This window comes from Triticum urartu, chromosome 3A, assembly GCF_056163025.1.
Source record: "Triticum urartu cultivar PI428250 chromosome 3A, HENAU_Tu73, whole genome shotgun sequence".
Taxonomy (NCBI): Eukaryota; Viridiplantae; Streptophyta; class Magnoliopsida; order Poales; family Poaceae; genus Triticum; species Triticum urartu.
Window position 1 is genome coordinate 490,122,575 of NC_141875.1, and position 72,089 is coordinate 490,194,663.

General features: G+C 47.6%; 1 protein-coding gene across 2 annotated transcripts; it reads left to right on the forward strand.

Moving 5' to 3' along the window:
* Positions 1 to 19,512: 19,512 nt before the first annotated feature.
* TPC1 (two-pore channel 1) lies at positions 19,513 to 39,136 on the forward strand. Of its 2 annotated transcripts, XM_048708298.2 has the most exons (25): positions 19,514 to 19,967; positions 20,414 to 20,573; positions 20,653 to 20,796; positions 21,025 to 21,132; positions 21,548 to 21,643; positions 22,220 to 22,329; positions 22,943 to 23,003; positions 23,435 to 23,601; positions 23,687 to 23,792; positions 23,913 to 23,990; positions 24,791 to 24,852; positions 32,199 to 32,271; positions 32,618 to 32,683; positions 33,032 to 33,172; positions 33,830 to 33,887; positions 35,019 to 35,126; positions 35,674 to 35,737; positions 36,415 to 36,583; positions 36,844 to 36,908; positions 37,372 to 37,462; positions 37,609 to 37,695; positions 37,993 to 38,064; positions 38,147 to 38,187; positions 38,271 to 38,362; positions 38,639 to 39,136. In XM_048708298.2, the coding sequence occupies exons 3-24, from the start codon at positions 20,713 to 20,715 to the stop codon at positions 38,350 to 38,352; spliced, it is 1,989 nt and encodes a 662-aa protein (XP_048564255.2). In that variant the 5' UTR covers positions 19,514 to 19,967; positions 20,414 to 20,573; positions 20,653 to 20,712; the 3' UTR covers positions 38,353 to 38,362; positions 38,639 to 39,136. The 2 variants fall into 2 exon arrangements, with proteins under 2 accessions (XP_048564253.2, XP_048564255.2); XM_048708296.2 differs by lacking the exon at positions 20,414 to 20,573 and having other exon boundaries at positions 19,513 to 19,967.
* The last annotated feature ends 32,953 nt before the right edge of the window (positions 39,137 to 72,089 follow it).

Genomic DNA, 72,089 nt, shown 5'->3' on the forward strand with positions numbered 1-72,089 from the left:
TAAGTGGAGCTCAATATGCATCGGGGTGCATATTGCCAAAACACCACATAACATATTTAGTTCGATCTTGTTTATGTACCCAACAATATTAAATGTTGATTAATATGGCAAGAGGGTGAAGCAAAGTAAAACTACCTATCTAGGCAAGTTTAAATTAGGCCAGAAACAACGAACAACAATTTCGGTAAATCCCCATGTGCATATATTAGGTTTGGTCCTGTTCTGCCCTAAACCATATTTTATAGTTATTAAACATGCAAGATGATGCCGCCATGTTAAACTAGGCAAAATTCTACCCCATTTACATATAAAGTTCATTAAATTCGGAGTTACGGTTATTTAGTTATGAATTAAAGCATTCTAACATGGCATAGGAGCAAATTTAATCAAACAACATTTTAAGCATTTCAAACATGGATGAAAGTGACATATTATGAAACTAGACGGAAATCTAAGCATTTTTCATATTAAGTTTGTTTTAATCCGATGCACGGTTGTGAAGTTATTAAATGCATGAAATCTAGGGACTTTTCTGCAAATCTGTAGTCTCAGGAAAAATAACTAAATTCGCAGAGAGGGAAAAAAATAAACATGGGCTGAAACGGAACTGAGCTGGGCTGGGGAAGTTCCTCACATTGGGCCTCGGCCCGGAACTGTGGAGAGGGGAGGCCTGCAGGGGCGCGCAACTGGGCCTGGATCTGGAGGCAGCGACGCGGTCAACCGGCCTCGCTGGTGCGCTCGCTCGTTCAGAGCTCGAAGCAGAGGATGGAGCGGTGGCTTCGCGCGGCTTGGACTCCGGCGATGGCGCGTTGAAGGCCGGGGCGGCATGGATCCAGGCAGGGGACTCGAGGAGGAAGGAGGTAGCAGGCTGGCGACAAGGCAAACGGCGACGGCGGCTCCCTGCTGGTTCGCTGGCGATCGGCGGCACGGCCGCGGTCAAGGGCGAAAGGTGCTGCGGGAGGCCGGACTTGTCCAGGCGGCAGGGGAGGTCGGCGACGAGCCCTGTGGCATCAAACAGCGGCGGCAGACGGGTCAGCAGCAGCGCAAGGAAAACGAGGAAGAAGAGGAGCGCGAGGCAAGGGCGAGGACTTGGCGTGGGCTACAACGACGAAGATCTGCCGGATCCGACGAGGACCCGAACAAGGAGGACGGGGATGGGGGCGTCGGGGCCGGATCCTGCTCTGCAGCTGCGGGCACGGGGACGAGGAGGAGGGAGCTCGTGCTCCTGCAGTGGAACACGGGAAAAAAAGAGAGAGGTTAGAGCAGAGGAAGAAGAAGAACGGGAGGAATGAGAGGGGGACGACGAGCAGTTCCTGCTGGGCTCCGGCGAGGCTGGCTCATGGTCGTCGGCGCTGCACAAAGATGGGGGAGCTCAGTCTCGCTCGAGAGCTCGGGGCTGCTGGTGGCCTCGATCCCCTCCAGGATCGAGCAGGGAAGTGGCTGGAATCGAGGAGAGGTGGGGATGCACTGGTTGGTTGTAGATGGCGAGCGATGGTTGGGGAGGGATGGATCCCGATGGGGATTTGGTTGGCGACGGGACAAGCTCCCGAGGAACATGGGCGGCGGCGGCGGAAGGATTAGATGGATCGATGGGACAGGACTAGGGTTCCATCTATTTATATAGCAACGAGAATTTTTGGTTAGGGGTATTTGGTTCCTCCAATTTTAATCGGACGGTCGAGAAATAAAAGATAGGAAGACCAAATAGGAAAAAGGAGATGTTTTGTAGATGTTTGGGGATGATCCGGACACAACGGTGATGACTGCTCGGGTCGGGTCCGGGACAACTTTCGGGCGCGCGCGAGGAGGGTCGCGGGCTGACGAGAGAGGTTAGGTTGGACTTGACGGTAGGTAGTGGGCTGTGTAGACGGTCTCGAGCTGATAGAAGAGAAGAGAGGGAGGCCCGGCGACTATTTTCGGAGACCGAAAACGTCCGACGAAAAGACCGGCTATAATGCCGCTAAAGTTTAACGGTTGGGCTATCAAACGAACTCCGAATGCGATGAAACTTGACAGGCGGTCTATCTACACTATAATAAGACCACACGCCAACTTTCATCCCATTCCGAGAACATTTTCCGGCCACTTATAAAATACTATTTCAGACATGCCGCGGGCGCGTGCGAGTGTGCCTGGACTCAGAACGAACAACGGAAGGAACGAGGAGGCCGGGACGGATGCAAGTTTTAAAACATGATGATGCAATGCACATGATGACATGACAAGATGCAACATGCAAGCGAATGACAAGGCAACAACAGCGAATAACTGGCGGACACCTGGCACAACGGTCTCGGGGCGTCACAACCCTTGAGTCCGCGGAACCCAAGGGAAAAAGGCTTAGGTGGAAAATGATGAAACCAAGGTTGGGCCTTGCTGGAGGAGTTTTATTCAAGGCGAACTGTCAAGGGGTTCCCATTATAACCCAACCGCATAAGGAATGCAAAATCAAGGAACATAACACCGGTATGACAGAAACTAGGGCGGCAAGAGTGGAACAAAACACCAGGCATAAGGCCGAGCCTTCCACCCTTTACCAAGTATATAGGTGCATTAAAGTAAACAAGGTATAGTAATGACATCCCAACAATAAACATGTTCCAACAAGGAACAAACTCCATCTTCACCTGCAACTAGCAACGCTATAAGAGGGGTTGGGCAAAGCGGTAACATAGCCAAACAACGGTTTGCTAGGAAAGGTGGGTTAGAGGCTTGACATGGCAACATGGGAGGCATTATAAAACATGTCGTAGGTATCGCGGCATAACAATAGAGCGAGCAACTAGCAAGCAAAGATAGAAGTGATTTCGAGGGTATGGTCATCTTGCCTGCAAAGTTCTCCGAGTTGACGTAAGCTTTATCCTCGTAAGCGTACTCAACGGGTTCCTCGATCACGTAATCGTCTCTCGGCTCTACCTAAACAAGAACACAAGCAAAGGAAATGACAATCAACCACGGTGCAATGCGCAAGCAACATGATGCAAAACATGGCATGATATGCGGGATGTGATATGCAATGCATATGCGTGCTCCAAAAGGAAAAGATTGAATCAGGCCTCAACTTGGCAAACCAAGTGTGCCTCTGGAAAGATGAGTTGATTTCGGTCGACATCGATATAAAGATCACCGAAATCGGATGCACGGTTTGCAAAGGGCAAGCAAAACAAGAATGGCATAATTCTGCGATTAACAACACGATGCCATCTAGAATGCAACAAGAAACTAAGCTACTGCACTCCCACATAGCAACAAAGCACATGACAGTTATCTACTCAAGATGCTTGACAAAATATGAACACTGAGATACGGCTAAATCACACAAAAGCAGGTTCAAACAAGCATGGCAAAAGTGCAAAAGATATCAGCTTCACAGACTTAGTGAAAATACTAACATGTCAGGAATTAACATCAGGAAGCAATGTTTAGAGCAATATAACAACATGCTACAGGAACAGATCATAGCAAACAAAGGCATGGCATCAATCTACTCAAAGCATATAACAAAAGTCCCTTACTGACCATAAGCCAAAAGGGCACAAAAAATATGATGGCACCCATGTAAACATAGCAAGTTTCGTTAACAGATTCAGACTTAGCAGAAAACTGGACATGGCAAAAACAGAATTATGAAGGCCTCTTTGCGAGCTCGATTCACTCACCACAAGGCATTGCATGACAAGACAAGCATATAACCAGCCATAAGACATGATTACGAAGCTAACCAAAGCAAGAACAAGTGCATAGCATGCATGGATCGACTCCAACAACCTTGCCAAAATTGATTAACACGTAAACAACTTGCCAGGAACTTTTTATAGCAAAAGTAGAGCAATATTGAGTCATGCTAGGGCACTCCATAAATGCAACCAGGGACATGGATGGATAGAGCATAACCATATGTCCAAAATATCCTTACTGAACATACTCAAAAGAAGCATGGATCTCACTGTAGTAACATGAATCCATGGCATAAAAATAACAGCAGGGAAATGACTTAGCCAAATTCTAAGTCCCTGAAATCAGCAATATCACGAGAGCTACTTTGCATGCATGTGCTAGTCACCACATTGATCACAAAAATACATGGCATACACCCCTGTAAAGATGGCATGGCATAGCCCAAAACACATGTAGAGCTCATGCCCATATGCAGCACACAATAAATGTAGCAAAAATGACAAATGCTCATAATCTGCTAAGTAACAGGAGCTAATATTTTATAGCACTCTTGCACCCACGATTTGGGCATCAAGATGGACTCAAACAAGCATGTCACAATGGAACAAAATGAAGAGCACATCATGATGAACATTTTGATATATCATAAGCACAAAACGGACCACTGAGCACAAAGTTATGGCATGATGAAGGGAGCATCATAAAGTTACAGATCCGGGGACTTAGAGGAATTTCACCTCCGTGAAAAGTCAACGCAGGACGGGCTCGACCCGGGACGGAGGGGTCCAGGATGGGGGCACGCGTTTGGATGAGATCCCGGTGGATCTTGTCCCGATCCACCGGATCTCGTCAGAGAAGACGACGACGTCCGGAGGGAGGGGCGCGGCGCCGGTCGCCGGAGGCGGGCGCGCCGGCGAAGGGCCGCGCGGGGCCGGCGCGGGTCGGGGCGCGCAAGGCGGCGCGGTCGCCGGCGTGGAGGTGGAGGCGCGGGCGGAGTGGCGGCGGGTCGGCGAGCGGCGCGGCGGCGGGCGGCGGCGCGGGGCTCCGCGGGGCGCGGGAGCGGGCGCGGGCCGGCGGCGCGGCCGGATGGGCCCGTAGGGCCCCGCACGGGCCGTGCGGGCCGGTGGCGGTGGAGGCTCCCGAGGTGCCACGTGGCGGCCTCCCACTGGTGCGGGCGCGGCGGCGGACATGTCCGGTGGCGTCGGGGGCGATATTTAGGGTTTGGACTACGAATTTCGGAGGGGGTGTTTATATAGGTAGAGGGAGCTAGGAGTGTCCAAATGGAGTGCGGTTTTCGGCCACGTGATCGTGATCGAACGGCCGAGAGGATGGAGGGGTTTTGGATGGGTTATTGGGCCACTTTGGAGGGGGTGTTGGGCTGCACCACACATGAGGCCTTTACGGATCCCCGGTTAATCGTTGGAGTATCAAACGGACTCCAAATGGCACGAAACTTGACATGCGGTATACTGGTGGTGTACTAAGGCCGCTTGGCAAATCCTGGTCCAATCCGAGAATGTTTAACACCCACACATGAAAAGAGACAAAAGGGGGCGCCGGAGGACGTAGGAGTGCCGGATTGCAAAACGGACGACGGGGAAAATGCTCGGATGCATGAGACGAACACGTATGCAAATGAGATGCACATGATGACATGATATGAAAAGCATGACATGAACAAAAAGCAAAATGAAGACAAAACCCAACCACGAGGGAATCTCATAACTTAGAGCCGAAAATGGCAAGAGTTGGAGTACAAATATGGTAAGTTACATCTGGGCCGATACACCTACCCGCGAGGTGAAGCATCCTGCCCTCCGAACATAGAATCAGACGACGGGCCTAGGAAATTAGTGGACATTCCGGAGCCCGATCTAAGTTCGGAATACCTCCAGACTCCGGATCCAAAACTGGGGCAGGGTTCAGATTTAAATCCACCAACCCACCCGAATACAAGCGCTCTCATGAGCATAAAACAGCAGTCTCAGGAAACAGTCCACCACTTCTGGGCCAGATTCCTTCTTGTTAAAAACAAGATTAAAGATTGTCGCGACGAGGAAGCGATCTCAGTGTTCCGCAACAATTGCAGGGATGAAGGAATCCTCGCATCCTACACTTCGCTGACTTGGCAACTATTGTACAGAAATACAGTGCAATGGAAAGCGCCTGGAAAACTCAAGCAGCTCGTTGGGAATCATCGGCCCCCACTCAACCCCTTATTCAGGCGAAAAGGGCGCACCCTTGCAACACGCCCAATTCAATAGTAAAGAAATACAAGTCCAGTATGGGGCGCGGAACCGTTCTGGAAGGATGGCTTGATGGGCCATGCAAAATACACGCAACACCGGATAACATACCAACACATAGCCTTAGAGCATGTTGGATACTCTGGCAAGTGGCCAAAAGCGGCGAGGATATCCTCACCAAGAATAACCCAGAACAACACCCCCTAGAGGAAAACGACCCCAAAGTACTGACGGTCTTCGAGACATTCGCCTCAAACAATAGGCGCAAAAGAGCACTACGCGGACTCGCCGAAGTCTGTCAAATAGCAATGATAAACCCTTGGAACGACACGGCTATAACTTTTAATGCCGGTGATGAACTAAAATACAGGACAGTCCGAGCACCAGCCCCCTTGGTCCTCAGTCCAATCGTGGACGGCTTTCGGGTCACCAAGTTCCTCATGGACGGCGGCAACGGACTAAACCTCATCTACGAAGATACACTCCACAAAATGGAAATAGACAGGAGCCGCATTGAGCAAAGCAGCACGACCTTCCAAGGAATTATTCCCAGTCAGGAGGCACGGTGTGCGGGAAAAATAACACTCGACGTGGTATTCGGCACGCCAGAGAATTATCGGTCCAAAGAAATAACCTTCCAAGTGGCCCCTTTCAATAGCGGATATCACGCCCTCTTAGGGTGAGATGCATTTACGCGCTTCCAAGCAGTACCCCATTATGGATACATGAAGCTTAAGATGCCTGGGCCCAACGGTATAATCACTCTAGCTAGTGATCCGGATATAGCACTCCGCGCCGAGAATAAAACCGCATCCTTGGCCCTCGAGGCATTATCTGAAGCCCTCGCGGCCGAAGAATTAACCGCGCTGCGCTCCACAGTGGACAGGGATGATGTGGTCCTAGACAAACGACCCAAATCCACCTCCTTCAAACCAGCAGAAGAAATAGTCAAATTCCAAGTCCATCCAATGGACCCCAAGAAGACAGCATCCATCGGAGCACAATTAGACCCAACGGTTGATGCTGCACGAATTGGGATATATTTGCCTGGCACCCTTCTGATATGCCAGGAATCCCACGCGAGTTGGCCGAACACAACCTCAATATATTAAAGGGATATAAATCCGTCAAGCAAACACTGCGGCGCTTTCCGAACTCAAACGTCAAGCTATGGGGTAGGAGCTAGCCAAGCTAATTGAGGTCGGATTCATCAGAGAAATAAAATATCCGGACTGGCTGGCAAACCTGGTGATGGTACCAAAGAAGGACAAATCCTGGTGGTTGTGCGTCGATTTTAAAGACCTCAATAAGGCTTGCCCTAAGGATCCCTTCCCCCTCCCCCGCATTGACCAAATCATTGATGCTACCGTTGGACACGACTCACTGTGTTTCCTTGACGCATATTCCAGATACCATCAAATTAAAATGAAGGAGTCCGATCAAGCTGCAACAGCATTCATTACCCCATATGGGCCATTCTGCTTCAACACCATGCCCTTCGGGCTCAAGAACGCCGGCGCCACATACCAACGCATGATTCAAACATGCCTGGAGAAACAGATCGGCAATACAGTTGAAGCTTATGTGGACGACGTTGTCATCAAAATTAGGTGCGTCGAAACATTAATAGACGATTTACGTCTCACATTCGATAACCTCCGCGCGTATGACATTAAGCTCAACCCTGAAAAGTGCGTTTTCGGCGTCCCCGCCGGAAAACTGCTGGGCTTCATCATTTCCAACAAAGGAATTGAAGCAAATCCAGCCAAAATTCGAGCTCTCTCACAATTGGCTACGCCAACAGACCTTAAACAAGTCCAAAAGCTCGCGGGTCGCGTGGCAGCTCTAAGCCGCTTTATCTCCAGATTGGGAGAAAAGGCACTGCCACTCTATCGCCTTCTACGGTGAACCGATCACTTCGAGTGGACGGACGCGACAACAGCCGGACTGGAGGAAATAAAAACCCTTCTTGCAAGCAACCCAATCTTGGTCGCGCCAAATGCCAGTGAACCGATGTTATTATACATATCAACAACACATCAGGTGGTGAGCGTCGTGCTCGTCGTCGAACGAGAACAAGACGGACACAAATTCCCGCTTCGAAAGCCAGTATACTACGTATCCACTGTCCTTACACCATGCAAATCCCGGTACCCCTATTATCAAAAGATAGCATATGCGATCTTCATGGCATCCCCAAAACTCCGTCACTACTTCTAGGAGTGTTCGATCACGGTGGCCTCCGAAGTACCACTCAATGACATTATAAACAACCGCGATGCCACGGGCCGAATTGCCAAATGGGCCATTGAGCTCCTTCCATTTGACATTACATACAAACCACGTCGAGCTATTAAATCCTAAGTACTGGCTGACTTCGTCGCCGAATGGACAGAGACCGAACTCCCTAAAGAGTACGACGCATATTCTAATTGGGTTATGTATTTCGATGGCTCCAAAATGCTAGCAGGGCGAGGGGCGGGCGTCATCTTAACGTCACCAACTGGAGATGTCGTTCAGTACGTACTCCAAATACAATACATAGACTCCAACAATGCAGCCGAATACAAGGCCTTATTGCATGGTCTCCAGATGGCTGTCTCCATGGGCATACAACGCCTAGAAGTGCGCAGGGACTCAAACCTTGCAATATCTCAAATAAATGGATACTTCGACGCCAAAGATCCAAATATGGCAGCTTACCGTAATGTCGTCATAAAAATGTCAGCCCGGTTCGAGGGGCTCGAGTTCCACCATGTGGATCGAGAAAGTAATCAGGCGGTGGACGTCCTTGCTCGTATCGGTGCTAAACGCAACCCCGTTCCACCTAATATGTTTATGGAAAGGCTTTTTAAGCCATCCTTGGTGTGGCAGGGGAAAACGGCAACACTAGTCTGGATCCGAACATAAACCCAGATTCCGAAAACACTGACATCATCGGAGGCTCAGCCACCAAAATAACACCGTCGGTGCATCTCATCATGGTAGTCATTGCCCCATGGACCGAACCCTTCCTAGCCTACCTTAACAGGAAGGAGCTTCCTGAGGACCATACTGAGGCCCGTTGTATTGTCCGGCGTTCGAAGGCCTACAAGGCTCATGACGGAGAGCTCTATAAGAAAAGCGCTACCAGAGTTCTTCAAAGATGTATCTCCGAGGAAGAGGGGCGGCAACTCTTGGCCGAGATTCACGCTGGACTCGACGGTCACCACGCCGCAGCTCGGGCCCTTGTTAACAAGGCCTTCCGTATAGGGTTTTATTGGCCTACAGCCCGAGCAGATGCATAGGACCTTGTTCAACGTTGCGTCGGATGCCAACTCTTCGCCAACCAAAGCCATATGCCCCCCACTGCCTTACAAACAATCCCCGTCACTTGGCCTTTTGCAGTCTGGGAACTCGACATGGTCGGACCCCTTAAAGGAGGAAGCCATAAGAGAAAGTATCTGCTGGTCATGGTGGATAAATTCACTAAGTGGATAGAGGCCAAACCAGTCAAAACAGCCGAAGTGGGGCTAGTAATAGATTTCATATCTGGCGTGGTACACCGTTATGGTGTCCCACACAGCATAATCACCAATAATGGCTCTAATTTCACAGCCGATGAAGTGAAAACCTGGTGCGCTAATCTGGGCATTAAGCTCGATTATGCCTCTGTCTATCACCCGCAGACAAACGGTCAAGTCGAACGGGCTAATGGTCTTATTATGAGCGGCATCAAACCTAGACTAGTGCGGTCTTTGAAAGAATCAGACAAGCACTGGGTGGAGGAACTTGACTTCGTACTCTGGGGGTTGCGGACCACACCCACCGCACTACTGGATATACACCTTTCTTCATGGTGTACGGTGCAGAAGCAGTGTTACCCTGTGATATTATTCATGACTCACCTCGAGTGCGCATGTACGAAGAGAGAGAAGCCGAGCTTGATCGGCAGGACAACTTAGATGCCTTGGAGGAGGAGCGCGACGTCGCAAAAGCCCGTTCCGCATTTTATCAATAGCAGGCTCGCAGGTATCATAGCAGAGAAGTACATGCCAAGACTTATAACGTTGGTGAACTCGTTCTACACCTGCCGGAGAAGAAAAAGGACAAACTCAAGCCCAAGTGGGAGGGTCCCTTCATCATTGACGAAATCCTCATCGGAGGAGCGTACCGCCTGCGTGATGTGTCAGACAATCACCTGGAGCCGAACCCCTAGAACGCGGCCAGACTCCGACGATTTTATGCCTAGCGCCGAACTCTGTGTTCGTCTCCTTCCTCCTGTTATTAACGTTATTTTTTCTCTCTCTTTTCGTTTTTATCCTTCCTTTTTAGTTTTGCTTTTTAGCCCTACGGCTTTAGTATGGCTAGACCGTCCTCCCCTGATGCGTACATCTCCACATATGTACGTTCATTATACCTGGGGCTTCTCATACAGAAGCTTGCTATTATCCTTTGAGCATCAAGCTCACCACATATGCGTTTTCCCATACATACCTTTTCTTTGCCATTATATGCATTGATATGACTTAAGTTTTGGCCAAGCTGGGTTGCCTGGCTCCTGTGCTTATGCCCTACGTTCCCGTTAGTTTGGCTAGGGCATAAAGGGAGCACCTCTGTGATTGTTACTGCCGGGTCATCCGGATGTGTACCTCAGACTGGGTGAAGCCGAAAGCTAGCATTCTTAAGAGAATATTCGGTCGACGAATTAAAGATGTTTCCGCATTCACTCCATTGTGAAATCCCAGAAGTTACTTACTCTGCGATTTTTTCAATCACAGTTCGGACATGCACATTAAACGCATGCACACCCAAGGAATGGAACCCTTAACGAAACTATTCTCTCTGGAAGATGTTTCTTACATAGTGTAATATAACATAACTAGTCGGATACACATTGTCTGTTCAAGCAATTATGACCCCTACGTCTGGTTCCCATGCATACCCCGATATATTCTACCGTTAGGGTATTCGGAAACACTCCGCACCTTCGGGTCCAGAGGTCAAAGCGAAAAGGTCGGCCATGACAATTGTTTTTATTATCCAGCTAGAAGGAAAGTCACTTAGGACTCAAAAACTTCCTCCTCCATAACGTCCAACAGGCGGTCTAATTTACAATCCTGTTGGGAGTATCTAGCAGCCACCTCTACTTGGCCATATACTAAACTAACGGGAATTTCTTCCCCATTTGACCCTAGCGGTCCAACTCGGGCCATGTGATTCGGATCCAAGCTTGGTATATCGTGTTTTTACCATGGCCCAGGCTTCTCGCGCACCCTTTCTGCAAGCCGATATCTTCCACAGTCGGATACGCCGCCGCACTCCCTTGAACAGCTCTACAAGCTTCTCCATACTCCCTGGAGGGGAGTCGGATGGCCATAAGGCCTTGGCTACACTCTGCATTGCCTGCCAAGCTTGCTCATGTAACTGCGACAGCCCTTGCAGAAGATCACTTGATGATTCGGACACCCCCTCTTCGGGACGGCCCGTTAATATACCTGCAATCACAGCTATATTAGCTACTTTTACTTTCAAACTGTTCTACGGTAAATATGGCCACATACTGAATATGTCGCCTCGCAGTTTTTTGTTCTCCTTCACGGAGTCTGCCAGCTGGGCCCGTACATCTTTCAGTTCTTCGCGCATTTGGGTGTTCGCATCCTGGAGCTTGTTTTTCTCCTGAACGACTTTTGTTGGCACACGCTCGCCCGCTGCTAGCAGTTTTTTGGCTCCATGTTCTCCGCTTCGAGCGGCGTCCAGCTGTTCTTGCAGTTGGTCTAATGATCTGACAAAAAGGTAAGCAACTAAGTTCGCATTATTACTGTACCATTGTGTTTTCTCGATGGAGGGAGACATTACCAGGGGATGCCTTCTTGAATTTCTCCAGTTCGGCATTGGCAGCAGCTAGCTGGTTTTGACACTTTTCTAGTTCCCGAGCTAACAGGGTGTTCTTCTCTATAAGCACCTGGTTATACATTGATCCTTAAATCAGTTGTATCAACTACTTTAAGTCTCGGGGGCTACTGGTATATACTTATTAAATCTACGCTTACCTGCACATCTTTTAAATGCTGCTTTGTGGCTCTGTAAAGCCCATCTCGAGTAGCTTGGATATATGCATCAATCGAGCTGAAGGCATTAAATGCCTCTTCTGAAAAGCCAGGGTCTTGTAAAACGGCCCTGCGGCGCCGATGATTCATGGCGCTCTCCACTTTCGAGTTGGTGACGGATACGTCATCCGAATCCTCAGCTGGAGGACAGTCCAGCGTCACCCCTGCATCAGCCCCTGTCTTCACGGTAGGATCTGGATCCTGGCTGCTGGAAGTATGGCTGGCCGGACTAGGCCGGACCCCTGGATATAGTTCGGCACACCTTTTTCCTGATACAGGATAAACAGAAAGGTCACAGTTGGATGTGACTGCCAAGGTGCATATTTGCAAATTCATACCTCTTTGATGAAGGCTCGACCGTATCTTCGTTTGCCTTCCTCTTCGAAGGCTTGCCTAGTGTGGGGTATGCTCTCTTCGGAGATGCCCCCGGGACAGCATGGCGCACCGAGCGCCTCCCCTTTTGAGCACAAGACAGTGCGGTGGGTAAGGAGGAATGAGAAAACTCTCTTGGACAAGGTATCTCCGGATTAATTACATGTGAAGCAGGAAGGAGGCTGGGGTAATCGGCGATGATGGGTACATATGTACCATCATAGCTCATCTGATAGAATATTCCATCCTCGAGCTCTACAAATATGTCCGGATCTTCCTCATATCCGGGGTCAAGATCTCGGTTGCGATTCTCCGGCTGAGGGGTCATGGATCCCCTCAACAGCCTTTCGCCATTCCTGTTATGAGCAGATAAGATACTGTCTGTCAAGAATGATTTAGGGACAGGAGCAAAATAGTGGAGCTGAAGCTTACCCAGCTGGGAGGATTATACATGGAAAATCCGTCTCGATGTTGGAGACGGGTGAACTCCTCTTTCTCCCCTTTATACAGCTCGGCCAGTATTTTGGCCAGGGCGGCGGGGGTCTTCGGGCCTTTCCGGCCATAGCGTGAGGCATCGTCCTCCCCGTTATAATGCCACATGGGCAGCCCTTTGTATTGGAGTGGATGGGCCCCCCGTGCTATAGAGGTCGCCATTACCACAACTATTGACAATCCGGACTAGGCAAGCATCTTAATCTTGCCCAGCAGTAGGCTGATCTCTACACTATCCTCTTCCTCGAGGCTTCGAGGACGCCAGCTATGGGGTTTATTCAGCGGAGCACTTGAAAACTCGGGGAGGCCCATATGGACGGGGTCGGGAAGAGTGATGTCGTCGATGTAGAACCATTCGGAAGGCCACTCTTCGGAAGTTTTCTTCGGCTTGCCGAAGAGCTATCCGGTCCCGGCGATGCGCCATACTTCGGCGCCTCCCACTTCAAAAATTGACCCACCTTGATTGCGAGGGACGAGGAATAACAGTCTTCTCCATAAATCAAAGTGGGCCTCACAGCCCAGGAACAGCTCGCATAAAGCGACGTAACCCGCAATATGAAGGATAGAGGTGGGGGTGAGACTGCGCAGTTGGAGGCCGTAATACTCCAGCAGACCTCGGAGAAGGGATGGATCAGAAATCCGACACCTCTTAACAAGAAGGGGACGAAGCATACTCGCTCTCCCCTGGACGGATTGGGGAAGTTCTCCGTTTGAGCCCCGCCCTTGAAGGACGTCATCCCTGCTCATACAGGAACCAGGTCCACGGGGGGAAGAAAGCCCTGTGTCTGCAGCTTCGCCAACTGATTGTGGGATACGGAACATCTCTCCCAATCACCCTTCTTGGAGCCGTGGGGACGAGAGGAAGAGCCGGGAGCGTTAGCCATGTTGGGGTGGTTTTTCTTAGCAAGCTCTGAGGATTTTTCGTGGGGTGTGGAATGGATCTGAGATCTATTCTCTTTAAATAGGCACCTTTGTGGTATGGTCGGGGTGGTATATGCAAAAATACCCTGACCTCTCGCATTCGCTCGACACATGGAAACTGAAGTTGTTGATACACAGAAGCCGAGGAGTACAGCATTAAATAGAAAGCCGAACACACTACTCGGAAGTCATCAGTGGAGGAACCCGCCTTGCAATGCCGAAGATAATCTATGTGCCGAACACCTCGTCATTGAAGACTGGTCCGGGGGCTACTGAGGGAGTCCTGGACTAAGGGGTGCTCGGGCGTCCGGCTTGTTAACCATGGGCCGGACTGATGGGCCGTGAAGATACGAAGACCGAAGACTACACCCATGTCCAGATGGGACTCTCCTTGGCGTGGAAGGCAAGCTTGGCGACCAGATATGTAGATTCCTTTCTTTGTAACCGACCTTGTGTAACCCTAGATCCTCCCGGTGCTTATATAAACCGGAGGACTTAATCTGGAGGGCAGATTCATTACCATAGCCATACAAGCTAGACCTCTAGGGTTTAGCTATTACGATCTCGAGGTAGATCAACTCTTGTAATACTCATACTCATCAATATCAATCAAGCAGGACGTAGGGTATTACCTCCATAGAGAGGGCCCGAACCAGGGTAAACATCGTGTCCCTTGTCTCCTGTTACCATCGACCTTAGACGCACAGTTCAGGACCCCCTACCCGAGATCCGCCGGTTTTGACACTGACAGGGGGCTTCCGGTAACCCCGGTACTCCGGAAAATGTCCGAACCTTCCCGAAACCATTCTGGTATCCAAACATAACCTTCCAATATATCAATATTTATGTCTCGACCATTTCGATACTCCTCGTCATGTCCGTGATCTCATCCGGGACTCCGGACAAACTTCGGTACATCAAATCACATAACTCATAATACAAATCGTCATCGAACATTAAGTGTGCAGACCCTACGGGTTCGAGAACTATGTAGACATGACCAAGACACATCTCCGGTCAATAACCAATAGCGGAACCTGGATGCTCATATTGGTTCCTACATATTCTACGAAGATCTTTATCGGTCAAACCACATAACAACATACGTTGTTCCCTTTGTCATCGGTATGTTACTTGCCCGAGATTTGATCGTCGGTATCATCATACCTAGTTCAATCTCGTTACCGGAAAGTCTCTTTACTCATTCCGTAATGCATCATCTCGTAATTAACTCATTAGTCACATTGCTTGCAAGGCTCATAGTGATGTGCATTACCGAGAGGGCCCAGAGATACCTCTCCGATACACGGAGTGACAAATCCTAATCTCGATCTATGCCAACTCAACAAACACCATCGGAGACACATGTAGACCATCTTTATAATCACCCAGTTACGTTGTGACGTTTGATAGCACATAAGGTGTTCCTCTGGTATTCGGGAGTTGCATAATCTCATAGTCAGAGGAACATGTATAAGTCATGAAGAAAGCAATAGCAATAAAGCTAAATGATCATTATGCTAAGCTAACGGATGGGTCTTGTCCATCACATCATTCTCTAATGATGTGTCCATCACATCATTCTCTAATGATGTGATCCCATTCATCAAATGACAACACATATCTATGGTTAGGAAACTTAACCATCTTTGATTAACGAGCTAGTCAAGTAGAGGCATACTAGAGACAATCTGTTTGTCTATGTATTCACACATGTACTAAGTTTCCGGTTAATACAATTCTAGCATGAATAATAAACATTTATCATGATATATGGAAATATAAATAACAACTTTATTATTTCCTCTAGGGCATATTTCCTTCACCAACATCATGGTCAAGTATTTGGCGCAGACAGCGTCGCTGATGTTCAACATGTCCATAGCGAGCTTGTAGCTTTCAATCCACGCCGCCGGCTCTAAATTGGTTATGATATTGGGGACTTTGCGATGACCTTTGAAGTCAGTTGGCATGCACTCGTTGCGTAAGGCAGGTACTAAGCATGGTATCCCCTGGTGACACCAGCTCCTTGTGATGCAGACTGGGTTGTGGCGGGTGGGGGCTATGCCACTCCTGTATTCCTTGCCTCTGCATCCCGCATTGCTCAGGCCGCATCAACAATTGCTTGTGCATCTGAGACTGTGGGCCGAGGCGGGTCATGCTGCTGATGCTTGCGGTCCCGACGCACGCTGCTAGACACCGCTGGTGACTCAGCATGCTGGCTCCTGCCGTGACCTGGGCGAGGGGTGGAGTGTCTCTGCTGGCTGTAGGAGTAGTTCACCGGTTGGGTGACCGCAGTCTTCAACATTTCGATAGCGTTCCTGGCTTCAACCTCCACTGGGCTATTTTCGGTGATTGGGATCACCGCAAGGTTTTGATTTGCCGCCAGCATGTTATCCACCAGGTTGGAGTAATGTCCCGCCGGGGTTTGGAAACGAGCAGGCTCGCCGGGTGTGGTTGAGCCAGCGCGTGTTGATGAGTCGGCCATGGTTGCAATGGGGCTGTGTTGGGGGGCACAACCTGCGTCAATCGGTGTATGAAAGGTGCCCCGTCTGGTGTATGTGTCCCTGCCCCTGGGATGGATGCCCCTGACGGCGTATCAAACATATGTGTGCCCGCGTAACCAGATGGCAAGTGGCTCTGATGCCTCCTCTGGTGTACCGCGTCCGCTCCGTGCTGACAAAAATTGAGGTGCAGTGTCTCCGCCTGCAGGTGCTCAGTTTCCCTGAGGATATGAGCTTGTACCTCAGCCATGTGGACGTTCTCGACATTGATATCTTCCTGAACCTTGCCCATCTGTTCGCAAAGTTTCGCCACTTCAGTGTTGCGTTCAGCCTGATTCTTTGCAGTCACTAGAGAAGCCAGCAGGATTTCCAACGTGGTCATTAATTCTACCAGGGCTTGAACCGGCGTCCGGCCTGAGCCGGCAGCATCAGGGGCCGACGCTGAGGTGCCAGTCCCTATCACGGTCCCAACAGTAGTAGAGTTTTGAGCTGACGCGGTACCAACCAAGTTCTAATTCTGGTTTCCAGCCATGTAAACCGCCGCGTGTCGTGGCGGCTCGGAGGCCTCCGGACCGATATCGTCATCGGAATAGACCCTGAGTTTATCATCAAAAAGTGGAAGAATTGACTCAACATCGTCGACCGAGGACTCGCCATCGGAGTAGATGAGCATGTCGCCGCCAGATGCAGAATTACCCGCTAGATCCACTCCATGAGTGAAACAAACGAAAGCGTGAGTCCGGCCGGGTCTGGCGTGGCGAGCCGGCTCGATGATGTTGGAGGAGATGTCTGGCTCGGGACCAGATTCGCCGAGTACGCCGATGAAGACGTGGATCTTGCCGAAGGGGACCCGGTGCCCGTACCCAATCAAGTCGGCCTGAGGGCGCCAGTCTGAATCATCGATGTAGAGCTTGCCTCGACGACTCTTCGTTATCTGGCTGATCGCGTATCCCTCGATCTCTGGGAGAGCTCCCTCTAAGAACTCAACACCCCCGTGCGTGAGCCCCATGGTGGGCGCCAACTGTCATGGTTTTGTCACGGCAGATATCCTTGTGAATGGACTACGTCTGGAGGCCATCGCAACTAGGTGGTCGCTTGAGAGGGGTTGATCGGGAACGAAGGACACAAGTTTACCCAGATTCGGCCCCTCACGGTGGAGGTAAAGACCTACTTCTTGCTTGATTGACGTTGCTGGAAATCTCGATTACAAGGATGCGGAATCGCTAACCTAGCTCTCGATTGATTGTAACTCAAGTCTTTTCTCCCTAGGGGCTCCCCTTTATATTATAGGTCGAGTCCCTAGGTTTACAATAGATTCTGAGTCGTACCACAACATGTGTCTTACTCTGTTTTCTACTCATCTCCCAATTAAGGAGAATCTTCACCCTTGGGCCTTCGTCAAGCCAGCCCATCAAACGCCTCCTTCGAGCCGGCCTCCATCAAGCCACACCCTAGTCTTCTGGGTCTATCATTTGCATTGATCCGGCGAGTCGAAGTGACCTATGAGCCGGTGTGCTCTAGGCCGGGTCATTTCTTCCTAGCTAGGTCGTCCCGTGGGGAATATCCAACAACGGGTCTAGTTGTTGTTATCTGGGCTATTTGGTTAGCTCGAAATCGAGCTACTTTTGAGAAAAAGATGATCAAATCTTCTTTTGAGATTGTGTTTACCGCTTGCTCCTTTTTGTTGTATTGGGCAGGTCTCCAGAAAGAAGGCGACGCAAAGACGATGCAAAGTGCAACCGAGATGATCCGTGCAGGGACGATGCATTTGTTGAGGGTATGTGACGCAACCCATAAGCCAACTGGAGAAGGCTGAATCTGAACTTTGACGCTTGCTGCTGGAGTTCGTTGGTGGTCGTGCAATCTGCCCGAAGCTTTGCTTTTGTCTAGCGTTATTGGTAGCTCATCTTAGCTTGTTGCTTTTGCCATGTCGTGGGCTTTATTTGCGCCCTGAACCACTGCTTCCCTCTGTTTTAATAGGGCTAGTTTGATCATGGTGCTGCTAGGTTTCGCTCCATAGCAGCCGTTTCAATGTCGGACAGTTGTAGTGGGTTTTCCAACAATGCATTGAACTCGCTTTCCCTTCCTTTTCCTGTCTCCTGTGAGACTTCCATTCTCAGTAATGGAAAGGGGGTTAGAGCATGTCTAACAGAGCCCTCAAATTCGTCAAACCCTCAAAATAACTGTTTTTTAAGGGTTGAGGCCGAAACTTAGCGCGGAACAGAACCCTCAGACCCTCAAATTTTTTTGAAGGCTGCACCCTCATTTCCCCACTAGACCTGCACTAGTGCAGATTGAGAGGCAAAACTGAAGGCGCCTGCATTTCGGTCAACGCGCGCACGCGGGAGGGAATTTTCCCCCAACTGCCTCCCCTCCTCCTCCACCCGACCGGGAGCCGCCGGCGCCGGCGCGCTCGATTCGACCGCCACCGCCGTCCCCCGCCTCCCCGCCGCGTCGCCGCCGTCCCCCGCTGCCCCACCGCGCCTCGATTTGGCCGCTGCCCCGCCGCCCCGCCCAAGCCCGTCCCCGATGTCCGCCTCCCCGCCCCGCCCGAGCCCGTCCCCGCTGTCGCGCCGTCCGCCCCACCGCCCCCCGCCTCCCGCCGCCCCGCCGCCCGAGCTCGACTCCGCCTCCGCCTGAGTTCGCAGACCAGTGCCTATTTTGAAGGTTTGAAGGCCGGGGCGCAGATCAGTGCCCTCAAACCAACCCTCAAAACAGAATAGAGATTTTCGGTCTTCAAAACGACATTTTCTCAGCCCTCAAACTTGTTTTGAAGGTTGAGTTTGTGAGGGCTCTGTTAGACATGCTCTTAGCCTGGTTAAAAAAGAAAACTTTACTAACAAAATTGCATCATGGCATTACACATGGCGCTCATAAGTACACACATAATCATGACAGATCATAAGTACGAACATAATCATGACAACACAAATTCAACCTCACGCTTCTTGGTCGGAATCTTGAGATTCGTATCAATGCTGTCTGCATCCACTGCTCAAGAATTTTTTGCACACCTGTAGCAGCCACGTCACCACGAGAACGGGCATGCAAAATTCTTCACGATAATGCCCCGCAGACATCACCATCCGAACCCCAGCTGTGCCGAAAGCTACCCCCGCGCAAACGACCTGTACGGCCGTCCACCGTCAAAGCCAAACACCAAACACCGGCGTCCACCAATGAGCTACCGGGCGCTGGTGCCCCGTCTCCCTGCCCGCTGTCGGTCCACGCGCTAATCCCAACGGGATTACGGGCGACCTGTGCTTCGTATGCGGCCAGTCGAGATGGCCGCAACGTGGTCGACTACTACCTGAACACGATCCGTTCCGGTTACTTCTAATCCCATATTCCCATTTCCACACAAGACACAACACCTGTTTAAACTAATCCACTTCCGCCTCCACCTCCGCTTCGGGTTCCACTTCCGCTCGTAGCTTCAGCCTTCAGATCTCCGCTTGCATCTCAGTCTAGCCAGGGGGAGAGAGATGAGCGAAGCGGAGGCGCCTCTCATCACCGAGGAGGCGGCGGAGCGCGGCCTGGCGTCCTCCGGCAGTCGCCGCCTCAGCGACGGGGCCGGCGGGCAGGGCTCCAGGAAGTACCGCAGGCGGTCGGACGCGCTAGCCCATGGCGACCGTTACCAGAAGGCGGCCGCTCTCGTCGACCTCGTCGGTTCCCACTCCCAGTCCACCTCTCTTGGCTCTCTCTCGCTCTGCTGGTCCTCTGCTCCACTTTGCCCTGTTTCGCCGAGCGTAGCTGTTTACTGTAGAGTATAACTGGGACTTGAGACGCTCTAGCCTCGAGGGGCTTGTGTTGTTGGTTGTTGTGGCCGGCAACTGTGAGTGTGGTGGCGTAGGACTGGTGTTTGATGGATTGTCGGCCCTAGCTTAGCATGCTGATCTGGTGCCGAGGTCCACGTGGCCGCCGCTGTCGTGCGGAGATGGTTAGGAAGTTTTTTTTGGGTCTAGGTCTCGGCTGGTTCGTGTGTGTTAGATGCTTATTGTCTATCTGATGAAGTGCCAAAACATGTTACGAGTTGATCCAATATTTTACATTATGGAATTTGACATTCTATTCGAACTTATACAATGAAATAATATTAGTCATATTGCAGAGACATCCTTACACCAAGGGCCTTGAAACAGCAAGTCCCATTTTCTCTTGCAAGGAAATCAGGGTAACTGAATCTTAGCTAGGCTGCACTTATCAGACTATGTTGGATAACCTTTCTTTCGGGAAGAATATTTGTTGGAGCTTCTATGGTGATATAAAACGTACTGTTCATCTGTTAATTTTTTTTGCATCTTTTGACTTACTCGAAAGTCTAATTAGTAATTACAATTACTTTGGCAGGCAGAAGATGGTGTTGGTATCCCTGAGGATGTCTTGAATGATACGAGGTTCGGGAGGGCAATGAGTTTCTATTTTGTGTATCTCCGGTTGGACTGGCTGTGGTCACTTAACCTGTTTGCTTTGATTCTTTTGAATTTTCTCGAGGTTAGTTCTTTTCTTTCTTTCTTACAGTCACGAGGTTAGTTCTTAGAAAGTGGGATCTGTATATTATTTTGTATAGGTTCTTTAGGTCAAGATTGGTGTTGTATTATTCTAACAGTGACCAGGCATCTTAAGTGCGGAAACTTTCCATGGTCAAAATAAAGAACAAATTAGGCACAGTCTCATGATTCCCATATGGTATTGATGTGAGTTCTGTCGCTTGCATTTCAGAAGCCTCTATGGTGCCGGAAAGATGCTCTACAGGCTTGTGATCAAAGGGATCTTTACTTTCTCGGGCAGTTGCCATACTTCAGCAAAACTGAATCACTCATCTACGAGGTACGGCTTTATTCATAAGGGTAGTACTTCTATGCTCCGTCCAAACCTTAATTACAGAAATCTTAAAGCAGGTCAATATTAGATTAGTAAGTCAAGCCCTCAAGTTGCTTTGAGAATTGCACTTCCACTTTTATGGAGAATATCAATGCAACCTGAAAATAAGTGAAATGAACTTGGCCGCTAAAAAATCTGTTGAATTTTGAGATGTGTTGCAGAATTAGTTGCATCAGGTCATATGTATTTTAGTGGATTCAGCTACCTGAATTCTGTTATCCTCGAATTTGTATGATTGGAGCTATCCTATCATAATATGAAATGTGCATATCTTGATCCAAAAGCATGTAGTGACCTATATGGAGAACTGAAAACCTGAATCTGATGTATTGATCTGTAAATGGTTCTTTTTAAATTTCAGGGGCTTACACTTGTTATTCTTGTAATGGATATCTTTTGTCCACTTTCTTATGAAGGCCTAAATATTTTCTGGAGGAGCACCACGAATAAGTTGAAGGTAACAATTCTGTCTTCTCAGAAGCACATAATTTTCCAGTACATCTCTGCAAATATCAGATAACATAGAAAACCTAATAATTCACAGGAGTTGGCTTAGTGAATGTTGTTTCGATGCACTGTGAAAGATGCATGGCAAATAGAGGTCAATAAATTGCTTTTATATAGGCCCAAGTTTAGATTACTGCAGAAATAATGGGAGATGGGAAAACTTTCTGACAAAATGACACTGAACATTTCTTGCTGTTCTTCCTTATAATACAGTGAGGAACAAGGAAAAATAGTTACTACTTATTAGACACAATAAGTTGGAGTATATGTTGTTGACTGAGTGAAGATTTCATTAGGAAACTATATGTTGGTAAACATGAGCTGAAGTTCAAATTTTAATTGGGCTTTCCCTTTTTTGTACATTAATTATATTATTTTGCATGCACACTTCTCACAGTTTAGGTCCTTTCATATTTTGACAGTCTATTTTCAAACTTGAATTTTATTAGACTACCTTGCTGTGTTAGATGTGTGATTTTGCTTTCTAGTTCACTATGGCTTACCCATTTTTCTGCTCTACCTGTAGATTCTTCTTCTCTTCATCTTAGCATGTGACATACTGGTGTTTGCCTTTAGTTCCCAACCTTTCAGATTAGCTCCATACATCCGCGTAGTGTTTCTAATCATGACTATCAGGTATGCAGTGTTTTGTTTGTTCCAGACTGCTGGTACCTTACTGAACACAGTGAGAAGGTCCTATCTTAATATATTGATAATTAATATGTGTGTTTGTGGGGGTTGGGGGGCGATTCTCCTCGTATACCACATAGATAAACCGGCTATACCTCTTTGTCATTTCCATACACTTCATTAATAAATACTAGATACCCCAAAGTGAGTTCTACAAAAAAAATCCATTTGAGTTCATATATGTTATAATAGTTATATTATTTGCATACTGTTTTCTTTACATAAGAAAGGTATATTGCATAAACTAAGGAATCCAATGATATATTTTCATAACACTTGTATTGATGTATCTAAGAATAATTAATGAGCTATACTTTTAATGATAATTGATACATTGTTATAATAGATACGTATACATGCACGCGCGCGCGCACCACACACACACACACACAGAGGATGCACCTAAAGCTGGTGCGTATGCTAAAGTGCTTCTGTATACAATAAAGGACAAAAAATGTAAATTTGATTGTGAGCTTAGATATATACTGATTTTTATCCAACAAATGTCATATGCTATGGGTTTAACAGATAGATTAACGTGTTCTTCTGTCTGCAATAGGGAACTGCGAATGTGTGCTATCACACTGGCCGGTCTTATTGGGACATACCTCAATGTTTTGGTAAGGTTATATCTATACACAAAATTCTACATGCCTATGCATTGTAAGACGTGCAAGGATTAACAAATTCACTCCAGGACAAGTCATTACAAATTTTATCCATTGAAGTCATGAGGATCTTTCATTAATTATGATCAATGTATGGAGTAAAGGGTATGTGGCACATGCAGTTGAGTTGTGTGGTGGACACAGGGTGGGTGGTTAATTCCACATCTTTGCTTGTAGTGCTTTACTGTGGCAAATATAATTTTCAATTATACCTCTTCTGGTCTAATATAGAGATACCAACAGCTAATATGTTCATCTCTTAGACTCTTATGTCTATTTACTTTAACATAACGATTCCTGTGCTTCTGCATGTTCACCTTAATGTTTGCAACCCATTATCTGTTCACTTTGATGTATAACCTTAGACCGTCTATGTCATGTAGGCTCTCTCTCTGTTGTTCCTCTTATTTGCAAGCTGGCTAGCTTATGTAACATTTGAGGATACTCCACAAGGGAAGACCATTTTTTCATCATATGGTGTAACGCTGTATCAGATGTTTGTCCTCTTCACCACCTCCAATAATCCTGATGTATGGGTGCCTGCTTACAAGTAAGATGGTTATCAATATTTCTGATGTGTTTATGATAATGGCAGTCGACACACATGCAAGTTCACCATACATATTTTGGAGCAGGATATCCCGCTGGTATTCCCTATTTTTCATCGTCTACGTGCTTTTGGGAGTTTACTTCCTGACAAATTTGATTCTTGCTGTCATCTATGATAGCTTTAAGGAGCAGGTACATTTTTACTTGTGTCCTATCTCTTCGCTTTTACTATACTCTTTACTTCTGAATCTTGTGTGTTCTTCTGCCTAATAGTAAATACAACAATAACATGGCATTCATTTGGTGATACAGTTCGCAAAGCAACTTGTTCAGGTGGACTCTATCAGGAAAAATATATTACAGAAGGCATTTGATCTTATTGATACCAACGTGAGTGTTCTGTTGTTATGTTTTCTTGGACACTGATGTACTATATTTTAGCAAATGTATTTTGGTAAACTTCCTATATAATTTAGAATGGCTGGTGGTGTTCAAGTAACCCTTTGCCAGAATATAGTTAAATCACTTGAATCGTCAGTTTTGAGAATCCAACTAGGACAAGTTCCTGGGGTTCCACCCAATTACGTTATCTCATTTTGAAGAATCCCCGAATCCCCCCCCCCCCCCACACGCACACACATACACCAAAATGTTTCTGGACCATGTTTAAGTTAACCCAAATATTCTTCAGGGAAAAAGTGCAAATAACAAAACTTTTTTTTGTGTGTGAAGATTCCAATAGTTCATATTTGGTGTTCATATTGTTTTAAATATTTTTTTTACCAATTGTTATCACAATATCATGACAATCTATAAACAATGTCCATCATTCACAGCAAATGTTCCATTAGTTCGAATGAAGTGTTCTATCAATTAAGCAGCTGTTTCCTTACTAATTTGGGGGAAATGTTCTAGCATAAAAAAAGTGTTAGCTACTTTATATTATAAAGTCACTGGTGAATCAGAAATTGACACATGCAATATAAATAAGCTACTACTACAACTAAATATTAAAGCTGCCATAATAAAAAATAAACTGAAATATGCCTAATGTGAACTGACGAGGAAAGGTGGGTAATATATTCACACTTTAGTAGTTACATATTGCTGTAGTGCCAACTCATGTTTGTGTTCATTCATTTGTTGTATTTCAAGTTTGTTGTTGATCTTGCCTGTTGTTTGTACATCAGAATCGGGGTTATCTCGACAGGGAACAGTGCATATCATTGCTTAATGAGCTGAACAAGTACAGGTAGCCGAAGTCCCCTCATACATTACACTGTATGTTTGTATCAAAGCACTTTCTACATTATTTTTTCATCAGTAAGTCTTTTTGATGATCTTTAATTTTTTTCTCTTGAGAAAACTCAAGCCTTGCGGGTGCATTGATAGAAAGAAGAGTTTGTACAAGACCTTTAGTTGGGAGGCGATCCATGATCCTGTTGACCAAGGGCTAGAGCGCCACACTCGAGGGCTTCTTGAGCCCTAGGGGAGGTAGCAGACTACATAACCTATGCTGCCTCAAGGGCCTCCTCCTCCGAACAACCGATGGGGGACACTGAGCACTTGGCATAGTTGGTGTGCAACCCCTATGCATGCCCGAAGAGCGCAAGCAAGTTGCGAACGATAGAACGCTCCCCCATACCCAGGAGGCAGAAGATGAAGACTTTGTCTGCATAAAACGATACAGTAATTATCAGGTCGCGGGGCGCAAAGCCAAGGAGCAACCCGAACTCTCTGGCCCTAGCAAACAACCTGTTGAGAGCATCAATCACCAACACAAACAACATTGGGGAGAGTGTCTTGCCCTGATGCAGGCCCTTGCGGTGCCAAACCGAAGGCCCCGGTTCGCCGTTGAGCATCACTCGTGCTACTTGAGTGTACAGGAGGATGTCAATCCACTCACGGAAGCGTGGGCCAAAACCTATCCCGCGAAGCACTTTGAAGCGAAGAGCCCACAACCCAAAACACCGAATCGAACGCATGGACGGTATCCAGCTTTAGCATGGCTCATGGCTCACCCAGCCGCTGCAAATATCTCGCCATTTGCTGAACAAACATGAAATTATCATGAATGCAACATTTCCTGATGAACACGCACTGTTTCTCCTCAACCAGCGCCCCTAGCCTCGGCGACAGCTGGGTGGCTAGCTTCTTTGCCACCAGCTTGGCAAAGATGTGGATGAGACTAATGGGGCGGTAGTCTCCAAGGGATAACATAAACATAGGTAGGCGGTAGTCTCGGCGAGAACACTTATGTTTCTAGACACCGCGGGTGGTGCTGCAGGCCGCGGCGGGCGAGTCGCTCCGCGGTCCAGGCATGCCAGCCAGTGGAAGAACTTCACTTTGGGTGGCGCCCAGCTCCTCCAAATGAGCTTCCAAGAGTGGCAGCCCGTTGCTCCCTGAAACGTTGCCCTGTAGCAGGACTGGGCAGAGTATGCGCCATTGGCAGTCCAGCTCCAAAGCAACTTGTCCGGCGCGTTGGACAACTCGACCTGCTGCACCAAGTGCCATGGCTGCAGGTACTCACCAATCTCTGGAAGGCCGAGCAGACCTTGAATATCCCGCGCCCAACGATTGCCGTCCAAGGCCTCCGCCACAGTTCGCGATTTCCGGCGATGCTTGGGGATGCACTGAAGGAGCAAGGTTGCGGACGGATTGGCCGCCGAGCCAGCGATCCTCCCAGAACAGGGCGGTCCTGCCGTCCCCAATGGCCATGGTCGTGGAAGCGTAAAAGAGTGCGCGCTCCTCCGAAGTGAATTGCAGGTCCAGCCCATGCCATGCTCGCTCAGCGTCCGTGCGCGCGAGCCATAGCCAGCGCAGCCGTAACGAGAGCCCCGTGCGCTCCAGGTCTCGGACGCCAAGGCCGCCATAATCGAGCGGGCGGCAGACCCGGCGCCAGTTCACGTGGCAGTGGCCACCGTGGGCATCAGCTCGGCCGGCCCAAAGGAACCCACGTTGGATCTTCTCGAGCTGCTTAAGGATTTTCTTCGGTGGCAAGAGTGCGAGCAGCTGATGAATCGGGATCGTGCTGAGGACCGACTTGACGAGCGCCAGCCGTCCGGCGTTGTTCATCAGCCATGCCTTCCATGAAGGGAGTTGGCCGGCCACCGCGTCGACGAGGGGCTGCAGCTGGGCCGTAGAGGGGCGGCGGATGGTGAGCGGAATGCCTAGATAGGTGACCGGCAAGGTCACGACCGGGCACCCAAGCAGCTCCAATAGCCCCGTCGTCGACTCATCGCCGTGTATCACCGTGGCAGAGCTCTTGGTATAGTTCACCCGGAGCCCGGACGCCATGCCGAACACGTCAAGGATGCCTTTGACGGCGGAAATCTCCTCGGCATTAGCATGGCAAAAGAGCATCACGTCGTCGGCGTAGAGAGAGATTGCCGGGATGGCGCGCCGGGGGTGCAGCTGCTGGAGGATGCCCGTCTGGAGGGCGCGACGCATCAGCCTCCCAAGTGTGTCCACCGCGAGCACGAAGAGTTGCGGGGAGGTGGAGTCGCCTTGTCTCAGACCGCGGCGATGCCAGATTGGCGGGCCGGGAACACCGTTGAGCATGACACGGGTGCTCGCCGAGGACAGCAAAATGGCCAGCCACTCTCTGAATCTGTCCCCAAATCCATACTGGCGCAGCACCTCGAAGAGGAAGGGCCAGGAGATGGAGTCAAAGGCACGCGTGAGGTCGAGCTTAAGCATGATCCTGGGCGCCCCCAGTTGATGCAGCATCTTGAGGGATTGCCGGACGAGAATGAAGTTGTCGTGAAGACTCCGCCCGGCGATGAACGCGTTTTGGTTGCGGCTGACAAGGGTGTCGAGCTTGGGAGCTAGGCGCAAGGACAGGACCTTCGCGAAGATCTTGGCCACGATGTGGATGAGGCATATCGGCCGATAGTCGCCGAGCTTGTGGGCATCTGCGCGTTTGGGCAGCAGGGTCAACAACGCTTGGTTGAGCTTACTGAACCTGCGCCCTCGCAGAGCGTAGAGCAGCTCGAAAACGTCCCAGACATCCTGCCGGATGATGCTCCAGCAAGCGCGCAGGAACTCCGCGGTGAAGCCGCCTGGCCCGGGCGCTTTGCGCGCCGGCATCCGCTTGACTCCCTCCCAAATCTCCTCCTGGCAGAAGGGCGCATCGAGGCATTCGAGGTCACTTGGGGCGATGAGCTGGGAAAGGTCCAGCGTGCGTTCCCGGTCAACGGCGGTGCCCAGCAAGCCATCGAAATGCATGAAAGCAGCGTTTGCCATCTCCTCGTGGCCAGAGAGCACCTGCCCGTCCACCACAAGGTTGTGCACACGGTTTTTCTGCCAGCGGAAGGAGCATTGCCGGTGGAAAAAACTCGTGTTGGCGTCGCCGTCTTTGAGAGACGCGATGCGGGCGCGCTGCCTAGCAATCGTGCGCTCCATGGAGGCCATGCCGAGATAGGTGAGCTTGAGCTGTTTGCGCAGCCACTCCTCCGGAGGCGAGAGCGCTCGGTCCTCCCGCGACTTGTCGAAGCGCAAGATCAGCTCACGGGATATGGCCAGCTTGTCCCGAATGTTGCCCGTGGACTTGGCGCTCCAACTCGAGAGGCGGCGCGCAGTGGCCTGGAGGCGTTTGACCAGCCGCCGAAAGGGGTCGTCGTCGTGCACCGAGCCCCAGGCCGCGGCCACGGTGTCGTGGAAGCCGTCCAGCCGGAGCCAGTAGTCCTCGAAGTGGAAGCGTTTGTGAGCCGACGGCATGGGAGAGCAATCCAACAGCAATGGGCAGTGATCCGACACCACCGAAGCAAGGCATCGGAGGTGACATTCGCCGTGCGCATCTTCCCAATCCGAGGTGCACAGAACGCGGTCCAGGTGCACCATCGTGGGTGGCGATTGCTCGTTCGACCAAGTGAAGCGACGCCCATTGAGGTAGATCTCCTTTAGGGCGAGGTCGTTGATGGCGCGGCGAAATCTGCCCATCATGCGCTGATGCAGGCCACCCATGTTTTTGTCCTCGTCGCGGTATATGAGATTAAAATCACCGCAGAGCATCCACGGACCGGGGCATGCCGCACGGATGTCGCGCAGCTCCTGAGGAACAGGATTTTATCAGCGTCGTCCTGTGGTCCATAGACCGTCGTCAGCCACCACGGCGTCCCGGAAGCCACGGACACTTTCGCCGTGAGCGCGTTCTGGGTGAGCAGGGGGTCGGAGACCGAGACAGCCCTGCTCTTCCAGGCGAGGAGGATGCCGCCTCGTGTGCCATCAGCCGGGAGGTACGTGTAGTCGTCGAACTCGGAGCCGAGGATGTCAAGCACGATGGACGAGTAGATCAAAGCCATTTTAGTTTCCTGTAGGCATACAGTAGAGGCGCCGGTAGTACCCAACAAAGAGCGAATGGCAGTGCGCCGGGCGCGCGAGTTGAGTCCGTGAACGTTCCAAACAGCGATCTTAAGTCCGTGATCCATGAGCAAGGGGTCGACGGTGAGCGTGCCGGCAGGTCTAGCACAAGCTGGCAACGGCCTCGCGCGCGGGGGACGTGAAGCATGCTGGGATCACCCGGTCGACCAGGGCGGCGATGGCCTTGAGCACAGACATGGGGATTGGCGCCGCAAACATGTCGTCGTAGGCTTTCATCTCAACTGCTGTGATCTTCTGGTTGATGCCCACAATCCCCAGGGTGCGCAGGATCTGCACATGGGCCCTCCGTTCTGCCGTCGGCGGCGCCATCGCAGTCGTGGCGGCAACTGCGGAACGGCCTCGCCGAGGGGCAAAGTTGAGGGGGCGACGTGGCCTCTTTCCAGGAGTAGGCAGCGACGCGCTGATGTGCTTCGTGGCGGCAGCAAGAAACTCGCCAAGCGTCCAGGCCTGCGGCGTGGTCACACGACTGCGAGATCGTTGCATCGTGATTGGCGGCGATGCGAACCGCCCAGGTGCCGGAGAGCGTGGGCTGCGACCCGACGGGCGGCGATCAGCGTTGGGCGCGGGCGTGAAGAAACCCGGGGGCCGCTGCATAAGGGTTGGGCTCGGGGCCACCGCGTCTAGCGATCCAGCGGCTGGCGGACCAGCGGCCGCCCCAAGCGGCAGCAGTGTGGGAGACGTGGGCTCGGCATCGGGCGGCCCAGCTCTATTTGGCCCAGCATCAGCAACGGGGGAGGCCTCTGGCGCGTGCGCGAGAACGGGTGGGGCGGGAACCGGTGTGCCCTCTCCCGCCGAAATCGCCGGTGTGGGGCCAAGGGCCAACGTAGACCGGTCAGCGGCGGCTCCTGGACCCGCCGGGGCGACAAGAGTGGGCGAGATGCCACTTTGCCCCGACAAGGCGGCAGGCGATCCTGGCCTCTCTGATCCCTCTGGCGCCATGGGCTGGGAGTCTGGGACCTGGCTCAAAAGGGCAAGATCCCGACAAGGCATTGGATTAGCCGCGGCAGGAGCGGGCCCCGCGGAATCGTCCTCGGGATCATGGGGAGAGCCCGGGTTTGAAATTCCTTGGCCTTCCGATGCGCCAGCCACCAGTGGGAGCTCGCCAGCTGGCGCCTGCGCAGCCGTCCTGGCGCTGTCAGCGGTAGCGGCAGCTGCCTGCGTCTGGCCTGTCGCCAAAGTCTGCTGGCGCGGGCCCCTTCTTCCCCCTTTCTTTCCTCTTTTAGCACGACGACGAGAGTGCGTGGGGCCATGCTGACCTGGCCACGACATCATGGCATCCCTCAACGGCCGGGCGGGCGGCGCCACCGCCGCCGACGCCACCGCCGCCGACGCCGGCTGAGGCCAGGAGGTTGCCGTGTTCAGCCCGTCGGTCCGCCCCGAGCGGTCGCAGGCGCGCCATGCATGCGCGTCCATGGCCATGCCGTTGGCTCGGCCGCCCGGTGCAGCATCAGTTCTTCTGCGCTTTCTGCCACGGCGCCGCGCCCGTCCGTGCCGGGGCCTTGGCCTTGGCCGTGCCCGTAGCCAGCGCCGCCCCGGCCGGGGTCGTCGTTGCCCTGAACACCGGGCGGGAGCGCCTGGAGTGGGGTGGTGCGCACGAGCGCAATGGAGATGGGGTACATGAGTGTCCTGATCTCCGGCGCCTCTGAGGGGACGCGAGCTGGCAGCAATTCGACAATCTCCAGAATGGCGGCCAGGCGGATGTCGGCTGGATCATGCACGCGGCTAGACAAGTGGAAGACCGCCAGGTTCTCACGAGAACGCGTGCGAGGATGCAGCCTCTCAATCCAGCAGCTCTCCCCGAGGATGTGCTCGGCGGTGGAGAGATGCCAGGCTTGGGCGGGGATGCCGCGGAGCTCGAGCTCGACGGCGGTGTTCGAACCCGCCAGCGCCAGCGTGCGCCAGCTTGCACCATGGCCTCAGCGACAGAGCGAACCGAGGCGAGCTGATGAAGTGCTCACCATTAAGACGACGCATGGTGTCCAGGGAGGAGAAGAAGATGAGGAAGTCCTCGGGGTGGTGCTCGTGCACGGTGAAGTCGCCTTCGGAGAGCTCGAGAGAGCGGAGGAGCAGCTCGGCCACCTCGGCCGCGGCCACCTGCGGCCTGTTGCCGGTGATGGAGGCCACCATGGCGCGGCCAAGAACCCGCTCGGACTCCTCCATCTCCGTGGACTGCGCCATGATGACCCGCACAGGCGCGTCAGGGCGCGGCAGTGGGGCGGTGGCCAGTGGCGGCGTGGCGACGCATGGGAGGGGGCGGCGCTGGGCCGTCACGGCCAGGGGTGTCACGGCGTGGGCGCGTGCCGTCGTTGCGCCGCATGTCGCAGTCACGAGACTCATGGCCCGAGGTGAGGCAGCGCCTGCACCGGACGTCGTTGGTGCAGTCGTGCACCCTGTGGCGGTGGTCGAGGCAGCGAAAGCACAGCCCAGCCACCTCCTCCGGAGACGGGCTGCGACGGCAAGGAGGCGATGGGCTGGGGGTGCCATCCTGGCTCGGCCGGCGGTAGCAGCGGTTCTTGCGCCGCAGCTGCTGGAACCCCTCGGCGTCGAGCACGGCTCCGCCAGAGACGCGGTGGACCTCCGAGCGGGCGGCCGGCGCAGTGCGGCCAGGGCCCCTCGCAGCCGGCGACTCCGCTGGGGCCGGTGGGGTGAGGGCGACGTCCCTGTAGGAGCGCGTCGAGGACTCGCTCTCCGAGCTGAGCTAGCGGTCGCCAGAGGACACGCGCTCGCCGGAGAGGGTCGCTCAACGGTCGGTAGGGGCGGCACCGGTGGATTCCATGACAGGGAGGCAGGGGAAGGGGGCTAAGGGAGCTAGGAGGCCGGCGGCGGCCAGTTGACTTTATCGTAAGCCTTTTTGAAGTCCACTTTAAAAATAACTCCGTTGAGTTTCTTGGAGTGGAGTTCGTGAATAGTTTCGTGTAGGACAACCACTCCCTCCAGAATGTGTCGTCCGTGCACGAAGGCTGTTTGCGCTGGTCGAACAACAGAATGAACAATAGTTAATACCCTATTAGTTCGAACTTCCGTAAAAGATCTAAAGCTTACGTTCATCAAACAGTTTGGCCTAAAATACTTAGTTCGCACCGCATCCTCCTTTTTTTGGAAGCAACGTGATAATACCAAAGTTGAGACGAAACAAGTATTGAGATATTTTCATATTCTTTTGTGCTAGCTCCTCTGCCAGCTATGGCTATCACATAACTTATTTCACTTTTGTAGGTCCTTACCAAAAACCTCAAGGGAAGATTTTGAATTAATTTTTGCCGAGCTTGATCGAAGTGGTGATTTCAAGGTATGTGTTCTTCTTATGTTCAGTTGGCATGTTTTGCTTTGTGAAGTCAGCAAGTACATAATATTGTTTAGTATTGTGTTGAAGAAAGAATGACATATTCATAATGTTGCTTGCTCCAACTGATGGTACATGCAAATACAAGAGTTGGCGCAGAAATAATTTTGCAATCTGAATTTAGAGTTTCTGTTAAGATTTACAAATGCCTGAACCTTGGTCAATAGTTGCAAGGAACTGAGCTTAGCTTTGTTGGTGGGAGGCGGGGGTGTACTCCCTCACCGCCCATGTCTGAGTCCTCTTCAACTCAGATTTTGGTGCCTATTTGTTCTAATTTATTTATCTTGTCCAGGTTACCTCCGAAGAATTTGCTGACCTATGCAATACCATTGCAATAAAATTTCAGAAAGAACCACCGGTATATTGTTCTTACTTTGGCATTCATGATCCCATACATTTTCCGTGTTACAAAAATGATGCGGTTACTGATGTACACCTTTGGCTGTTAATTTTAATATAGTATTTCAGTAAAAGTTCTAGAACTGCAATTGAAGAATAGCAATTAGACTTTAAGCATAATCTGCCTGTTGTGTAAATATATGAACGGTGAAAATTTGAAAGGTTTGATTAGCAAGGATATAAATTTATTTTGTACCAGGGGTAGTAATACTTTGAAATTTAAATATATATTTATTTTATGTTAATACCGTGTTACTGTAACCAACATTCTGAATTATTTGACTCAGTGTTGTACACATGTTTGCAGCCGTCTTATCTGGAAAAGTTCCCATTCTACCATTCACCACTTTGTGGGAGGTTGAAATCTTTTGTGCGGAGCCGGGTGTTTGAGTACATTATTATTTTCGTTCTTCTGGTAAACCTAGTTGCCGTCATTATCGAAACAACGGTATGAAATCTTTTACATTTACAATTTTTTGAATCGACAGTTGTATAAATGCTATACTTGGTGGTGTGATATGATGATTGACCAATAAATATGATATATGATCTATGATGGGCATATATCTGATAGGTAGAACCATAATATTTTCAATTCTCGCAACTTATGCACCGAAGTTTTGTGAAAAAGAAAGATCAATGCTCTTTGTCCAATATAGTAAAAGAAAAAACAATTCTTCACATTAGTTGGGAGCAAGTGTTTGCAGCATTATTCATTAACTACGGTGTCCAAATTGGAATATTTTTTTGTTAGAAATGATGAACTTATGAGAAGAAGCCTGATTTGTTAACAACGGTATTAATTAAAAATTGGCACGACATGAGCTTTGTTAATTATAGGACTTTGGGTATTTTGTAAGTGAAAAGGTTATAACTGTTGGGAGTCCTATTTGTGAGCAAAAATAATAATCGAAATGAAGTTTGAAGTAGCTATTTTTTCTTCATTTCTTATTGTCCGCTCTCGTGTGCATGTTTGCTAAGTGATGAATAGTTGGTAGCATAAATGTTTGCAACCCACCATCCTCTTACAACTAAAAATCAAAACAATTGAACTTACAATTGCAAACTATCCCTGACAATCTCTTTGCTAATGTGATATTTGCAGCTTGATATAGAAAACAGCTCCTCACAGGAAACGTGGCAGGAAGTAGAGTTCTTTCTTGGTAAGGATCTTGTGGTGACATTGTTTCAACAGTTCTATGTAAGCAGCATTATGATTTTATCTGATGAATTTATACCTAATATAACTTCCGCTGGGAAGTATATCATGTCCTAGAAAGGACGCTGTCAAATGTTTCTCTGACGTTGACTATTAATATATTGAAATTGGATAGGTGAAAATAATACCATTAGATCTATCGTGAAGAATATTACCGCAATAGCATGATTTTATTTTTTTCTCTGACATATTTATATGAAAAGTAATGGTAGAAGTTGCACAATGGAGACCGTGCCTATGTCCAAAGTGTCATTTATTTCCGAATAAAAGGTGTACATTATCTGATTCCAACATACTTGAATAACATATATTATCATCTTGTTGGCTTCCAAAACCATCTCAACCTTTTTCCCTTTTATAGCAGTTTCTTTTCCAGGTAGAATGCCATATGTAAGCATCTTTGTGTTGCTCCAAGTTTAGGCTGTAATGGTGTTCTACATAATTCATATGGAAGCATGTTTAGTCACAAATTCACAATGGGTGTAAGGTTCAAAACGAGCAGAACTTGAGCAAGCCATTTTTATCCCGGTGGAATGTCATACTTAAGCATCTTTGTGTTGCTCCAAGTTTAGGCTGTAATGGTGTACTGCATGATTCATATCGAACCTTGGTTAGTCACACTGGTTGTAAGGTACAAAACGAGCAGAACTTGAGCAAGTTATATATTGGAATATCAGAATTTAAACGAATCAATATCGTAGTTGTATCATATATTCGAGTGATGTGTTCTCAAAAGTAAATTAAGTTATGAAAGATGAACTCGTTCTAGAGGTCACCTCTTTTAGTAGAACTTTAGTGCATTAATGCCCAGAGCATATGCTAGCAGTGGCCTAAAAAGTGTGGCAGTACATATTAGCCTTAGCTTGTATTCTGCAGAATCACACTTCCCCGCCACATTTGCTTGGTGCATGTGTTGCACGGCAACACTTGGACTTCACATCACACTTCTTTCATTATTGTCCCCTTTCGTCTTTCCTGTTGGCACCTCACCAGTCAGTTAACATATTTTATTGATGTTTTTTTCATCTTCCTGGAAAATTTATATTGAGATGTTAATTGAAGTAATATTTTGCAGGATGGATTTATGTAGCCGAGATGGCACTGAAAATATTTTCGTTAGGATTTGGTGCTTATTGGATGGAAGGCCAAAACAAATTTGATTTTGTGCTTACTTGGACTATATGTAAGTTTATCACACGTTCTCTTCGAGGAAATTTTATTCGGTTTCTTCTATCGATACCTTTTATCTTGTATTGTTAAGAAAAACATCTGCACTAAGAATATTTTGGTTCAAACGGGAGGAATCAGATCCTTTTCACAACTCTATAGGATTCATAAAAAGAAAAGAAAACTACATCTAGTAATTGTGTATACAAGATTATGGAAAACATATGATCGAGCATAATTGATTCACCATTGATCAGAGTCATCAACTTACAAATCAATATGTATGATCTAAAGAAATATAATGCATGGTTCTTGTTAAAGTTAAGCTTTTGTCTATCCTGGAGCTGTATTGTTCCTCCATGCATGCACTGAAAATAAGTTAACAGCTACTCCCTCCGTAACTTAATATAAGACGTTTTTGACAGTGTCAAAAAACGTCTTATATCAGGTTACGGAGGGAGTACTATTGTTTGAGTATTTCATATCTTTAATAACTTTTCAATGGAAGCTAGTATATCTTACATTATATTCTTGTAGTAATCTAACATATGATTTCCTTGTAGTTATTGGAGAGACTCTAACATTTGCCTTCCCGTCAAAGCTTCCCTTTCTTTCAAATGGAGAATGGTAATTTTAACTATTTTGGATGCATTACTTTACAAATTTTAGTCAAGTCACCATACGTATCGATAATATTTCCATTCCAGTATCCTGTGTGCTCTTCTTATTAAAATTCTAGAACAAAAATGAATGACCTCCATGTGTCTTATGAGGTCAAAACCCAGTCCTAAACCTCATGCTCTACGATAATGGCCCACAAGGCTAGAACCAGTTCAACCAAACTAAAGTATGCTTCTTGGTATGACGGCGATTTTGGGGGGGGGGGGGGGGGGGGGGTGGCAGCAGGGGCCCTGGCCCCCCCTCCCCCCCCTTAACATCAGAGATGTAGTGCTAATTTGCTGATGAATAGCGCTAAAATTAGTGATTATTTCCTGTCAAAAGCATGTTTTTCATTGGCTTCGCCCTCCCCGAGCAGTTTTAACATCATTCGGCCCTGTTGATACAATTTTCCTGGCTCCGCCACTGACTTTGATTCCACTGTAACAAGAAACTGCAAGCAGAAATTAACCCCCTGAGATATATGTAGTGATGAGCCGTACTTGTTGGAATTACCATTTCAACATTTAGCTACTTTGAAATGTTTCGAGCTATCACATCTGAAAGAATCTGACATTATCTTGTTTGCTCAATCTTTGCGATCTTGCGGTCAGATATGTAACTTTCATTTGATGTTTGCCCAACAGGATTCGATATCTTCTCCTTGGAAGGGTGTTGCGCTTAACAAGAATTTTGCTGCAAGTTCAACGTTTCAGAGCATTTGTTGCAACATTCTTTACCCTGATGTCTAGTTTGATGCCATATTTGGGGATAGTATTCTGTGTTCTTTGCATGTACTGCTCCCTTGGTTTGCAGGTTAGAATGTTTGCATATTAAGTTTAAGATCCAATCTGTTCTTTGGACAATGATCCACCTACATACAATAGTTTGTTATTTGTGCCAGTTATTGCTATTTTTTCTTTCTTTGTTCACAGCTTACCCATGCACTAATTACTACTGTTGTTTGAGTTGAACTTATCCTAATCTGAACTGGACATCTTCACTGTTGAAATATCACTAGCACTTTTGACATGTTACTATTTGTGAACTGATAGTTTAGTCTGTTTCATTTGCAGATTTTTGGGGGCATCGTGTATGCTGGAAACCCAACACTAGAAGAAACGGACCTCTTCAATAATGAGTATCCTTGTTTGTTCTTCTTCCACTGTTGGGATTCCACTAGGAATTTTACAGTTTCTTGTGGCCAATGATTCAAATACGTCGTTGCTAACCTCTGTAACTGGCGCTTACTGGCCGTCCTAGCTCGGATTGGTAATATAATGTCAGTCTGAAAGAGATGTTTTCAAATTTTCATATGAATTGACATGAAACAACAATTTAATGCTCATATAAAACCAAAAAACCACAATAATATGAGGAAAAATATATGTTATAAACAAATATCAAGCTAGAATAGATAAGGCACTCGGCTGGTAACCGCCAAGTTACCGGCTAGCCTGCTACTGGCCTTGCTATGGTAAATTTACGAGTTATTTTTTTATCATTTGTCATGGACCACTTAACTGCTATGCTAAACCTAAATCATGCTTTTGAAATGTATCTGTTTCACATAATTCTTGCATTTTTTCCCTTGACATATTCAGTTATCTTCTTTTTAACTTCAATGACTATCCAAGTGGTATGGTTACTCTGTTCAATTTGTTAGTGATGGGCAATTGGCAAGTATGGATGGAGGTAAGAATATTTCTCTGTTCTATAAAATGAATTAAAGTGGTCAGGATTGTCTTCCTAATCAATGCGAAGACATCTGGTAAAAATACTGAACAGATTTTTGTATTTTCTAACCTGTGTTTCTTTATCTTTCTTTCTAATACTTTCAGAGTTATTGGCAACTGACTGGAAGTTCTTGGAGCCTGATTTATTTTGTCAGCTTTTACCTTATTTCAATATTACTACTGCTTAATCTGGTAAGATCTTAAATAGATCCTCATTTTTTTGTTCATCCAGTAACATGCATGACATAAGTTTCTAACTTCGCATAATTTTAGATTTTGAATGACTGACCTGCGCATGGCTAGAACTTTGTTGAGAAGTGGATATTTCCAAGAATTGTACTCCCTCCGATCTAAAATAAGTGTCGCAGTTTTGAACTGGGTTTAGTTCAGAACTGCGACACTTTTTATGGATCGGAGGTAGTAGCTCATTATATGTTATTAGATGTTTAGTTACTGATTATAAATTTTGTATTTCTTTTATCTTCGTAGATTGTAGCATTTGTGTTGGAGGCATTTTTTGCTGAGATGGAACTGGAGAAAGGTGAAGAGGTTGATATCCAGGTGAGAATGGGATGAATAGTTAAGCTACTTTTTATCCGGATTGAAATGGCTGATATTTTAGGACACTCTCCATCACCTGCAGAATCCTACGTCTGGAGGAATAAAGAAACGCCGGTCTATGCGGTAATGTAGATCTTGTTATTTTCTATTATTATATATCAACATACGGTGGCAGGCTTTGCGGTCTTATCATTTATGTGTTGTAGTGTGAGGTCAAAGGGTACGATGGTTGATATTCTTCTGCACCATATGCTGAGCAATGAACTTGATGGATCTCAAAACTCTTGAACAATGACTGGTATTATCCTGCTTCTCACTCAGAACTTCCATATAATTGTGCTAAAATAATCAAATTCATGAACTTAGATGTTTTTAGTGTATGATATTATCCATGCCAGACACTAGCTCATTCCTAGTGTTTGTTATTTGTTGATGTCTTTTTACTAAATGTCTTACTGGTTAGGTACCTGGCATTAGTTCGCCTACATTATTTTAATGATTACGTTCTGTCGGTGCTGCCCTCATTGTGCTTTAATGGTTATAACTCTCGGTTATTTTTATTCGGTTCTGCTAGGATGGAAGCAAGAAAATACACGGACGCTTCCTGGTGAAAAAGTACATGAATGATTACAGCCAGTATATTCCCAAGCACGGAGTATGTTGCAGCCGCGATAAATTTCTGAGTAGTGCTGTAACGGACTCGATTTACTTCCTCTTTCAGTATCAAGAAATACATCGAATATGCGTATTTGTATCGGGTCGATTTGATACTGCTCTCTGTCAGGCTGATAAGAGTTTGGTAGAGTTCAAGTCACCACTCCGTCTCAGTCAACATACCAACAAGCAACTAAAGAAGAGTTCAAGTCACCACTTCAAAGTGTAGTCAGCAACTTGTATAAAGCAAAAGGAACTGTACTGGAAATCAATATGATACTACAGGCTCTGGTGCTTTTTTCTGTAACTAATCTTATATCAGTTGAAATACTATCAATATATGACACTACAGGCTCTGGTACATTTTTCTGTAACTGGTCTTATATCAGTTGAAATACTGGGCATTTTGTTGACCTCCTATTTCCATGTCTAACACATTCCTCCAGATTTAGAGGAAAATGAACATCTGGTTGGGCCTCTCTTGTTTTGTTTTCCTTTCTGTGGCGTAGAGGTAATGGTGGAGACCGGCAGGCAGAACCCCACCATCTCCTTAGGCGAGTGCCAAGCGGAGTAGTTCCTAGAGGTGGAATTTGAGTGAGTCGAGTCAGCTCGGCTGACTCGCTAGAGCTCGTTTAGATAGCGAGCTAGCTTGGCTCAACACGTTAACACACGACAAAGTCAAGCCGATGCCTGCACGACGATATTGGTTAGAACCGTCCATGCAAAGCAGAAAGTGCAGCCCAGCCGCAGATTTAGTGTCGTCCACAAATCGTCCAAGGAAAAGTCGTCTGTATAGTAGTTTCGACTGGAGGAGTCATTGATAAAAATAGATAAATCTGGAGCAGCTCCCCGTTCCCCTCCCGAGTCGCCCCGCGCGCGACCGGGAGGAAACCCTAGCCGCCGCCGGCCGGGTCCCCCCTCCCTCTTCCCCTTTCCCCTCGCCGCCGCCAGAGGGCGCGGCCAAGCGAAGCCTGGTTGTCGCCGGCGGCGGCGGGGAGTCCCTGTCCCCTCTCGCGTCGAGCTCGGGGCGGGCCGAGGCCGGTGGGTCGGGGTGCCCCGCTTGACGGCGAGCGCGGCAGCGCGGCGGCGTGCTGGTGCAGTGGCGGCGGCGTGACGGGCGTCGTGTGTGTGTGTGGGGGGGTGTGCTTGGGGACGGGATGCGGTGGCTTGCTCGACCAGATCTGGCCCTCGGGTGGCGCGGGCCGTGGGTGGCGCGGCTGCGGGCGGCCTCCTCTGCCTTGGCCGTCCTGGCTGGGGGAGGTGACGGCGCAGGTGTGGTGGTGTGTACGGCGGCGCAGGTGGTGCGACCGGTGCGCTGGCCGATCTGGTGGCTGCGTACCCGGCGGATTCAGTGCCTGGAGTCCGGCGGGCGGCGCGGGATGGGTAGTGGCCTGGCGTGGCTGCTGCTCCGGCATGTTTCGGCGTCGGTTCGTCTGTAGGCGGCATGCGGCGGCCTTCGATTCCTCTCCCCGTCGCCCGCGCTCCACTTCCGTTGATGGACTGGGCTTTTCCTAGCCGTGGTCCATCGCCCGTCTCGCGCCCGGCAGCAGGACCGCGCTCGTCTCGCGCCCGGCAGCAGGACCGCTCCCGTTTCGCGCCCGGCAGCAGGACCGCGCCCGTCTCGCGCCCGGCAGCAGGGCCGCGCCCGTCTCGTGCCCGGCAGCAGGACGGGCCGATGGCGGCTGGTTGGGGGCAGCTCAGGGGTGCGAAAGGTGGGGCCTTTCCACCCGTCTCTATAGGTGGCGTGGCGCTGGGTAACTGGGTAGGTGGCGTCGAGGTCTTGGATGCCGGGGCAGCGGCTCTGGGGGTGGTGTCACAGTGCTCTTGGGCAAAGCCCGTGCCTGGGTGCTGCCCTGTGACCATGGTCGTGTGGACGGCATGGTCGCCGGCGTGTGGCGTTCGGTGGCGGTGAGTATTGGCCGGGGTGAAAACCTGCTCTATCCTCGGACGGACCGGCGGCGGCGAAGCTCGTTCCCTTCCTGAAGGCGTCGTTGCGGCCATCATTGCCCGTCGTGTTGCTCCAGGGGAAACTCTGACTCTCGGATCGGGCGGTGGCGGTACTCCGGTGTCGTATCCTTCCTGAAGGCCCCGCCTTGGAGCCCACGGTTCGTCATATATATGCGGCTTCATTTCTTCGCGGTGGCGTGTTCACGGTCGCGGACCCGGCTGCTCTTGTAGTGCTTGGGGTGGTGTTGCTGCGCTCAGCGCTTATGTATCTTGCTTCGGGTGTGTGCGTGTGTTGTGGTGGTGTGCGTTTGTACGGGGTTGTTATTGATCGTTGTTTTATTTATAAAACGGGGCAAAAGCCTTTTTGATAGTAGTTTCGGCTCGTTAATATAATGATCTCAGATCAAAGCATGGCTCGACTCCTGTAACTCAGGAGCCAGCTTGTTTAAGCTAATTATGCATATGAACAACAAATATAATGATCATAAAAATGATTACATAAGTATGTAATATGTATATTAAGCATGCATAACGTAAGCAAAACAGTTTTAGTATGCACATATCACAAAAGAAATGCCGACTCTCCTAGCCATTAGTACTAGACGAGGGAGAGGCGGCCGAGAGAATGAAGCCCGTCGGCGTCACCACTCGCTAGGGGAAGTAGGACATTGGGGATCAAGGGCGGGGCTTTCGCAGAGTTGTGATAGGCGCTTGGGCTAGATGGTGAGATGTATTGATTTGTTGTTCATATTAGAGCTTGGCTCGGCTCGTTAGTCATTGAGTTCGAGTCGATTCGAGCGGTTACAAGCTACTTGTTTAGCTCGCGAGTTTTGAGTTTTGATTCCAGCCCTAATAGTTTCGTCGGCAAAACTGCTAGCCGGGTACTTCAGGAGCGTGGGTTCCATACTACCATATGTACGGTAACGGCGGTGTTTGTTTCAGCTTTAGGACCAGATTCAGCTTTGACTCAACTTTTTTCATCTTTTGCTGTTTAACCTTTATTTTTTCCCTTTTTCCTGTTTAATTTTTCTTTTTCCTGACAGATTAAACTGGTCTTCAAACTATTTATCTTTCAAACACTAACTCAAAAAGTAACATCTTATATATGAAAAAAAACTAAGAAAAATGTGTATAAATTTTAAATATACATACGAAAAATCCTTTCGCCGGCCTAATTTTTTACGTCCCACGGATTAAAATGGTCTTCAAAATATTTATCTATCAAACACTAACTCAAAATATAACATGTTATATATGAAAAAAACCCTGAAAATGTGTTTAAATTTTAAATATACATACATACCTGAAAAATCCTTTTGCCGGCCTAATTTTTTACGTCCCATGGATTAAAATGGTCTTCAAAATATTTATCTATCAAACACTAACTCAAAATATAACATGTTATATATGAAAAAAAAACCCTGAAAATGTGTATAAATTTTAAATATACATACATACCTGAAAAATCTTTTCGTCGGCCTAATGTTTTACGTCGCATTGGTCCGAGTCAGGCACATACGATACACGCGGTTTTTTCTCTCATCTCCCTTTGATATTCCATCTGAATCTGTTGAACGTGGACATAGGACTAGATATACACATGTATAAAAATATCAGAACCAACACGCTTCTTAAAAAATAGGCTCGCCTCAGCAAATTTGTCGCTAGGGCCGCTTGTCGTCGCCTTCAGCGGCAGCCCTAGCATGTGGATGCATGGATCTAGACGCCATGCAACACGTTTTCGATCGGGCACATTAGTACCACTATATTGATCGCATCAGCCATTGCTTCCATCAATCAATCATCAATGGTATAAATTTTAAATATACATACGAAAAATCCTTTCGCCGGCAAATTTTTTACGTCCCACGGATTAAAATGGTCTTCAAAATATTTATCTATCAAACACTAACTCAAAATATAACATGTTATATATGAAAAAAAAACCCTGAAAATGTGTTTAAATTTTAAATATACATACATACCTGAAAAATCCTTTCGCCGGCCTAATTTTTTACGTCCCATGGATTAAAATGGTCTTCAAAATATTTATCTATCAAACACTAACTCAAAATATAACATGTTATATATGAAAAAAAACCCTGAAAATGTGTATAAATTTTAAATATACATACATACCTGAAAAATCTTTTCGTCGGCCTAATGTTTTACGTCGCATTGGTCCGAGTCAGGCACAGACGATACACGCGGTTTTTTTCGCTCATCGCCCTTTGATATTCCATCTGAATCTGTTGAACATGGACATAAGACTAGATATACACATGTATAAAAATATCAGAACCAACACGCTTCTTAAAAAATAGGCTCGCCTCAGCAAATTTGTCGCTAGGGCCGCTTGTCATCGCCTTCAGCGGCAGCCCTAGCATGTGGACGCATGGATCTAAACGCCATGCAACACGTTTTCGATCGGGCACATTAGTACCACTATATTGATCGCATCAGCCATTGCTTCCATCAATCAATCATCAATGGTATAAAGGACCCTCGATGATCACATCGTATGCACATATCAGCATAGGGGAGTTGGTCATCTTGTGATTGATTATATCATTTATACGTATATGCACTCCATGGAGAGACCGACACAAGAAGTATTGCCACGGCAACTTTTGATCGCCCTAAACATACTTGTGATTTGGCATTGATTAGTCTACAAGTTTACAACGAGATGGGGAGCTTGCCGATGAGAACCGAGCTGGCTCCACATGCCTCGCTTCCCTCGAGTGGGAGCTCACAGGAGAAGCAGTTGTCTCGATGGGAGGCAGACACGGTCATCCCCGTTGAATCGGTCCCTCACATATCTTCTTTGCTTAGAGCTCAAGCTGATGTATATGCCCTTGCCTGCTGAACAACTGGCTGCAACAACACCTGCAGTAACGGATGTCGCAAAAGCTAGGTAGATGCTTTCTACCGACCATATAGTATTTGACACGTACTCCCTCTGTAAATAATTGAAGCACTCTTATATTTCTTTAAAGAGAGAGTATCATTTTTCAAGTTGAATATATTTTTGGGTAACCTACATCTTTCTTACCCTTCACCATCGTTGGTACCAAATTTTTCCATGTGCATGATCCCACCCAAATATATCCCACCCAAATATATACAATGCAACATCATAGCCTTCTATTGCAGTTATAATGATTACCATCAAGGGATGTGGACACTAGCTTCAAGAGGAGCATTTGGTTATATAACCCAGATACAAGCAAATCAAAATCATTAATTTTGCTGACAACGAAAATAAAACAGATCAAGGCTCCAGTTATTAAGATGGCACTCGGAGTAGGCCTTCACATTCATCTCTCCTTTCTAACTGGTATTTGCTCAGTATGATGATGGAAACCACAAGGCCGTATACATAATAAAAGTTGCAAAAGGGCGAAAGGAAACTTCCAAAAGGGCACGAGGATGAATATGTTGATGACAATGACAAGATGGAGCAATTGTGATAAGTGGCGAAACATAATCTTATTACCCCGTTGCAACACACGGGCTCTTTTGCTAGTGAATAAAAAAGAATGTATTTAGATGTATTTTAGATTTAGATACATCCTTCTTTGTCTATTTTGATGATAAGTATTTTCGGATGGAAGGAGTAGCTATTTTGAACCGGCAGCCTGAATCTGATTCGGGCTATTTCTATAGTGTATAGGGTTGATGCATATCCCGGATCCCGGTGTACTTCAGTGTCAAATCGGATTTGCCAGCCCCAGTGAATCCACAACTGATTCTGACGAACCTGAGGCCTAAACAAACAAGCCCATTTTTTGGGTGGTATTTGTGCTTTATTTCTCTTTTTCTATGCTCCTTTATTCTGCTAGCCTCATCCAAACACTATTTTTAATTACTTCCTCGGTGATTTTAGTTCCGGAGTTCAGCAAATACGTTTCACCACTACATTAATATTCTTTCTTGGGTTCTGATTATTTAAAACTGACCATAAAAATATATGATTTTAAAGCAACTCCAATCATCCCCATTGCTAGATGTATTAACACCTTCTTTATTATTTTTAATCCACGAACAAATCATGATGCTGGTAATAATAGTATGAAGCTCGTACCGATATCTAAACATGTGAGCACGTACCGAACATATAACTGAAACATCTATAAACACAATAAATACGACTAGCACTGAATGAGTAAATAGGGGATGAACAAATCATACCCATAGTGACCAGGTGAAAGGATCGATATGGTTGACTAGAGGGGGAGGGGGGGGGTGAATAGGCAACTAACAATTTTTAACTTTTCTTTACCGAATTAAACTTTGCATCAAAGTAGGTTGTCTAGACATGCAACTATGTAAGCAACCTATATGATGCAACAACAACAAGCACACAAGCAAGCAAGGGAAATAACACAAATAAGCTTGCACAAGTAAAGGTACGAGATAACCAAGAGTGGAGCCGGTGGAGACGAGGATGTGTTACCAAAGTTTCTTCCTTTTGAGGGGAAGTACGTCTCCATTGAAGCGGTACGGAGGCACAATGCCCTCCAAGAAGCCACTAGGGCCACCGTATTCTCCTCACGCCCTCACACAATGCGAGATGCCGTGATTCGACTATTGGTGCCCTTGGAGGCGGCGACCGGACCTTTACAAACAAGGTTGGGGCAATCTCCACAACTTAATCGGAGGCTCCCAACAACACCATGAAGCTTCACCACAATGGAATATGGCTCCACGGTGACCTCAACCGTCTAGGGTGCTCAAACACCCAAGAGTAACAAGATCCGCAAGGGATTAGTGGGGGGAATCGAATTTCTCTTGGTGGAAGTGTAGATCGAGGCCTCCTCAACCAATCCCTAGAAAACCAACAAGTTTGATTGGCTAGGGAGAGATCGGGCGAATGGAGCTTGGAGCAACAATGAAGCTTAGGGTTCGAAGAGGTGGTCAACTCGGAGAAGAAGATACCCCTTATATAGTGGAGAGAGAAATCCAACCGTTATCCACTTAACCAGCCCGCGATAAGCGATACTACCGCACCTGCCAAGCGGTACTACCGCAAGGCCTTACGGTACTACCGCACACCCTTGCGGTCGCAAGGCAGGGTTGGACCAGCCTGGGAAGGCCGTGGACAGATAACGTCCGTGGCTAGTTCCGTTGATATCCAAATAGTGCAAAAAGTCCGACACGGTACTACCGCTGAAGGCAAGCAGTACTACCGCGCGGGGAGCGGATGTAAAAAATTACATCCACTCCTACTTCCGCTACTGGAGCTGTGCCGGACCAGGGCTCACGGTACTACGGCTCCCAAGGAGCGGTATTACCGTGACCACATGCGGTACTACCGCAAAGGTATGCGGTACTACCGCAGGGGCCTGCGGTACTACCGCTCCGAAGACCAGTACTACCGCAAGCCTCAGAACAGCAACAGATAGGGCCTTCTTTTTGCACAAACAAGAAGAAACGAAGGATGCTCCAAGGTGCTAAAGGAAAGGCGGTGCAAAGAGGAGTAAACGTGTACGTGATGATTCCACCCAAACCTTTCCAAAGCAGACCCCCTCTTAATAGTACGGCTTTCCTACGACTCAAATCCACCGAAAAAGGAACGTAGAAAAACGCCGTCTTCAATAATCTTCGAGGGGCTCCTAACCGTCTCGTGCCTAGTCATGAAATATCTGAAATACTCGAGACACACGATTAGTCCGCAAATGCATTGTCATCAATCACCAAAACACCTTAGGGATAAATATGCCCTTACAATCTTCCCCTTTTTGGTGGATTGATGACAATACGGGATTTGCACAAGGGAGAAAGAATAGAACATGAACAAACCATACATCTCTAAAATATAGACGGGCTCCCCCTAGATGTGTGCTAGTTAGATGAGTGCTTTGGACTGCACGGCACACATACTAGGATCAACACCCCCCCTATATTTTATAGACAAGGCATATCTTGCAATGACAATGCTAACACTAAGCATGATAGTAGATAAGAGCAAGAACTAAGAGGCACAATATATCATAAGCTCAGTAAGGTGTGATAGATAGAGTGCATATGTCTTACACCATATGAAAGATAAGTCTCACACGCTCAAATAAGCTCAAACCAAACCAAACACAAGCGAAGCAAACACGACACGACACGGAAAATCCCTACACTCTCTCCCCCTTTGGCATCGAGACGCCAAAAAGGTAGAGAGGACACCTACAACACAAGTGGTGGCTCAAGCGGAGTAGTCGCTCGCACGCTCCTCGTCAGACTCGGCAGCGGGAATGTGCTCCTCCTCAGAACGAGTCCACATGTAGCCTTGTTTTGCCATCCATTCAGCCTCTGGAGTGATGTGCTCCTCGGAGCCGCCAGAAACATCCTCTCCAAAAACCCTCATGATCTTCTTATCGCGGCAGCGACTCTCCTTGGAGGCCACGTGAGTCCGATACTGCCCCTTGGCCTGCATGCAGAACAAGGCCTTCATCTTGGCCTTCAGCTTCTTCGCCCATGAGGGCTTAGTGGAGGGAGGTGCATATCTCGCAAAGCTGTCCTCAACCGCACTCTCCTCCTCAATCTCCTCCTCATCCGCAACCCTCTTAGCAGCCTCAGCCTCGGCACGAGTAGTAGTGTTAGCCCACTGGGGCTTGATGCGGAGTCTGAGGGAGTCATGACGGATCCAGTCAGGGGCCAGAAACTCCTCATTGGGATAGATCTTCTCCCAAGTCTTCGAGATCAGGAGGAATAGATACGGACCATAGATGGGTACCTTGCGGGTGAATACCGCGAACCGAAGCTCACACCACATGATATGTGAGACATCAAGTGGTTGAGTCTGAGAAACTCGGGCCTCCTCACAAATGAGCAACATGTCCACAATAAAGGCATGCACCTTGTCCTTGTCCCCAATGCGAGGAAAGAGGGAGTGGCGGAAGATCCGGTGCATGATGTCAAGAAACGAGTTGAGCACCCGCGTCGGCTTGCCACTGGCCAGCTTCTTCTCAACGTAGAATGGCACAAGCTTGTCCTTGTTTGCTGACTTGGTGTTGGCATGAGGGCGAACACCAACAGGCATGTGGAGCCCCTCATCAGGCACTCTGAGCAAATCCATGAACTCCTTCCAAGTAGCAGTCAACTGGCGTCCATTGGTCATCCAGGTCCTCCGATCCTCCCCAGAGTGGAAGTGGACCGAGGCAAAGAACTGGGCCACCAGCTCGGGGTCATAGTCCAGATGAAAAGAGATCACATCCTCAATGGCAAACTGCTCCACAAGGTCCAAGGCCTCACCAAAGTAGTGACAATGCTTATCCTCCCTCATGTGATGCATGTCGATCCAGTGCACATCCACATACAGATTCTGCTTGGCCTTGATCACATCCAAGTAAATGAGATTCTGCTGCTTGGTCCAAAACAGTTCATTCCCTCTAAAGTTTGCACAAGGATGCGCATAGGGGTTGATCTTCCTGAGAGAGATAAACTCAGCAAGAGGTATCTCATCCATGTCCCTTGTTGGTTCCTTGACCTTGCTAGCAGTGGTCTTGACATTGCGCTTGGGGCATTGGAGCCCTCTGGAACATCCTCTTGGTTGCGCAGACGCTTGGAACCCGTGTCTCGGCTTGGATTGGAACGACGAGCAGGGACATTGGAGCCACCACTTGAGACACACACACAAAACACAAACACACACGAGAAGCGAGACGGGTCAAAACAAAGACCACAGCAAAACACAAGAAACCAGTAGAAAATGCATATGGTAATTGCCATGAAGAAGATTTGATAGCAGCGGTAGTACGGCCTGGTCGCGCGGTACTAAAAAATTAGTGCCGCTCCTAGTCACGGTAGTATCGCGCGGTGGCACAGTAGTACCAGGGCTCGGAGCGGCAGTAGAGTTTTAGTACCGCGGCCCGTGCGGTAGTACCGCGCTTGAGGAGCGGTAGTACCGTACGAGCGGTAGTACCGCACCTGCTAGGCGGTAGTACCGCACGACATCAGATCCGAACAGACGAATCTGAGAACAACCGCGACAACGAGGCAGTACTACGGTTGATCAAGTCTACCACGAGACAACATATCAAGTACACTTTCTACGCATCACGACTCTCCTACATCCTATTCTTGCAAAGATTTGGCCTAAAATCTCAAGAATCAACATGCATCTCCCCAAAACCTAGAAGCGAAAGCACGAACAAAAGAGAGAGGGATTTGGGGAGAGACCTTGATCCATGGCAAGAGGAAGTGGTGGGGAACGATCCCACCGGTCGGAATCCGAGGAGAGCAGCCGGGACAGAGATCCGGCGAGGCTCTCTGACGCCGTTCTTGAGCAAGAGAGAGGCAGTGGGGAGAGAGACAGACGAATGGGTATGGGGAAGTTGGAACTCCCCCTGCCCGGGTCTTAACCCCACGTGCCCTCGGCAGCGCGATAGTACTGCATCTCATCGCAGTAGTACCGCTCGGGCAGAAGAGCCGCACCAAAGTGGTAGTACTGCTCCCCCAGGCGGCAGTAAAAAATTACTGCCGCGCTGGGTGCAGAAGTACCATGCACTCCACAAGCGGTAGTACCGTGGCAGGCCGCGGTAGTACCGTGAGCTCAAAACGATGCAAGTTTCAAACAAAAGAAAGGGGCTACGCGAAAAAAAACGACAAGCGAACGAGACACCACAAGAACACGCTCAGCATGGAGAAAGAAAGAAAGGCAAGAGACAACAAGGACCAAACACGAGAACCTCTCCAAGGAGAGGGCGGTGGCCGGAGCCACATATGTTTGAGTCAATTGGTATGGCACCGCGAGGAATTATCCTTGGGCCCATGACCAAAACTCGTCTTTGAAGCACAAGTGCCATCAAAAAATGGCTAATGTGAAAGAGTTGATCGATTTATGCATAATGGGGGGAGGGAGAGTTCATTGAGAGAACAACACTCCCCCTATGTCCATGCCTACACCTAAACAAGATAACAAGTTGAGTATGGTGGGGTGTGCACGGGTTCAAGCAACATTGCTCGAATCAATGATATTTAGCTCATGCCTTAACTTGCGAAATCTTGCTTCATCTAAGGGCTTCGTGAAGATGTCTGCAAGGTTATCAAGAGTGTTTACATAGTTGACCTCGATCTCTCCTCGCCTAATATGATCCTGGATGAAGTGATACCAGATCTCAATATGCTTCGTCTTGAAGTGTTGCACCGGGTTGAGAGAAATCTTGATTGCACTTTCATTGTCACACCAAAGAGGCACTTTGTCACAAAGGACACCGTAATCCTTTAAAGTTTGCCTCATCCATAAAAGTTGTGCACAACAACTACCGGCCGCCACATATTCCGCTTCGGTGGACGAGAGACACACACAACTTTGCTTCTTGGAAGACCAACTCACCAAAGAGCAACCAAGAAATTGGCACCCTCCGGAAGTGGACTTCCTATCCACTTTGTCTCCCGCCCAATCCGAGTCCGAATAACCTACAAGCTTGAAGCTTGCTCCTCTTGGGTACCATAGGACAAAGTGAAAGATCGTGGATGTCGCCTAGAGGGGGGTGAATAGGCGTTTTAAAATAATTACGGTTTAGTCTTGAACAAATGTGGAATGAACCTAGCGGTTAATTTGTCAAGCACAAAACCTAAAACAACTAGGCTCACCTATGTGCACCAACAACTTATGCTAAGCAAGATAAGCAACTATGTGATAGCAAGATGTATGACAAGAAACAATATGGCTATCACAAAGTAAAGTGCATAAGTAAAGGGCTCGGATAAGAGATAACCGAGGCATGCGGAGACGATGGTGTATCCCGAAGTTCACACCCTTGCAGATGCTAATCTCCATTTGGAGCAGTGTGGAGGCACAATGCTCCCCAAGAAGCCACTAGGGCCACCGTAATCTCCTCACGCCCTCGCACAATGCAAGATGTCGTGATCCCACTAAGGGACCCTTGAGGGCGGTCACTGAACCCGTACAAATGGCAACCCTTGGGGGCGGTCACCGGTACCCGTCAAATTGCTCGGGGCGATCTCCACAACCTAATTGGAGACCCCGACGCTTGCCTGGAGCTTTACACCACAATGATTGAGCTCCGAACACCGCCAACCGTCTAGGGCGCCCAAGCACCCAAGAGGAACAAGCTCAAGGGTACCAAGAACCCAAGAGTAATAAGCTTATCAACTTTTAACTTCCACGTGTCACCGTGGAGAACTCAAACCAATGCACCAAATGCAATGGCAAGGGCACACGGAGTGCCCAAGTCCTTCTCTCTCAAATCCCACCGAAGCAACTAATGCTAGGGAGGAAATGAGAGGAAGAACAAAAAAGAGAACACAAAGAACTCCAAGATCTAGATCCAAGGGGTTCCCCTCACACAGAGGAGAAAGTGATTGGTGGAAATGTGGATCTAGATCTCCTCTCTCTTTTCCCTCAAAAACTAGCAAGAATCCATGGAGGGATTGAGAGTTAGCAAGCTCGAAGAAGGTCAACAATGGGGGAAGAACATGAGCTTAAGAGATAAGGTTCATTGGGGAAGAAGACCCCCTTTTATAGGAGGGGGAAAATCCAACCGTTATGTGCTCAGCCCGCACACGAGCGGTACTACCGCTCCACAAGCGGTACTACCGCTGGAGGAGCGGTACTACCGCTTAGCATGGTCAAAACACCCGAACGAGAGAGAAAACACGAGCTGAAAACTGCCAGAGAGGAAGAGCAGTATGAGCGGCACTACCTCTGTAGCCAGCGGTACTACCGTTGGCCGCAGCGGTACTACCGCACAAGAGCGGTACTACCGCTCCTACTGCCGCTGAACCCGACATGAGAAATGCCCCCCTTGAGTCGAGGCGGTAGTGGCCCGGTACCGCAGCGGTACTGCCGCTGAGGACACACAAGCGGTACTACCGCTGGGCACCGCGGTACTACCGCTGGGGCTAGACAAAAGCCACTTCCAAGAAAACAAGAACTGTCATAACTTCTGCATATGAGCTCTGAATTGAGAAAACTCAAGCTTGTTGGAAACAAGACGACGAGTAGCATCAAAATAGGAGGCAGGGGAGGTATGCCTAACAAAAAGAGGAGTGAAACCTCCAACTGAGAAGAACCGGCAAAACCTCCAACATCGAAAACATCATAGAAGATGCATGCGAACTCCGTTTTCGATGAACTCAAGCTTGTCATCAAGATGACCATAAGCTCTAAGACTCACAAAGAGAACCAAACAAGAACCAAGAAAGATGATGAAAGGATGCAATGGTTTGATCTCTCTACGAATGATACGGTCAAGCTACTCATCGAGAGCCCCCCTTGATAGTACGGCAACCGATCCTATAACCCGGTCTCCCAACTACCATCATGAGACCGGTAAAATAGAAAACCTATTAAGGGCAAACCTTTGCCTTGAACATGGTACACTTGAGATAGATGATGACGATCTTGACTCCCTCAAGTTGGACCACCTTTCTTGATTGCGTTGGCTTAATGAAGACTAGTTGATTGCTCCCCCATACTCCACTATGGGTGAGCCACTCTTCCGCACATCTTCGCAAGTCCATTGTCACCACAATGGACGGCAAGATTCAAGCATTTGATCTCTTCGTGATGCTTCACCTGAATTTGCACACCGCAACCTAACCCCACAAAGAACTCTCACAAAGATCATGGGTTAGTACACAAAGCGTAATTGACAATGCTTACCATACCATGGGATCGCTTGATCCCTCTCGGTACATCTTCTACGCTTTGTGGGTTGATCAACTTGATTCACTCTTTGACTTAGTCTTGATCAACCTCTCGCAAGACCAATCTTTAGGTAATTCCTTGAATAGCACCTTGGTCGACACAAACTCTCCTTGAAACCAACACATGTACTCCAAGAAAAGCCTATGGACAAAACCTTCAAATATAACTCAAGGCAACCATTAGTCCATAGAGATTGTCATCAATTACCAAAACCAAACATGGGGGCACCGCATGTTCTTTCACAAAGTTTGGGGTATGAGCCAAATATCGAAAGATTCGCTTGACCGCCACGAAGTGACTTTCCTTAGGTGCGGCTTGAAACCGTGCATAAATTCCCACACTCAACATGATATCCGGTCTAGATGCACAAAGGTAAAGCAAAGAGCCAATCATGGAGCGATATACCTTTTGATCTACCGCTTTACCATTGGGATCTATATCAAGTTGGCATTTGACGGGCATAGGAGTGGCCGCCGGCTTACATCACTTAGCTTGAATCTCTTGAGCATGTCTTGAGTGTATTTGGCTTGGTTGATGAAGGTTCCTTCTCTTCTTTGCTTCACTTCGAACCCGAGAAAGAACTTCAACTCTCCCATGGAAGACATCTCGAACTTTGAGGTCATGAGAGCGGCACATTCCTCAGTGAAAGCTTTTTTAGGGGAACCAAAGATAATATCATCAACATATAATTGGCACACAAACAACTCCCCTTTGACCTTCTTGGTAAAAAGAGTGGGGTCGATTAGCCCAACTTCAAAACCACGGTCTTGTAACAACTCGGTAAGGTGGTCATACAACGCACGTGGGGCTTGTTTAAGGCCATAGAGTGCCTTATCGAGTTGATACACATGATCGGGAAAGTAGGGATCCTCGAACCCGGGGGGTTGCTTGACATAAACCAACTCATTAATGGGACCATTAAGAAAAGCACTCTTCACATCCATTTGTTGTAAATTAAAGTTATGATGAGAAGCATATGCAATCAACATGCGAATGGATTTAAGACGAGCAACGGGGGCAAAGGTTTCACCGTAGTCGATACCCTCGACTTGGGAGTAGCCTTGTGCTACCAACCGAGCCTTGTTGCGAATGATAATCCCATGAGAATCTTGCTTGTTCTTGAATATCCACTTGGTTCCAATGACATTGTGGTTCCCCGTTGGCCTTGGCACCAATCTCCACACCTTATTGCGCTCGAAGTTGTTGAGTTCTTCATGCATGGCATTGAGCCAATCCGGATCTTCGAGTGCCTCATAGACCTTTTGGGGTTCAACACAAGAGACAAACGCGTGATGTTCACAATAGTTTGCTAATTGTCTACGAGTGCTTACCCCCTTTCTTAAGCTTTCAAGCACATTTGTCATGAGATGATCCTTGGTGGAGAGCTTGGAAGCAATCTTGGCGGCACGACGCTCCAATTCCTCCTCGGAGGTGAGACGAGGAGTGGTCACTTGATCATCTTGAGCGCCGTCTTGAGCTTGTTCTTGATCTCGAAGAAGCTCTTGATCTTGAACTTGCTCGGAGGAGAGAACTTGACCTTGGGCATCACTTGATGTTACAACACCATCTTGAGATTGACCTTGCCCTTGGTCTTGTTCTTGAGGTTGAGGGCCTTCACTTTGTTCTTCGGAAGCATGTGGGCCTTGGGTTGGTGATGGCTCCACAAGAGTGGAGCATTGTCCTTCTCCTTCGGCCACAAGGGGTGCCTCAATGGGTAGGATAAAACCAACACCCATTCTTCTTATGGCTTGGGGAGGAATTTCATCACCTACATCACAAGTGCCACTTTGCTCCACTTGGGAGCCGTTATTCTCATCAAACTTGTCACATCCTAGCTAGTTCATGCATTAGAGTGTTGCATCATGTTTACTTTTCCAGAAATTTGAAATGGGGATGACAGAACCCCCAGCACCCCTCTGAAAACAACTAGGGTTTACTAAAATCATTTTCAGTGAACCTGAAATGCCCTTCTAAAAAGTCCACCCTTTTTGTCTTGGGTTAGAACCTCTAACAAAATGGGTTCATAATTTTCTAGGTCATCACAAGATCATTGAATTAAATCATATGTAACTTGCATTTGGGCATTTAAATGCTAGCAACTATTTTAAATGTCCAAATAATCCCAAACTGAAAATGTTCCATGTTGGATATGTTCCATACAGTGAGCATGTGCAGTTTGGTGAATTTTGGAAATGCCTAGATATTTTATAGAAATGCCACAAACTTGCAGAAATAAAGAAAACAGAAATAAAGGAAAAACAACTTACATGGCCGCAACCCACCACCCAGCCCACCTGGCGGCCCAGCACTGTGCTGGCCCATGCCAGCCAGCTGCTTCTTCCCCGCCAGGCAGGCAGGGAGGTGACGCCGGTGTGCGCGAGCTCGCCATGGCGCCACCTGCTTGCCGCTTTGCCTCTAGACGCGCTGGACGACCTCCATGTCGCCTCCCCGAACCCCTGGACACATCCATTCTCCCCCTGCCTCTCTCCCTCGCCCTCTCCCACCATGGTCGACGCAGCCGCAGCCGCACCGCCGACGTAGACGTGCCCACTATCGTCCCCGCGCCGCGCCACCGTGTCCAGAAGCTCCGCCGCCCTCCTCTCCTTCGAGCAGGCCGAGCCCCAAGCGCTCGCTTGCCCCGAAGCCGCTGCAACGACCTCGCCCGACTCTGCCACCGCCGGAGATCCCCTTCGCCGTCCCCGCCGCACCAGCTCGTCCCCGACCTCGCTGTCTGCTCCGTCGTGATCGCCGTGAGCTCAGTCACCTCCCCACCCTTCCCGTTCTCTCTCTCGAGCACCATAGCGACCGCACGAAGCTTCATCGCACGCGCCGCCACCGAGCTCGTCGCCGACGATGCTCCGACCACCCAACGGCCACACCACCTTGTCCACTACACTCACCGCATCGCCAGGAACCCGTAGCACCACCGCACGCCCCTTGCCGTGCCCCCTAGCGACGAGTTTGACCTCGCCGAACTTCGACAGCCGCACAGCTCGTCACCGGTGTCGTTTCCGGCGACCCCGAACCCAACCACCACCACCACTCGACGCGGCTCACACCCTGCATCATGTAGATGTGCTCCGCCATCGTTTTGGTCGCCGGAGCACGAAACCCGCATAGCCCCGCCGTGTCTAGCCTCACCGGCGGCTAAACGCCGGCGAGTTTGACTCCGCTGACCCAGTTTGACCTCGGGTGGGCCCAGTTTGACCCCCCAGGGTCACTGACGTGTGGGCCATGCCCCTATTTAGTTTAGTGTTAGATTAATTAATGCTAACCAATTTAGTTAATGGGTTGACTCACTGACATGTGGGCCCAGGCCCTAATTAACATAGATTAGTGCTAACGTAACACTAACTAACTCTGTTAGTTAGTTGTTACACTGACATGTGGGTCCCAGCCGTCAGGTTTGACCTGGGCTGGCGCCTTTGACCTGCTGACGTCACCCTAACGCAATGCTGACGCAGTAATTCAATTACTAGAATTATTCTTATACAGGAAATTCCAAAAATCGTTCTAAACTTCAAAAATTCATGGAAATTAATCTGTAACTCCAAATGCAAATATTTATATATGAAAAATGATCAGAAAAATCCAATATTTCCATCTGTAATGGTTTCATGCATGTCAGAACACTTTAACCTTGCTGTTTAAGTGAAACAAGCTAATGCACTTATATGACTTAATATCATGAGTTCTCATTTGAATCTTTGAATCAAATGGAATCAAACCAACCTGTTTTAGAATGCATTAGCCAAATCACAACCATATTGCCATGTCATAGCATGCATATATTGTTGCATATTGCCATGTAATGATTGTGTTCTGTGTGTTCTTCGTGGTAGGTTCTGCCTCCGAGGATACCTACGAATATCCGTCTGAAGGGCAGTACCCTACTACTACTCCATCAGGCAAGCAACCCCATTGATCATTTCGATACAAACCCATCTTCTCGCTGCTGCTCTCGTTTACTTCATTAAGACAACGCGTTTCAAACTGCTGTGTGTTGCGGTAGTTGAACCCACTTCCTCTGCATGACCTGTCATTGCCACAGTAACTAGATGAAACCCACTAGCATGTGTAGGAGTTTATTGAGCCATGTTTGTGTTTCCTACCATGCTATGATTGCTATGCTTAGAGTCGTGTCAGGTCTGGCTCATTGGGGTGATGAACTAGAGTGAATGGTTGTGTCGGTAATGAGAGTGAAGTGTTGAACATGATTTGGTAAAGGTATCGATGAGAGGCCATGTAGGAGTACATGGTGGGTTGTTTCATTGAGTCCGTCCTTAAGAACTGAGATCTGTATGCGTGATTTAATATTTAGCTACTAACACACATTGGGCCCTAAAATATGACCCCGCTCGACTTACTGACCCCTCTCGTCCTCTGTCTAGGAGTTGCAAGTAGTTTCTGGTGTTTGTAGTTGTTGGAGGCCATGCGCATCGCTGACCTTAGGGGTGGGCTGTGATGCGGTAGGCTCATGGCCCGATGTACCGAGTCGCTCATTTGGTGTCTTGGGAACCCTGCACACATCGTTTGGGGCCGTTGAGGACACCCCGACTGGATTTCCTTGCGGATGGAACCCGAATAGGCGATAAACCCGGACTAGAGACTTGTGTTGTTAGTCAGGTCGTGGTCTACACCCACGTCGGCTTTCGCTTAAAGTCTGCCGAGCACATGTCGTGTGCAGACGCTAAGTGGTGGAAACATGTGTAACGAAGTACACCCCTGCAGGGTATAAAACTATTCGAATAGCCACGTCCGTGGTAAAGGATTACTTGGTCGCTTATGCAGTTCATAGACAAGTTAATGGTTACTACTAAAAGACTCAAGATAAGTGTGAGTACCGCGGATGGCCCTCTTGTAGGATGACGAGGGAGGATCCACGGTGGAGTATTGTGACGGTGATTAGTGGACTCGTGTGCGAAAACTATTTTACAAGTGGTGTCTCGTAGGATAGCTTAGCCAAGAGTCAAAGCTGGCTTGCTGCAATAACTCCACTACCTTCTTGAGAATGTGCATGTATAGTAGGATCTGTTGTAAGACTTGCTGAGTACCTTTGTACTCATGTTGCTTTAATTACTGTTTTCAGACGACAACACCGCCCCCTCCGACGGGTTTTATGTAGATCTCAACGTTGACGAGTGATTTGCCACCCATGTGGTGATCTGAGCTTGTGAAGGGCCCTATGTAGATAGACAGGCTTCGTCAAGCCTGTTGGGGATCGTAGCAGAAATTTAAAATGTTCTACGCATCCCCAAGATCAATCTATGGTGTAATCTAGCAACGAGGGGAAGGAGAGTGCATCTACATACCCTTGTAGATCGCTAAGCGGAAGCGTTCAAGTGAACGGGGTCAACACCCGTTGTATTCGAACGTTAGAATCTATCACACCCGATCATCACGTGGTGCTTCGAAACAACGAACCTTCGCAACGGTGCACAGTTAGGGGGAACACTTTTCTTGAAATTTTAGAGAGGGATCATCTTATTTAAGCTACCGTCGTTCTAAGCAAATAAGATGTAAAACATGATAAACATCACATGCAATCAAATAGTGACATGATATGGCCAATATCATTTTGCTCCTTTTGATCTCCATCTTCGGGGCTCCATGATCATCGTTGTCACCGGCATGACACCATGATCTCCATCATCGTGTCTTCTTGAAGTTGTCTCGTCATCTATTACTTCTACTACTATGGCTAACACTTTAGCGATAAAGTAAAGTAATTACATGACGTTTATGTTGACACGCAGGTCATAAATAAATTAAGACAACTCCTATGGCTCCTGCCGGTTGTCATACTCATCGACATGCAAGTCGTGATTCCTATTACAAGAACATGATCAATCTCATACATCACATATATCATTCATCACATCCTTTTGGCCATATCACATCACAAGGCATATGCTGCAAAAACAAGTTAGACGTCCTATAATTGTTGCTGCAAGTTTTTACGTGGCTGCTATAGGTTTCTAGCAAGAACGTTTCTTACCTACGCGAAAACCACAACGTGATATGCCAATTTCTATTTACCCTTCATAAGGACCCTTTTCATTGAATCCGATCCGACTAAAGTGGGAGAGACAGACACCCGCTAGCCACCTTATGCAACTAGTGCATGTCAGTCGGTGGAACCAGTCTCACGTAAGAGTACGTGTAAGGTCGGCCCGGGCCGCTTCATCCCACGATGCCGCCGAATCAAGATAAGACTATTAACGACAAGTAAAATGACAATATCGATGCCCACAACTGCTTTGTGTTCTACTCGTGCATAGAAACTACGCATAGACCTAGCTCATGATGCCACTGTTGGGGATCGTAGCAGAAATTTAAAATTTTCTACGCATCACCAAGATCAATATATGGTGTAATCTAGAAACGAGGGGAAGGAGAGTGCATCTACATACCCTTGTAGATCGCTAAGCGGAAGTGTTCAAGTGAACGGGATTGATGGAGTCGTACTCGTCGTGATCCAAATCACCGATGATCCTAGCGCCGAACGGACGGCACCTCCGCGTTCAACACACGTACGGAACGGAGACGTCTCCCACGCCTTGATCCAGCAAGGAGGAGGGAGAGGTTGAGGAAGAGAGTCCAACAGCAGCACGACGGCGTGGTGGTGATGGAGTGGCAGTTCTCCGGCAGGGTTTCGCCAAGCTCACGCAGAGGAGGAGAGGTATTGGAGGGGAGGGGCTGCGCCAGGTGCAAGGGGGTGTCACTGCCCTCCCACCCCTCCACTATTTATAGGTGGGGATAGAGGGGGTCGGCCCCCTTAGATCCCATCTAGGGTTGGGGCGGCGGCCAAGGGGGGGGAGGAGCGCCTCCCAAGTCAAGTGGAGGCCCTCCCCCTTAGGGTTTCCCCTCTCCCATGCGCATGGGCCTTGGGGGGGCTGGTGCCCTTGGCCCATTAAGGTTAGGGCGCCCCCCTACAGCCCGTGCTGCTGTATTGGACGTGGTGGAACATTTTCCGGACCTCCGGACCCCTCCGGAATCCTCCGGAACCTTCCGGAAGCTTCCCGGTACAATACCGGAAAAAACCGAACTTTTCCCGGAACCCGAACAACAACTTTCCATATATAAATCTTTACCTCCGGACCATTCCGGAACTCCTTGTGACGTCCGGGATCTCATCCGGGACTCCGAACAACATTCGGTAATCACATACAAGTCTTCCTAATAACCCTAGCGTCATTGAACCTTAAGTGTGTAGACCCTACAGGTTCGGGAACCATGCAGACATGACCGAGAAAACTCTCCGGCCAATAACCAATAGCGGGATCTGGATACCCATGTTGGCTCCCACATGTTCCACGAAGATCTCATCAGATGAACCACGATGTCGAGGATTCAATCAATCCCGTATTCAATTCCCTTTGTCCAGCGGTATTATACTTGCCCGAGATCCGATCGTCGGTATCCCGATACCTTGTTCAATCTCGTTACCGTCTCTTTACTCGTTCCGTAACACATCATCCCGTGATCAACTTCTTGGTCACATTGTGCACATTATGATGATGTCCTACCGAGTGGGCCCAGAGATACCTCTCCGTTACACGGAGTGACAAATCCCAGTCTCGATTCATGCCAACCCAACAGACACTTTCGAAGATACCTGTAGTGAACCTTTATAGCCACCCAGTTACATTGTGACGTTTAGCACACCCAAAGCACTCCTACGGTATCCGGGAGTTGCACAATCTCATGGTCTAAGGAAATGATACTTGACATTAGAAAAGCTTTAGCATACGAACTACACGATCTTTGTGCTAGGCTTAGGATTGGGTCTTGTCCATTACATCATTCTCCTAATGATGTGATCCCGTTATCAACGACATCCAATGTCCATGGTCAGGAAACTGTAACCATCTATTGATCAACGAGCTAGTCAACTAGAGGCTTACTAGGGACATGGTGTTGTCTATGTATCCACACATGTATCTGAGTTTCCTATCAATACAATTCTAGCATGGATAATAAACGATTATCATGAACAAGGAAATGTATTAATAACCAATTTATTATTGCCTCTAGGGCATATTTCCAACAAAGCCTTCTTTCTTTCTAGTTGTCTGTACTCAGACAAGTTTGCTTCCGCATGTGCTTGTATGTTTGTATGACTTGAGTGTCGGGTCATGTGACCCCTACCTGTATGAACATGTTATGTATGGCTCTCCGGAGCCTCTGAATAAAGTACTTTGAGTTGTAGAGTTTTGTTGTGATGCCATGTTGTATTTACACATATCGAGCATATTGTGTGTATGATTGAAATGCTTGGTATGTGTGGGATCCGGCAATCTAGTTGTTTATCCTTGGCAGCCTCTCTTATGGGGAAATGTAGTCTAGTGCTTCCATGAGCCATAGTAGTCCGCTACAGCCCGGTTCATCGGAGTCCTGCTAGCCCAGCACTACTGCTCCGGAACACTTGACTGGCCGGCATGTGTTTCACTTCGTTCCTGTGTCTGTCCCTCCGGGGAAATGTCACGCGGTGACATCTGGAGTCCTACCTAGCCTGCTACAGCCCGGGTTCCCAGAGTCCTGTTAGCCCAGTGCTACAGCCCGGATTCACACGCTGCTGACCGACATGCTCGATGATGATTCATGTATGCATGTCCCCGTAAGTTAGTGCCGCTTTGGGTTCACGACTAGCCATGTCGGCCCGGGTTCTCTATCGTATGGATGCTAGCGACACTATCATATACGTGAGCCAAAAGGTGCAAACGGTCCCGGGCCATGGTAAGGCGACACCCGTGGGAATACCGTGCGTGAGGCCGCAAAGTGATATGAGGTTTTACAGGCTAGATCAGTGTGACTTGGAATCGGGGTCCTGACAAAACTCCATGTTACATGTCTCCTCAATAAGTCCCGTGGACTTATTGAGTTCACGGTAAGCATGGGAGTTTGTAGCATAACCAACAAATATGCCCTCATGAGCTCTAGCCTCAAATTTAGACAAATGAACACCTTTCTTGAGAATGAAACACTTACACCCGAACACCCGGAAGTACTTGAGGTTGGGCTTGTTCCTGGTGAGTATCTCATATGGAGTCTTGTTCAAGCCTTTGCGGAGGTAGAGTCGATTTGATGCATGACACGCGGTGTTGATGGCTTCGGCCCAAAAGTTGTATGGAGACTTGAACTCCGCCATCGTGGTCCTTGTCACATCCATCAACGTCCGGTTCTTCCTCTCCGCTACACCATTTTGTTGAGGGGTGTATGGTGCGGAATATTGATGCTTGATCCCCTCATCACTAAGAAACTCATCCAAGGTGTAGTTCTTGAACTCGGTGCCGTTGTCACTTCTTATTGTCAAGATCTTTGCATTGTGTTGACGTTGAGCCTCATTTGCAAAGTCGATGACGGTTTGTTGGGTCTCACTATTCCTCTTGAAGAAGTATACCCAAGTGTATCTTGAATAATCATCCACAATCACCAAGCAATACTTCCTACCCCCAAGACTATCAAAAGATGGAGGCCCAAAGAGATCCATGTGAAGGAGCTCCAAAGGCCTCTTCGAGAAAATGATAGTCGTGGGAGGGTGAGCCTTTTCATGTAGCTTTCCTTCGATACAAGCACTGCAAGCACGATCTTTTGCAAAACTAACATTTGTTAGTCCACGGACATGGTCCCCCTTGAGAAGACTTTGCAAAGATCTCATATTGACATGGGATAGACGGCGATGCCAAAGCCATCCCATGTCAACTTTAGCCATTAGGCATGTCGCGGTCTTAGTGAGTCGCTCCAAAAAGTTGATCACATAGAGACCGTTTTCGACATGCCCAACAAAGGCTACTTTAAGAGTCTTGATCCAAAAGAGGGCCACGGTATCAACATAAAAGAAGGTGGGAAAACCCATGAGTGCTAGTTGACGAACGGAAAGTAAATTATATGCAAGGGACTCAACAAGCATGACCTTCTCGATCGTAAGATCATGAGAAATGACAACCTTGCCGAGTCCCAATACCTTAGAGGACGAGGCGTCACCCCACTCGATGTTGGTGGGCATGGATGGAATTGTTTGCACGTCCACCACCAAGTCCTTGCTTCCGGTCATATGATTAGTAGCTCCACTATCGAGCAACCATGAACCCCCACCGGAAGCAAACACCTACAAGAGATCAATGCTTGGTTTTAGGTACCCATTTTGTAATGGGTCCTTTGATGTTAGTAACAAGGGTCTTAGGAACCCAAATAGACCATTCAATGTACTCATAAGGAGAACCAACAAATTTGGCATAAACATGCCCATCTCTAGCACGGCACAACACATAAGAAGGGTTAAAGTCGCCGGCTTTGTTGGGAAGGGAAGCGTTGCCCTTCTTGGCATCACTACCCCTCACGGTGTTCTTCTCCTTCTCCTTAGTAGCACCCTCTCCCTACTTCATAAAGGTTTGCTTGAGAGGAGGAGGTCGTTTGGCCTTGTCATTCTTCTTCTTGTTCTTGGACTTGGGCATGTACCCAATCCCTTCCTTGGCCACAACTCCCTTTTGGTTGCTCAAAAGGTCGTTGAGGTTCTTCTTGCCTTTTATGCAAGACACAAGACCTTTCTCAAGTTGCACCTTTAACTTAGTGTTCTCCTCAACAAGATGCACATGCTCACAACATGGGTTAGTAGCATTTGCATTATCGATTAACATCATACGAGGAAAAGTGGCTTTCTCCTTGGTTAGCTATAACGCCCTCGATGCGGCTATATCTCCCACGTGTCGAAGCACGACTTAGAGGCATAACCGCATTGAAAGCAATGTCGCAAGTGAGGTAATCTTCACACAACCCATGTAATACATAAGGGAAAGAGATACATAGTTGGCTTACAATCGCCACTTCACACAATTACATGAATAAAGCATTACATCATCCAAGTACAATCAAGGTCCGACTACGGAACCAAAATAAAAGAAGAACCCCAAATGCGACACGGTCCCCGATCGACCCCAACTGGGCTCCACTACTGATCAACTAGGACGAAACAACAAAAAGGACAAGATCTTCATCGAGCTCCTCCTGAGCATTGGTTGCGTCATCTGCACGGTTCAATGGCACCTGCAAGCTGGTTTTGGAAGTATCTGTGAGTCACGGGGACTCAGCAATCTCACACCCTCGCGATCAAGACTATTTAAGCTTATGGGTAAGGTAAAGGTATGAGGTGGAGCTGCAGCAAGCGACTAGCATATATGGTGGCTAACATACGCAAATGAGAGCGAGAAGAGAAGGCAAAAGCACGGTCGAGAAACTATGATCAAGAAGTGATCCTAGAACAACCTACGTCAAGCATTACTCCAACACCGTGTTCACTTCCCGGACTCCGCCGAGAAGAGACCATCACGGTTACACACACAGTTGATGTATTTTAATTAAGGTCAACTTCAGGTTTTCTACAACCGAACATTAACAAATTCCCATCTTCCCATAACTGCGGGCACGGCTTTCGAAAGTTCAAAACCCTGCAGGGGTGTCCCAACTTAGCCCATGACAAGCTCTCACAGTCAACGAAGGAATAGACCTCCTCCCGAGACGTTCCGATCAGACTCGGTATCCCGGTTCTACAAGACATCCTCGACAATGGTAAAACAAGTCCAGCAAGACCACCCGATGCGCCGACATCCCGATACAAGCTGCACATATTTCGTTCTTAGGGCAACACCGGATAAGCAATCCGTACAACTAAAACCAGCCCTCGAGTTTCCCCGAGGTGGCGCTGCAAGGGGCTCTAGTTTGGACCAACACTTAGACAAGCACTGGCCCGGGGGTTAAAAATAAAGATGACCCTCGGGATGCGCGACTCCCAAGGGAAAAAGGCTAGGTGCCGAATGGTAAAACCAAGGTTGGGCCTTGCTGGAGGAGTTTTATTCAAAGCGAACTGTCAAGGGGTTCCCATTATAACCCAACCGCGTAAGGAACGCAAAATCCGGGAACGTAACACCGATATGACGGAAACTAGGGCGGCAAGAGTGGAACAAAACACCAGGCATAAGGCCGAGCCTTCCACCCTTTACCAAGTATATAGATGCATTAATTAAATAAGATATATTGTGATATCCCAACAAGTAAACATTTTCCAACAAGGAACAACATCTCCATGTTCCAACAAGGAACAAACTTCAATCTTCACCTGCAACTAACAACGCTATAAGAGGGGCTGAGCAAAGCCGTAACATAGCCAAACAACGGTTTGCTAGGACAAGGTGGGTTAGAGGCTTGGTTCAACAATATGGGAGGCATGATAAGCAAGTGGTAGGTATCACAGCATAGGAATAGCAAAAGAGCGAGCAACTAGCAAGCAAAGATAGAAGTGATTTCGAGGTTATGGTCATCTTGCCTGAAATCCCGCAAGGAAGAAGAACGAGTCCATGAAGAAGACAAACGGACGTAGATGAACGGGTCCTCACAATCACGACGTTAACGGAACCAACCCGGAGAAGCAACACCGAAAAACAAGCACACAACATAGTAAACAACCAACACATGAACATGGTATGATATGCGAGATGCGACATGTGATGCATATGCAAGATTTGACAAGGAATGATTGAACCTCGCATCAACTTGGAAATCCAAGTGTGCCACTGGAAAGGTGAGATGAAATCACTTGAAAACGATATAAAGATCACCGGAATCGGAGTTACGGTTTGGAAATGGCAAGCGATTCGAATATGACATCGGTCTGCGATATACAACAAGTAGCCATCTAAATGCAACAAGATGAGCATGCTACGGCACTCAAACATGGCAACAAAATACATGTCAGGGATCCATTCAAGATGCTTAACAAAATATGAACACTGAGCTATGGCTAATTCATCCATTAACAGGTTCAAACAAGCATGGCAAAAGTGCAATTGGTAAACAGACCTCAGACTTGGTGAAATTAACACTTGTCTGGAATTTCAGATCAGGTAGCACACTTTGGAGCAATAAAACTATATGCTACAGCGCCTGAACATGGCAAAGTAAAGCATGGCATGGAGCTACTCAAAGAGCTTAACAAAAGTCCCTTAGTGACCTTGAGCCAAAAGGGGTCAGGAAATACAATTGCAAGCATGTGAACATGGCAAAAACATAATCAGGTTACAGACTTGGTGAAAAACTGGAGCATGCAAATCAGATATCAAGTAGGCATGTTAACGACCTCGATGCACTCACTATAGAGCAAGGCATGACAATCTAAGCATACACCCACCAAGAATACACATTAAACAAGCTAGACATGGCAAGAACAATAGCATAGCATGCACGGATCAACTACAACATCCTTGGCAAAATCGCTAACAAGTAGACAATCTGCCCAGATTCACGAAATGGCAAAAGTAGAGCTCGATTGACTCAAGAGAGACACTCGTGGAGTTGTTGCAATGGCAACAGAGGCCATGGCAACCGACTCACCATCATCATCATCATCATCCTCATGGTACTCTTCTTGAACCACCAACGCCTTGTGAGGAGTCTTCTTGGTGAAGTTGCTCTTGTTTGGGAAAGACTTGGCTTTGTCCTTTCGGATGAGCTTGCCACCATTGTCTTCCCTCTTCTCATACGGGCACTCCGCAACAAAATGGCTCACATTGCCACAATTATAGCAAGTCCTCACACGTTGCTTGCTCTTTGTGCCACTTGAGATGTTCTTGTTGAAGTTTGGCCTTGAGTTTTTCTTGCTCCATAATTGCCTTGAAGCAAGTGACATGTGTTCATGATAGGCATACTTTGTATCTTCGGGGTTGCTTTCCTCTTCTTCCCCTTCTTCTTCTTCTTCAACACAAACCTTGGCCTTCAATGCAAGGTTGGGCTTCTTTGCCCTTTGAGAGCGAAGCACCGCATTGTCGGCGGTCTTGTCCAAGATGCTCATAGCCACAAACTCATCCAACACTTCACTTGAGGATAAGGTGTGGAAGTCCGGCCTTTGACGAATGACGGAGGACATAGCCTTGTGGTAAGGCATCATTGCCTGGAATTTGCACTTGATCCAATTGTCATCCATGCCCTTGATCCCATGATCTCGGAGAGAAACCACGAGTTTGGTTACTCTTTAATAAAGCTCATGAGGTTCTTCATCTTTCTTCATAGCAAACTCATCGGCTTCATCTTGCACCACTTAATAGTTGGAGCGTTGAATGCTTGCGCTTCCCCGGTAGAGAGAAACAACTTGGTGCCATGCATCTTTGGCTATGGCGTAGGGCCGGAGGTGAGGAAGATCTTCGGGTGGAATTGCATCTTGGATGATGAAGAGAGCATTCTCATTGAATTGATTATCCGCGGCTTCTCTTGGAGTAAAGTTGCTTCGGTCATGTGGATAGAAACCTTCTTCAATGATTCTACAAAGATTAGTGTTCACATGATTTAAATGACGCTTAAACCGATAGACCCAAGAATCAAAGTCCTCATTTTTCACAATCTTAGGGGGAGGACCGGCATGATTCAAATAAGTGGAAGGAATCGGTCCACCATAAACAGGTGGAGGTTCCACATGGGCAAAGATGTCGGTGCCATTTTTACCACTAGAGGAAGGAGCCTTTTCACTAGTAGCTTCCCCCTTGTCGGAGTTAGCATCCGTCACCTTGTTAGTGGGATCACCCACTTTCAACGGTGCGGTGGATAATTTAAGCCCTTCAATGAATTTAGTAAACATGCTTTCAACCTCGGTCGTCATGGAGGTTTTCACTGTCTCCAAGGCCACATTAAATTCCTCACGAGAGAACGAGGTTCCCCCATCGCCCGTAGACGAGATCGGATTCACACTGGAGTGCTCCTCCACACCGTCTACGGTGTCAACCATACTCTTCGGATGGCAAAGTCCTTAGTAAAGAGACGAGGCTCTGATACCAATTGAAAGGATCGATATGGTTGACTAGAGGGGGGTGAATAGGCAACTAACAATTTTTAACTTTTCTTTACCAAATTAAACTTTGCATCAAAGTAGGTTGTCTAGACATGCAACTATGTGAGCAACCTATATGATGCAACAACAACAAGTACACAAGCAAGCAAGGGAAATAACACAAATAAGCTTGCAAAGTAAAGGTAAGAGATAACCAAGAGTGGAGCCGGTGGAGACGAGGATGTGTTACCGAAGTTCCTTCCTTTTGAGGAGAAGTACATCTCCGTTGGAGCGGTGTGGAGGCATGATACGTCTCCGTCGTATCTATAATTTTTGATTGTTCCATGCCAATATTCTACAACTTTCATATACTTTTGGCAACTTTTTATACTATTTTTGGGACTAACATATTGATCCAGTGCCCAGTGCCAGTTCCTATTTGTTGCATGTTTTCTATTTCGCAGAATATCCATATCAAACGGAGTCCAAACGAAACAAAAACTGACAAAGATTTTTTTTGGAATATATATGATTTTTGGGAAGAAGAATCCACGCGAGACGATGCTCGAGGGGCCCACGAGGTAGGGGGCGCGCCCCAGGGTGTCAGGCGCGCCCATGACCCTAGTGGCCACCCCGTAAGGCGGTTGGTGCCCTTCTTTCACCGCAAGAAAGTTAATTTCCGGATAAAGACCGTGTCAAAATTTCAGCCCAATCGGAGTTACGGATCTCCGGGAATATAAGAAACGGTGAAAGGGAAGAATCTGAGAACGCAGAAACAGAGAGAGACAGAGAGACAAATCCAATCTCGGAGGGGCTCTCGCCCCTCCCATGCCATGGAGGCCAAGGACCAGAGGGGAAACCCTTCTCCCATCTAGGGAGGAGGTCAAGGAAGAAGAAGACGAAGGGCCCCCCTCTCCCCTTCTCTTCCGGTGGCGCCGGAACGCTGCCGTGGCCATCATCATCACCGCGATCTACACCAACACCTCCACCATCTTCACCAACATCTCCATCTCCATCACCTCCCCCCCTCTATCTACAGCGGTCCACTCTCCCGCAACCCACTGTACCCTCTACTTGAACATGGTGCTTTATGCTTCATATTATTATCCAATGATGTGTTGCCATCCTATGATGTCTGAGTAGATTTTCGTTGTCCCATCGGTGGTTGATGAATTGCTATGATTGATTTAATTTGCTTGTGGTTATGTTGCTGTCCTTTGGTGCCCATCATATAATTGCGCGCGTGGATCACACCCTAGGGTTAGTTGTATGTTGATAGGACTATGTATTGGAGGGCAAGAGTGATAGAAGCTTCAACCTAGCATAGAAATTGATGCATACGGGATTGAAGGGGGGCCAATATATCTTAATGCTATGGTTGGGTTTTACCTTAATGAATATTAGTAGTTGCGGATGCTTGCTAATAGTTCCAATCATAAGTGCATAGAATTCCAAGTCAGGGATGACATGCTAGCAGTGGCCTCTCTCACATAATACTTGCTATCGGTCTAGTAAAGTAGTCAATTGCTTAGGGGCAATTTCACAACTCCTACCACCACTTTTCCACACTCGCTATATTTACTTTATTGTTTCTTTATCTAAACAGCCCCTACTTTTTATTTACGTACTCTTTATTATCTTGCAAACCTTTCCAACAACACCTACAAAGTACTTCTAGTTTCATACTTGTTCTAGGTAAAGCGAATGTCAAGCGTGCGTAGAGCTGTATCGGTGGTTGATAGAACTTGAGGGAATATTTGTTCTACCTTTAGCTCCTCGTTGGGTTCGACACTCTTACTTATCGAAAACTGTTGCGATCCCCTATACTTGTGGGTTATCAAGACCTTTTTCTGGCGCCGTTGCTGGGGAGCACTAGCGTGGGGTGAATATTCTCGTGTGTGCTTGTTTGCTTTATCACTAAGTAATTTTTATTTGCGGTTCTTAGTTGTTTTCTATCTTTAGTTATGGGTAGGAAACGCAAAATACCAAAAAAATTAGTTGTACCTACTCAACCAATGGTTGAAGAACCACTCAAAATCTATCACACTGCTGAAGCTTTTTACTTGGATCATCTTCGATCCCTTTGTGCTCGTGCCGAAACCCCAACTAGCTTAGTTTAGGGCAAATCTTTAGATGAGCATGCTTGTTATGTGCGACACCGTATATCTGAAAAAGGGAAATTATTATGGAGTCAAATTCAACGTTTGCAATGCTATGCTTGGAATTTATGTGAATTATATGATTTTACTTGTTGTTCTGAAAACCCTAAGAAACACCTTCCCTACCAATGTGAGTTTATTGATAATGGAATCTTATCTTATTATGCTAAAGGTGTTTATAGTTACTATGATGTTCAACAAATTGAAGAATTTGTTGCTTTTGAGGGTGCTTATGAAATTGCTTCTTTGATTGAAAAGTATGATGCTACTTTTCACAAATCTGAAAATTTTGCTATACTTAAATATTGCTATGATAATTATGCTTCTAATACCTATGTTAAACAATATATTTAGGAATACTCCGCTGCCCAAGAAGAGACTAATATTTTGCAGGAGTCTATGGAAGAAGAAATTGATAAAATTGTGAGCTCATTGGATGAAAAAGATGATGAGGAGAGCGAAGAACAAAAGGAGAAAGAGTGGATTGATCACCCGTGCCCACCTTCTAATGAGAGTAACTCTTCAACTCATACATTGTTTAATTCCCCTTCATGCTTACCGAAGGATGATTGCTATGATGACTATTATGATCCCGTTGATTCTTTTGAAATATCCCTTTTTGATGATGCTTGTGGCCAAGATGCCAATACGAATTATGCTTATGGAGATGCACTTGCTATAGTTCCTTATGTTAAACATGAAATTGTTGCTATTGCACCCACGCATGATAGTCCTATTATCTTTTTGAATTCTCCCGATTACACTATATCAGAGAAGTTTGCTTTTATTAAGGATTATATTGATGGGTTGCCTTTTACCGTTGCACATGATGATTTTGATGAATATAATATGCATGTGTTTGCTGCTCCTACTTGCAATTATTATGAGAAAGGAACTATATCTCCACCTCTCTTATGTTTCCAACACGATAAAATTGCAAGAAACTGTTTATACTATGCATTGGCCTTTACTTTGTGTGCATGAATTGTTCTTTTATGACATGCCGATGCATAGGAAGAGAGTTAGACTTCGTGGTTGCTTGATATATGTTTCTTTGTGCTCACTACTAAATTACAAATCGTTGCTAATTAAAATTGGCTTTGATATACCTTGGGATCCGGGTGGATTCATTACTTGAGCACTATATGCCTAGCTTAATGGCTTTAAAGAAAGCGCTGCCAGGGAGACAACCCGGAAGTTTTAGAAAGTCATTTATTTCTGTTGAGTGATTTTATATAGTTTAAAAACAATAAAAATAAAGAGGGGAACCCAAAACTTTTTCAAAAAGGAAAGCGAAAGTGAGAAAGACAAGCATTGATGAAGTGGGAGCTAGCCTTGAACTTTGTTCATGCTCACGGAAACTTTGTGAATCTTGATTACAGAAACTTTTCAATAAAAATAATTTTCCCCTTGTACAATTCCATTGTATTATAAAAATAATATTCCAAGGTTTGCCTTTAGGATGTTTACATTTGCTTGATGGTTTGTACGGTGCAGGACAGAAACTTTGGCTATAGTGCGTGATTTTACATTTTTAGCTGGAACGTCAAATGGTTCTGATTCTTTTTGCACTGCCTTAATATACAAATTTTTTATTTTTCATAATTTTGGTAGAATGTTTCAAGTATCAGAAGTATGGTGAATGTTCAGATTGCTACAGACAGTTCTGTTTTAGACAGATTCTGTTTTTGATGCATAGTTTGCTTGTTTTGATGAAACTATCAGTTTATATTAGTGGATTAAGCCATGAAAAAGTTATATTACAGTAGAAACAATGCAAAAACAAAATATGAATTGGTTTGCAACAGTACTTAGAGTAGTGATTTGCTTTATTATACTAACGGATCTTACCGAGTTTTCTGTTGAAGTTTTGTGTGGATGAAGTGTTCGATGACCGAGAAGGTCTTGATGTGAGAAGAAGGAAGAGAGGCAAGAGCTCAATCTTGGGGATGCCCGAGGCACCCCAAGTAAATATTCAAGGAGACTCAAGCGTCTAAGCTTGGGGATGCCCCGGAAGGCATCCCCTCTTTCTTCAACAAGTATCGGTATGTTTTCGGATTCGTTTCGTTCATGCGATATGTGCAAGTCTTGGAGCATTTTTTGCATTCAGGTTTTTATTTTTCTTTTTATGCACCATGCTGGAATGAGATAGTCCTTGGTTGATTTATAGAATTCTCATTGCACCTCACTTATATCTTTTGAGTATGGCTTTATAGAATGCTTCATGTGCTTCGCTTATATCATTTGAAGTTTGGATTGCCTGTTTCTCTTTACATAGACAACCGCCATTTGTAGAATGCTCTTTTGCTTCACTTAGATTTGTTAGAGCACGAGCATATCTTTTGTAGAAAGAATTAAACTCTCTTGCTTCACTTATACCTATTTAGAGAGATGACAGGAATTGGTCATTCACATGGTTAGTCATAAAATCCTACATAAAACTTGTAGATCACTGAATATGATATGTTTGATTCCTTGCAATAGTTTTGCGATATAAAGATGGTGATATTAGAGTCATGCTAGTGGGTAGTTGTGGATTATAGAAATACTTGTGTTGAGGTTTGTGATTCCCGTATCATGCACGTATGGTGAACCGTTATGTAATGAAGTCAGAGCATGATTTATTTATTGATTGTCTTCCTTATGAGTGGCGGTCGGGGACGAGCGATGGTCTTTTCCTACCAATCTATCCCCCTAGGAGCATGCACGTAGTACTTTGTTTCGATGACTAATAGATTTTTGCAATAAGTATGTGAGTTCATTATGACTAATGTTGACTCCA

Excerpts from the sequence above, each read along its gene's own strand:
- TPC1 (XM_048708296.2), top strand. The coding sequence starts at position 19,788 with ATGAGCGAAGCGGAGGCGCCTCTCATCACCGAGGAGGCGGCGGAGCGC. Across the intron at positions 33,173-33,829 it reads CCGTCATTATCGAAACAACG|CTTGATATAGAAAACAGCTC; the intron begins GTATGAAATCTT and ends TGATATTTGCAG. Across the intron at positions 36,584-36,843 it reads ACTGCTCCCTTGGTTTGCAG|ATTTTTGGGGGCATCGTGTA; the intron begins GTTAGAATGTTT and ends TTTCATTTGCAG.